Raw genomic sequence first — 72,089 nt, forward strand, 5'->3', positions numbered from 1 at the left:
TGGGTCCAGACGCTGCCAGCTCTTCATGGCTGACATTCAGTGCATGTCACCACGTTCCAAGGTCCTGGGGTCCCAGGTCCCATGTGCCCTTGTCTCATGAGTGTCTAACAGATAATAAAGATTTTTCTGGATGATGACCGACCGCCATGTTTTGGGTCCAGATTGCAGAAACCCAGCTCAATAGCAGGGAATCAAATACATTGATCTTCTTCTCTTTTGGCAATGTCCACTTGAGCCACCTCCTGATCCTCGAAATCTGTAAATTCCTCGTTTTGCGCAGACCTTGTTCATTTCTGCGCCTTAGATCTCTCCTTTTTCTCAGATACTGGAGGATCCACGTTCATGGAAACACCAATTCACACCCATGTCCCCATCCGGGGGATGACATTCCCCGTCGTCCGATATCGGTGGTGGCTAAAAGCCTAACCGTGGGTCTCTGCGGTGTCCCTCGGGGGGCTCTTCTCGTGGGTCGTTTAAATACTTGGTGATAAATTACGAGGCTCGGTGATTTTTGCAAGAGCTCAGCGCTGGGTCTGCAAGTGATTGACAGGTGTCGTGAGCGATCCGGAGATCTCAACCAGCATCCGGGGGCTTCAATCTTTGGCTCCACCTTCTGCATCCACCTACTTCTGTCACGTCTGGGTGGTTTCTTCCTCTTGAAGGGCACCGTGGATCAGCTTCAGAGCTCACCCGAGGTCCAGGACGATTTCTCCCCGAGAGCTCGAACTCGTGACATTTGCAAGGATCCTGTTTCCAAAGATCTTCACTTCCCCAGGATGGAGGTGAACCTGGGTTTATGGAGGACGCTATGCAAACCATTGCACCCCACCTTGTCCCCTGGTCCTGGGCAGCAGTGTGCATTTGGGGGTCTCAGGTGGGCACTCCCTGAATGTGGACCCCAGCTGTCTCCGGGATGCCGTCCGTCTGTCTGCTTAGCACGCCACGCTCCCTTAGGGACAGAACCACCCTCCACGACTCTCCTCTCTCTCGTTACATCTTCTTTGCTCTGAAGCCATGCAGCCCGACAGGATTCACAAGTTCATTTCCTGAACCTTAAAACCTGTGCATTTGCTATTCAAGTGACAAATTGTCAATCAATTAAATTAAAAAAAAGAAAGAAAGTAGAAGGCTTTTCTCCACTTGGTCACAAATCTCGTGGCTTCGCTTCAGCAACATGAACGGCTGCATTGCACACAGGCTTCATGAATCGCAGTGGGGACAAAGCTCTCTACCCTTGGATGGCTGGGTACAGTGGCTCACACCTGTAACCCCAGGACTCGGGAGGCTGAGGCAGGAGGATCACAAGTTGGAGGCCGGCCTCAGCAACGTAGCGAGGCCGTGAGCACCTTACCGAGACCCTGTCTCAAAATAAAAGGTAAAACTGGATGGAGTTGGTGGCTCCGTGGTTACGCACCCCGGGGTTCCATCTCTTGCACCCCAAATAAAAATAAAACCAGCCCCAAAGACCTTTGTCTGTTGATCGGCAGGACTGACGTCATTTTTCCTCTGCTTGGCTTCATCTTTTGGGTTGAACGGCGGGTAATTAGATGAGCGACAATATGAATCCATTATAAAGAGATTCTGTGATCTTTTTTTTTTTGTCTAATGTGCTAGAAGAATTAAATTGAATCCTACTTTAGAAGTAGACATCATTTTCTTGCATTTGGGATATGGTCTGTTGGAAAGGATTCACTTCAATGAAAATAGACTCATCTCCTTTTTGGCCCAAATCCTGGCTCTCATTTACCACAATTTGGCAAAATCATTGGTGGTTTCAATACAAAGGGTTTGTGCGTGATTCTGCCAGCAGTTTCCGAGAGCCGAAGTGCATTCAGTAGCCACCTTTTTTTTTTTTTTTCCTGTTATAGTCTTATCTGGGGAAGCTACTCTATTCCGAGAGATTTCAGACCAGGGGAAATAGTCCTTGCAGGAGGATCCGTATTTACCGATTGTTAAGCACTGTCAGCTCCGAGAGGAGCAGATCAGATACACTGCAGAAAGAGCCGGGCAAATGGAACCTGGGATCCCCATCGAGCACGTCTCCACTTTGCAATTGGAGAGTCTCCGACTCCGTCAACCTGGAGAAATGTCATCCCTGGTCTCCAAGGAGCAACGTTCGCTTTTTACAGTCCCATCCTGATGCGTCTCATGGGAAGTGCACATTTGGAAAGCGTCCGGTATTTTCTTTGGGGGAAGAGAGAGAGATGATAGCAACTCCGAGTGAGTCATCACTAAATGGATGTCGGACGAAGTTGTCCGTGATGTTCCCGCCAGCAGCCAGTCATAGCCAGGATGACGGGATGCATGGAAAAGCACAAATCCACCAAGCCAAACAATGGAACCAGCCCGGGTTATCTGCACATGAAGGAATGGAGGAAGTGTCGTGTTTGGGTATAGACAGGGGAGTATTACGCAGCCATGAAGAAGGAGGAGGTGATGGCATTTGCAGGAAAATGAGTGCGACTTGAGGACATTCTGTTAAGGGAAATGAGCCATATTCAGAAGACCAAGGATTGCAGGTTGTCTCTCCCATGTGGAGGCTAGAGAGGAAAAAGGAAAAGAGAGGTAAGAGGTGGGGATCTCATGAAAATCAATGGTTGAATTAGGATGGAGACGGGTTGACGCTGGGTGTTGGGAGCCTGGACCAGGACACTCCAATTCTCAACTCTTCACCTTCTCACTAACTCATGAGAAATATCGTCCGAGCATCCTTGCCATCCAACCCATTAGGATGGTCCTTGGATTAAGAAAACCTAAAATAAGAAGTTTTGCTGAAGACTTTGTGGAGACTTTGGAACTATTGCTCACTGCTGCTAGGAAGAGGATATGGTCCAGTCATTTTAGAAAACCGTGAGGCCGTTTAGAAAAGACATTAAATGTACAACGAGCAGGTGAACCGGGTCTTTCACTTCTGACTTAGCAAGGTGCTAAGCAACTTGGTGAGACCCTGTCTCTAAATAAAATAGAAAATAGGGCTGGGGACGGGGCTCAGGGGTCCATCAGCACTGCAAGTGAGAAATTGTGTGCTGTTCTACATTGTGGGGTCAGATCTCACGCTATGTCAATCATTCTCTGTGCAGAGTATCCACAAGGTGTATACTACCCTCCTGATAATCACTTAGTAGCTATCTCTGTTATTCAATCTCCTGTCACAATATCTAGTTCTAGTGTCTCAGGAATCTTTATTTTACGTAATTTGGTGTCCCTAGATCTCAAAAGTGGTAATGCTGGCACTTTAGATATGTCCCCCCAAACTAAAAATAACAACAAAAAAAAAAAACCTATTGTTATTCTAAGTTGAACACATAAATGTCCTCTCAGACCTGCAAAAAAAATCTTTTCTGTCTGTTTGTTGAACTTATTCTCAGGACTAAGCCCCGATTGCTTAACCACAGAGCCTCATCCCCAGCCCTTTAAATTTTTTTAAATTTTAAAAAGTTCCTCAGGGCTGCACTAAGTGGCTGAGGCTGGCCTCCAACTTGCGATCCTCTTGCCTCAGCCTCCCGAGTCGCTGGGATGACAGTTGTGCACCCGTGCGTAATGCAAAAATAATGATTTTCAGTTGAAGTCTTGCAACAGCTAACTTCAGGCTCATACTTCACCTTGGACCTCGGCTACATTCTTGCCTGTCTCTCTCTGTGCCTCTCTCTCTGTGCACGTGTGTAGTTGAGGATTGAACCCAGGACCTCTTGCATGTTAGCTAATTGCTCTGCCATGAGCTACACCCATAGCAGCACCTGAGCTACAAACCCTGAGGGACATTAAAATGGGCACAGAAAAGGATCAAGCTGAGAAATCTGGGACCTCAGGTGGCCAGTCTTGGAACCATAGAAAATGGAGCGAGACTGGATTGCATGTGCAGAAACTACAATCTTGTGGTGCAGAGGTTTTTATTTCTAAAACCTCATCCTTGCTGAGCCAAAAAGAAAATAAAATTTACCCCATCACTTTAGGTCAAGTGTTGAAAGACGAAACCCATGAATTTCCCTACTATGTGCTATTTCCAAGGGTCCAAGAGGTGTTTAGAATACAGCTCTCTATTTGTGCCTGAAAGAGACTTTCTAGTGCATTTTGGGGTTAGCTTTACGTCAATTTCTCTAAAAAGAATTCACTTGCATATGCAAATGTATTTGTGGGAGAATGTGGACATACCGAGGAAAATGATATCTATTCATCAGGAACATGGGTTCGAGTTTACTTTCTGGTGCCCGAGACAGTGGGTTCCACAATGTTCATCTCCAATCTCCTCTGATTATTTAATAGATTCCAGGTGAGCGCAGGTGGAACAGCAAACTGAGATCACAGTCAAGCGCCACCACGTCCTACGTCAAATTTCTTTTTCTATAGCTGTCCCTGGAAAGTAAGCTTAACGGGTGCCCAGTTTGCCTTCCCACTTTGTATTGGTCGACTTTCTGATACTGTAACAAATACCTGACAGAATCAATGTGCAGAGACAAAAGGTTATTTTGTTATTTGGCTTTCTGTATCGGAGGTTTTCCTGCAGGGTTGAGGGGCCTGGTTGGTTACGGGCCTGTGGACAAGCAGCACATGATGGTCAGCGTGGAGTTTGGTGGAGAAGGTCTTTCATTCCAATGCAGGGACATAAGACTGACAGAGAGGAAAGGGGAGGGGCGTCTCACCATCCCCCTGAAGGCCATGCCCCCAACATCCTAACTTCCTCCCTCTACGCTCCACCTGCCAAAGTCCCCCCACCTCTGCAGGCTGGGGACAAGCCTTTGACATATGGGACTTGCTAGGACATTTCAGAGCCAAACAGGACCTTTGGCAGGATGTGACCTTGACCTCCACGTCCAGATGAGTCACTTCTATATAAGCAAATTTTTTTTTTTTTTTTTGGTACTGGAGATTGAACCCGGGGACCCTCGACCCCTGAGCCCCGTCCCCAGCCCTATTTTGCATTTTATTTAGAGACAGGGTCTCCTTGAGTTGCTTAGGGCCTCTCTTTGGCGGAGGCTGGCTTTGACCTCACCATCCTCCTGCCTCAGCCTCCCGAGCCACTGGATCACAGGTGTGCACCACTGTGCCCAGAATAAAAGGAGATTTTCAGAGATGCCTTTGTCTGTACATTTAGGTTAAGGAATCTCATATTCCCACTGGACTGATATTAACCATGAGAGGGGATGCTGTGCATAGATCTTTCTGGGGCCAAAAAGCAAATTTTAATTGAATCTTGCTCTAGAATAAGTGTTGTCAATTGCAAGGAAATGGATTCATTCTGCAGGGGACTTCAGAGATGAATCGAGGGCGGACCGTGGCAGGAGGTCTGCTCAGCTCAAACACCTTCCCTGCCATATTCAAACATTATCCGAGTCAACACTGAGTGTTGGATAAAGGTCCTGCGACGGCCCGGGCTGCACGCGAGCCCTTCAGACAGGACTCTCCCGCCAGGTTCACCCTCCAGGTCTGTGCAGAGAGGTGAAGGGCTGACGATGTCCAAGCCACCAAACCCTCCTGTCAATCAAACTGCATCTTCCGCCTTGGAGGTGAGATTTCCCAGAGAGTAAAAAAATAATCTCCAGGATGCAGATTGGCTGAATCTTGTCTTCTTAGAAATATCTCAGAAGGAAATGGAGGAGAAGAAAATTTTCAAAACTATATCTATAAAAAATATATATATATATATATATATATATATATATATATATATATATATACACATTTTATCAGTTTGGTTTGCTAAGTAATGCACGGTGATTGACATTGTTGCAAGAGAATATGTTTCTCAAGGTTTCTTTAGAGGAACATGCAAATTCATGCAAGAAGGTTAAACTAACAACAAAGACAAAATCCCTCTTCGTCAGAATCTTATTCGAGATCTTATTTCGACAGCAGCTTGTTACGATTTATTTATGGACGGTTTGTTTGATTGATTGACGGAGGGATTGGCTTATTTCACTCAGCATGATGTTCTCCAGCTCCATCCATTTACCTGCAAATGCCATCATTTCATTCTTCTTGAAGGCTGAGTAATATTCCACTGTGTATAGGTACCACGTTTTCTTTATCCCACACCCCTCCTGGGGACCCAGGTACTGAGCCCAAGTCTGCTTCAGCACTTACTTACACCCCCAGACCCCCTACCCTCTTTGTGCATGGACACAATATCTTTATTTTCTATATTTATTTATGTGCCTGCAGGGTCCCATGCAGACTGCAAAATCAAGATGCTGGGAATGTGCTGTGATGTTTATTTGCTTTGCAAAACCAGACGAGGCTCAGAGAGGTCCGGTAGGCTCCCAGAGAGGATCTGAGTGGTCATGGTTGGAGAGGTGATTGCAACCCGGTGGATTAGCGAGGCCCTCAGCAACTCAGCAAGACCCTAAATAAAATACAGAATAGGGCTGGGATGGGGCCCAGTGGCCAAGTGCTGCTGGTTCAATCATCCATGGCTCTGGCCCAAGGGGAGCAGAACAAGATGGCGGCAGGGCCTGGAGGAGGAGAGCAGCTCAGGACAGGGCACCAGGGAGCAGAGAGAGCTCTGCTCACCAGGGACAGGACAGAGACCCCAAAGGCACAGCCCAGGGACCCCCTCCTCCAGCCACACCCCACCTGCTGCAGTCACCACCCAGGGAGTCCATCCAAGTGGATTAATCCACTATTGGTCTACACCTCTAATACCTGTCTGCTCCCCAGGAGTCCAAGGGCCTGGTACATGACAGTCCAGTCTGAGGTCACCCGCCCCTGCCCCTGCCCTTCCGTGGTCTCCTGGACACACAGACCAAGTTCTCATCTCAGCAGTGTACACACAGCGTGGGAGACGGCCCCCAGGAGAAACTGAGGAACAGTCCCCTGCAGGGATGTCCTCTTGGGAAAAGGGAGACATTGGTGCATTTCAGGAGGATTGGGGAGGGGATATTTGGTCAGCTGCAGAACGGGGAAAATTATGTTGTGTATGTTGCATTTTTAAATATTTGTTCTGATTAGTGACACAGGACACTAGACGGCACTTGGACACGTCCTGCATAGATGGAGTGTCACTTCTCCTCCTTCTGATTGCACATGGTACAGAGTCACCCTGGTCCTGTGGTCATATGTGCACACAGGGTCACAATGTCCCATTCAATCTCCTGTCCTCCCTACCCCATACCCCTCCCTTCTTCACTCCCCTCTGCCTGATCCAAAGCACCTCTGTTCTTCCCTAGCTAACCCCCCCGCTTGATTGTGAATTAGCACCCGCAGATCAGAGAAAACATCCAACCATTTTTTGGGGGGATTGGCTTATTTCACTCAGCATGATGTTCTCCAGCTCCATTCATTGACCTGCAAATGCCATCATTTCATTCTTCTTGAAGGCTGAGTAATATTCCATTATGTATATACACCACGTTTTCTTTATCCATTCATCTGTTGAAGGGCACCACAGAAAGTTTTCTTGTAGGTTTTATGGATTCATGTTTCCTCTGAATATATTTATCCATTTATATAATATGTATATATATTATATAAACAGTAATATGGTGGTGATATATGACATGCACCACCTGTTTTCATTGGTGACCATGTTTTGCGCAATTTGCTTTTATGCCTTAGAAGTCTTTTCCCTGCCGATAACCTATGAAAATTCCATCTCTTTATAGAAAAAAAAAATCACACACACACACACACACACACACACACATTTATATATAGGTATAAATTTTCATATATACACACTTATGTAGCAAGGATATGTAATAGATATGCGTAATTCTCCAAATTTGTAAGCCTGCATTTAATGCATGCATAAACTTTCTGATCCTTCTTATGTGTGTGTATACATATGCATATATTTTTTTAAATAAAGATGTAGAAGTTCATGTTACATATTCTATTTGTAACATACACATTGTGACAGTTTGTTTTTGTTTTTGTTTTTGTTTTTAATGTTGAATGTCCCCCAATGGCCCATATGTTAAAACACCTAGCCCCAAGGGTGATGCTATTTGTATGTAGTGGCACCTTTAAGAGGTGGAGCCTACTGGGAGGTCTTAGGCGATTGGGGGCGTGGCCTAGGAAGGGATATGGGATCCCAGCCTCTTCCTGTTTCCCTTTCTCTCTCTTTCTCTTCCTGGTGACAGCATAACACATTTTACTTTGCGACACACTCTCCACTGTGATGTCCTCCCTCCACACAGGTTCAAAGCAAGAATGGTACATGATTGCGAAATGGAACTGGGAAACAAAACGAACCTTTTTTTTGCTCTATAAGTTAGTTTCATCCAGCAATTTGTTACAGCAACGGAAAACTCACCAACACAGACACATAGATATTGAACCATCACTCACACTGGCTCTTTTTGTTGATCTATCATCGATAGTTGCAGCCAACATTAGAAGAGCTTCAGGTGTTACTGATTTCTCTAAGGGCAATAAGCTAGACTAAGAATAGGCACACAGAATCTCATCACACTGTTCCCTTCCATGCCTATGTCATAAACATGATATCTATTTAAGTAGCTCAGCCTGGTGGTCCCCAGTTATTTGGGAGGCTGAGGCCAGAGGATCACAAATTGGAGGCCAGCCTCAGCAACTTAGTGAGACCCTAAGCAACATAGCAGGACTCTGTGTCAATATTTAATATAAAAAGGGCTGGTGACGTAGCTCAGTGGTAGAGCACCTCTGGGTTGGACCCCTGATTCCCCTGTGGGTGGACCTCAGTAATAGACCTTCAGCTGCAAAAATAAATTTGAAAATACAAAGAACATCACTTGTCATCACCGGAAATTTCTTCCAGGATCCTGTCCCCATTTTTTCATGTTTAAAAATGGGTTTGGACTGTTGTTCTTCAAATGAGCAGGTAGGTCCCCAAGTGTCGGTCCTTGGTGCCATCGATGTGATCATCTGTGACCTCCCCTACTTGCCTGTTTCACCTAACAGAGACTCGAGACCTGCAGGTCTGTGAGCGATGGGAGCCCATGAGCCCCGGCTTCATGTTGATCTTCTCTGAATCTCGCCGCTGGTTGGGCTGAGCCGCGTCCGCCTGGGAAGGAATCTTTGCAAGGACTGGGACCCTCGGGGGCATCTCCTCCCTGGCTTTCCTGGGCACAGGATGCACTTAGATACCTCCTCATGGGACAGATGCTAAGAAAAAGCAAACTTCAGATAGTGACCCCTTTACCTTGAAGAAAGTCGCTTGTGCACTTAGTATGCACTTGCTGAGTTCACATCATAGCTAGCTCCATCCGGGTGGATCTGCAGGGGCCCAGACACGGCTTCTTGGACACTGAATCTAACGGACGTCACACAGAGAGCTGCTTTGGAAGCTCAGGGTTGGGACCCCTACAGTTTGTCCCCTCCACGGACATCAGGGTACGCCTGAGGTCATTTTGGAAGTTGACGTCCCCACAGTCACTCCAGCCTGGCCTCCTGTAGCTGCTAAAATCTGATTGAGTCTTGGTCAGTTTTTTCCTAACTCAGGTCAGACTTGTCCAGTTGCTCAGGACAGAAGGAAGCCTCCCGATTGGGGAACAAGGGACCTGACACCAACACCTTGGAGGACAACCTCTTGAGTTTGGGTCACAGTTTCCGAGATTCCGGTCCATGGTTGGCTGGCTCCATTGCATTGAGCCTGGAACAAAATGGCGGAAGGGTGAGGTGGAGACAAGTGGCTCACCCCATAGCACCCAGGACGCAGAGAGAGATAAAGACAAGTGGACAGGGGGTCATCGACACTCCTGCAGGGCAGGACCTCCGTGAGCTACTTCCTCCACCTCGTACGATTTCCACCACCTCCCAAGAGTCCATCCAAACTCTGAACCCATCAGTGGATTAATCCACTTGGAGGTCAGAGCCCTCAGGATCCAGCCGCTTCCCAATTGCCTGTGAACTTTGTGGTGTTGAGGACCAAGCCTTCGACACATGACATCTGAGGGGACCATGTAGGTCTCTACCTACAAACAAGGAATGCACCAAAAGTGCATTTCAGGGCCATCAGATTCAATGGGTTAATCCCAGGATTGCGTCACCTAACCAAGTGACAGTGGCGGAAAGTCACCTAAAACTCCAGATCCATGCAGAAGGATTATTCAAAGGAATATTCATGGAGGGACCGTGATAAACGTTCAAATAGGACTGATATCGAACGTACCCCCCAAAGTACTCAAATTATCCAAAATATCGGGCGCCACCCGTATCAAATAAAATCATTTGGGGGGATTTGGCCAATCTTGGTTTAATGGATTCATATCAGTGGGTAGTAAATAAACCTAAAAATACTTGTAAATCATCAAGGAACTGGGAAAGGGTGAGTCTATTAAACCCATAAGGATTGAGCCAAGAGCCAACATGGTACCCTCTACCTCATTTCTGCATTATGTTCTGCCTACTGCATACCATTAAGCGTCGAGGTCACCACCATCTGCAAGGCTTGACCAGGAGGTTGGAGTCTCTTTCCACGGGGTCAACAGCCCTCGTGATCCCTTCTCCAACTGCTATGAATGTCCAAGAACAGGAGTCCGCCATTTTGTTCGCTGCCCCTGGTGGACCTAGATGCCTGTCCCCGGGGTCCCTCAGCAGGTCTTGCATGGCCGACTGGCTTTGTCTTTATCGTTTATTACTCTGTATTTCAGCATCGAGCGATTGTGCGCCCCTAGAGTCCCTTAGCTCTGTCTGGAGATAGTGATTGTCACAACTGGAGATGGACCGTGATCCTTGTACCAGTTGTCGTAGGTGTGCGACATCTTCCAATTTGTAGGACTGACGCCATCTCAAAAAAATGATCAGGTTCCTAAAGCTCCTGATGATGATGTTGGAGAACTGAGTTCCATGTCCAATGTTGTGGTTTTCAGTCGTAAAATGGTTCGCCTTCGCCATCAGCTCCCAACTGGTACGTTTGTCCCCGTCCTTCCCCCAAGGACATTGGGCTCTGCCTGGAGTTATTATTGGCTGTGCCAACTGAAGGCTGAGGATGTTCCTGGTACCAGTTGGTGGAAGCCAAAGATGTCCCTCAACATGCCCCCCGTGGGCTGACCAGCCCTTCCAAAACAGAAACCATCCACCTCCTAGTGACACTGCTATTGAGTTTGAGAAGAACCATTTCAAAGATGGCGGTGCTGACTCCCTTCATGTGGGTTGGGAAGCATCTTTGAGGTGGAGCAGAGGGAAGAGCATTTGAAATCACTTTTACTATGTTGAAGTCACAACTTAGAACAAATCACAACCAAGATCCGGGTGTGGTGGTGCACTCCTGCACCCCCAGTGACTCAAGAGACTGAAGCAGGAGGATCTTACATTGGAGGCCAGCCTCAGCAACTTAGCAAGAAGGTGTCTTAACATTTTGAAAATGAAAAGCATGAGGGGTGTAGGTCAGTGGTGGAGTTGTGCCTAGCATAGTGGAGGGTTCAATCCCTAGCAGTAACACATACCTCTTCCGACCCCCCAAAAAATAACAACCCTAAATCCCAACATGGATATTTCCAGTTCTCTTTGTGATTTCAGACAGGTTTTATTTAATCTTTGCATGTTTTGAAAATCGTTGGAGGACGCTTTACTTCTTATAAAGTCCCACTTTAAATACCATGAGGTCGCAGAAGGATTTGGCCCCAAGAGAAGTCACCCAGTTGCTATTGTGTCCAACTTACTCTGCTTTGGGGTTTGGTCTGATGCTGAGATTCACCAAGTGACTGATCCTTTGCCTGAGAGACTCCCCCTCTCTCCCCGGAGCCCTCTTATGGTTAATACCCAACTTATAGGAGTCTGTTCCATGTCTCCTTTCCTGTCCCGGCTCCGTCCACTACATGGAGTGAGATAGAGTCTCTTGGGGACAGGACAGTTCAGTGAAAGTAAGATGAAGTCTGTCTTCGGATCCTGGCGTCCAGGGTTCAGCCCGTGGTTGGCTGATTCCATGGGTCTGGCCCAAGGGGAGCAAAACAAGATGGCGGCAGGGCCTGGAGGAGGAGAGCAGCTCAGGACAGGGCACCAGGGAGCAGAGAGAGCTCTGCTCACCAGGGACAGGAGAGAGACCCCAAAGGCACAGCCCAGGGACCCCCTCCTGCAGCCTCACCCCACCTTCCTACAGTGACCACCCAGTGAGTCCATTAAAACCACTACCAATTGGGGCACAACTGGCACAACCCAATCATCTCACCTTTGAACACTCCTGCATTCACCCAGGAACTCTGGGGGGACATCTAACATCCAAATCCTGACATTGCTGGAAATGACTAAAAAAATGAATAAAGGAAGAAATGGTCAAATGGATGCGGGCAAGCAACCATGGACATGTCCACTCCCCTGTGCTCCGGATACGGCTGATTCTGCTTCTGCATCTCTGCATTTGTGCGTCATAATCATCATGAACTCCGCATTCATTGATTGACAGCCGGTTATTTTTGCAGGGAGCGATGGGCTTCTCTAAGGAGCATATCCCCATCTCTTACCCACTCGGAGACTCTCTCCTAAGCGGCCACATATTTTTTTCCTGCAGTGTATGTTTCCCCCGTCAGTATTCTAAGGGAGCAAGTACAACAGAAATCCCACACCCCCTGTGAGCCCTGTGATATTCAAACATGTCCTCAAAAATAACTCTGTGTATTGCATGTGGCTCGTGTGCACCACCACCGTGCCCAGCTTGAGTTTTAGAGTGACATAATATTTTATATTATATTTTTAATATTTTCTCCCAGCAGTGTGAGATCTTGAACAACGTTTACTAGTGTCTGATTTTTATTTTCGGTTTCCGAACCCGTAAGCATGAGTGAAAACCGACCGTCTGCCTAACTTGCTGATGGGGAGAGGACACGTTTCCACATGGCTATTGGTCATTCTGGGAGTGGTTTGGTGAAATCTCTTATCATTTTTTCTTTGATATTAAAAAATAACATGGAATTGATTTTGTTTTTATTCCATATGAGTAATAGAACTATTTTTCCCGGTAGATAATTGAATATTACAATATCACATTATTTTTTTTTAATCTTTCTTTTTTTTTTCATTTTTTTTAAACTGAGGATTGAACCCAATCACACTTTACCACTGAGTCACATCATTTATATCTATATAATATTTTTTTCCCCAGACGATTTCTCCCTAAGTTGCTCAGGGATTCACTAAGTTACTGAGGCTGGCCTCAACCTTGGGATCCTCCTGCCTCAGCCTCCTGAGTCTCTGGTCTTACAGGCGGGCTCTACTACACCTGTCTCTTACTATCATTGATGGAAAAAAATAGTCACCTCATGTCCCTGAAGTTCTCTTTGTTCTTATGTTATTTTGTTCATATAAATTTGGTGAAAATCCACAACCTCTGGTATCGCCAACCTTTTCTCTATTCCTTCCCAAGAATGACTCGGCTAATTTTGACCCTTAGATTTGGGTGTGAATTTCCGATTCCTCCTCTGAAAAGCAGCCATCTAAGTTTAATTCGGAAACATAAAGGACCTCTTGTCCAACATAAGCTCCTGGGACATCCTTCAGGACTAAGTAGACGGATTCATGAATATTCACAACCTACCACGTGTGTGAGTCTCGACCTTTTTCTCTGTGATCTTTTACAATGTTCTGAAGAGAGAGTCCATCGATCTCATTTAATTAATTTGGGGGAAATGGAATTGGGAAATTCATCACCATGATTCTGCTTTGAAATGTTCACTTCCTCTTAATGGAAAAACGTAAAATGCCATTTATTTATTTATTTTTTTTTTTTGTTTAGCATTGATTTTGCAACCAATGGTCTTATATTCTCTGTAATTTCCTTTATACACAGACACTGTGAGCACAAACACCTTGAATCTTTCTTTTTTCCACCTTAGGGTATGTTTATTTTTTTCTGATCATTTTGCAATTGCAAAGGTCCACAGTAAATGTCAGACACGGAGATTTATGGATTTCTCTTCTTATTTCTGAGTTTAATCAGTGTCTCTATCATTTACACAATGAAATAATCCCCAGTTTTATTAGAGAATATGTTTATCAGATTAGAAAAAAAATTCTTCATGTTTTTATCATTATTATTAATTTCATTATTATTATTATCACTTGTATCAGGGATTGAACCCAGGGGTGCTTAACCACAGAGCCACATCCCCAGCCGTTATTAGATTTTCTTTAGAGACAGCATCTCCCTAAACTACTTAGAGCCTCCCTACATGGCTGAGGCCAGCCTGTAACTCGCAATCCTCCTGCCTCAGCCTCCTTAGCTGCTGGGAGGACAGCATGCTCCCCCGGACCTGTCCATTTGTTAAAATATTTCTAAGGCTGTCATTGTATGTTGAAGTTTACTTTCTGGGCATATTTGATCAGACTTCATTGTCTTTCCTATGACTATGGTGAATTTGTTTAATTCACAGAAACATTAGGATATAGAATAGACGTTTTATGTCCCCATATTAATCCACAGGTGGGGTGTGGCTGGAGGAAGGGGGTCCCTGGGCTGTGCCTCTGGGGTCTCTGTCCTGTCCCTGGTGAGCACAGCTCTCTCTGCTCCCTGGTGCCCTGTCCTGAGCTGCTCTCCTCCTCCAGGCCCTGCCGCCATTTTGTTCTGCTCCCCTTGGGCCAGAGCCATGGAGTCGGCCACCATGGACTGGAACTCTGAAGCCATGAGCCAAATAAATACGTATATCAATGACCCATAATTGCTCTCTGTCTCTTTTCTTTGAAGGGAATGGAACCCAGTGTCTTGCCCTCACTAGGCACCTTCCCTATCACTGATCCCCAGCCCAAGTAATCATGTCCATTATCTTCATATGCATGTACTCAAATTAGGCACAAATTAGGGATTCTTCTTCTCTTTTTATTATTTAAAACACTTGTTTCTTTATTGTCGATATTTTCTTTTCTTTTTTTTTCCTTCCATGATGCATCCTGGATACTTTAGCAGCACTCAAGTTCACCGATTCTCTTTTCAGCTACATCTATTCTGTTCTTAGGCTGATCCTGGGTCCCCTCCTTAATTTAATTTAATTTTGTTTATTCCTTGGATCTACAAATACGATTCAGTCTTTCCTCATATTCTTCTCTATCTCCTCCTCTACCATCTCCTAATACTTTTTCTCTGCCTCCATCTCCTCCTCCATCTCCTCCTTCTCTTCCATCTCCTCCTCCATCTTTTTGTCCATATCTTCCTCCATCTCCTCTTCCATCTCCTCCTCCTTCTCCTCCTGCATCTCTCCCTCCATCTCCTCCTGCATCTCCTCCTCCTTCTCCTCCTGCATCTCTTCCTCCATCTCCTCCTCCTTCTCCTCCTGCATATATCCCTGCATCTCCTCCGCAATCTCCTCCTCCTCCTCCTGCATCTCCTCCCCATCTCCTCCTCCTTCTCCTCCTCCATCTCCTCCTCCTCCTCCTCCATCTCCTCCTTCTCCTCCTCTATCTCCTCCTCCTTCTCCTTCTGCATCTCCTCCTCCATCTCCTCCTGCATCTCTTTCTGCATCTCCTCCTGCACATCCTCCATCTCCTCCATCTCCTCCTGCATCTCCTCCTCCATCTTTTCCTCCTTCTCCTCCTGCATCTCTTTCTCCATCTCCTCCTCCATCTTGTCCTCCATCTCCTCCTTCATCTCTTCCTCCATCTCCTCCTGTATCTCCTCCTGCATCTCTTTTTCCAGCTCCTCCTGCATCTCCTCCTCCATCTCCTGCTCCTTCTTCTCTTCCTTCTCCTCCTCCATCTCCTCCTCCTCCTCCTTCTCCTTCTCCTCCTCCATCTGCTCCTCCTTCTCCTCCTCCATCGCTTCCTCCATCTCCTCCTGCATCTTCTCCTCCTTCTTTATGTTCTTTGGCCATCTTCCTGAACAAATTGGACTCACCCCTGCTTAATCGTTCCACCAAATTCTTTTGCTACCCCTTGCTCCTGCGTCTTGTGGATCCCTTACTTCCTTCTTCCTGTGCTCAGTCATCTTTGAAAATTGGTGGTTGCATTTTCAAAAGAATTCAGGGCCGTGAACTGATTCCTCAATGAGCCTCCTCATTGCATAATTGGGAATGCAAATCCTTGTAGGATTGAATTTCAGTTTCTTGCAGGCGCATGTGGCCTGGTTATGAGGTCCTCCAGGGCAGGAGGATCATGGTGGCAGCTCTCCTACAGCCAACATGAGCGGTGGACATTTGTCCCCTTATGTCATAGCCCTGTGCATCCCCTCCAGTTGCTTATTGATGGGAAAAATGACTGAGGACCAGACCTGCTTTGTGTGTGGCTATCTTTCTGCACATCTTTTTTTTTTTTTAAATCAAGTTTGCAGCTGTGCAATTTAAACATGATTTTAGCATCAAAATGCTTCCAAAATATATATTTAAAAAAAAAAATCCCACCAACCTGAATGTGTGCCCTGTAAGTGCACTAATTCAAGTCACCCTGTCCACTATTACAAGACAGGGACTTCTGATTTACCCGCACCCGGCTCAGATGCCCAGGGAAGAGACACACTTTGCAGGTCTGATGTGAATGCTCTATTAGGACTCTATTCTCTTAGGAGCGCTCCAGAGGGCAGAGAATTTCCACTTTATTTTTTTTTTTTTTCTGCAAACATGAATGCCATTTAAATAAGCAACCGCGTCCCTCAGAACTCAGGCTTCCAAGAAATTTCCATCAGTTCATCATCGTGCGGTAAGACGGCAGATGCCGCTCGGATGGCAATTAGGATTTCGTTAGCGCCTGAGTCACGGATGAGGAGAGAGTTTCATTAAAATTTCTCTGTGAATCAGTGAACCGTACTCTTGGCTTATTTCCGCCGGTTTCTTTACAGTTTTCAATCAATATTTGAGTGTTTCCTGGGAAAACGCGTGTGTGGGGCTGTGGGGGTTGATCTCAGACTGTTTGTTCTTGGAAATTGTAGGATTAAAAGCCACTTTAGGATGGAATTCAGGAACCACTTTACAGAAAATCGACTGAAGCCCAGGTTTCGTTTAAAATTCATATATTTGCATTTTTTTTTCCCATCTCAGCGCTCTCCTGTAGAGAGACCTTAAATGTGGATGGTGGGTTTATTGCCACCTGTTTCTGAGTTTGTGTGGAATCCATCTACAGAGGGCAAGGAAGGTGGATATTCTGCACATTTATAGCAGAGAATAAATGAGATACAGTACACACCAACCGAAGAGTAAGCCTCTTCCTACTCAACAATTATGCAAAAAAATTAATAATAATCCTTCATATTTTATATCTGTGGACTATCCCACACGTCTTGAATTTATGCTGTGATGAATGCAAATCAAGCTTTCACATTGATCATTGTCGATATGCAATTCTGCCTGAATACTTTGAAAGTTTAGTGGACTTGATAGCAATGCCAATTCCGTCTTTAAGATAATATTCAATGTGTGCTTTGCTAGTAATGAAGGTCAGTACCAAGAAGAACAAACCATGAAGTTTGCAGAGTGTTAAAAACAGTTTCAGCCCAGGCCCCGTGGTGCATGCCGCTAATCCCTGCGGCTCGGGAGGCTGAGGCAGGAGGATCGTGAGTTCAAAGCCAGCCTCAGCCAAAGTGAGGCCCTAAGCAACTCAGGGAGACCCTGTCTCTAAATAAAATGCAAAATAGGGCTGGGGACGGGGCTCAGGGGTTGAGTGCCCCTTAGTTCAATCCCTGGTAGCCCCCCTCCAAAAAAAAAAAAATGGTTTCAGGACTGGGAAGATTCCCAAGTGCTTTGTGGCCTCAAGAAAATCTGAAAGCATGACATTTTTTTTTATTCTCTGTCGTGGATAATCAGGTGTCTCTGGTGGAAAGTTACTTTTGTATGTGAATATAGGAAAAAAGTATATATATTTATATGCATCTGATAAGGCGTGTGTGTTGAGGGCTGAGCTCTGTGATCGTGAAACCTCAGTGAAGTCCCAGGCACCTTGGGGGACAGGCTCTGTTCTTGGGGACCCCCCGAGGTTGCTCAATGTACGATTGGTAGATGGATCAGCCGATGCCCTGCCGACCCACGAGGAATACCAGGAGCTTTCTGTGGGTCGAGGTGCTGAGTGGCACTTGAGGTTCATTATGGGCACGTCAAGGACCTGGACGAGGAGAGCCTGTGGGAGCAGAGGGACGGACTTGGAGGTCAGCTGCTGGACTTAGAGAATCCGCAGAGAGAAAGGGCATCAGGACAGGGGGACGTTAGTGTGAAGATGGAAAATGGACCTGCCCATGGGACGTGACCCCAGGGATGGAGCTGCACATGGATGGACCGTGACCCTCCCCCAGGGGCTAATGTGGTTCTGAAAACCCAGGGGAGCCCTTCAGGGTGACCAGGGGGTCTGGTGTCCATGTAGGAAGAAGAGGGGGATGGAGGGGACTTCCATGTATGACGCACGCCACGTGTTGTGGTCAGCTTTGTGTCTCTGTGACCAAAGGACCTGACAAGGACCATTTTACAGGAGAAAAAGTTTCTCTGGGACCCACGGTTTCAGAGGTCCAGTCCCTGGTGGCCGACTCCATGGCTCTGGCCCAAGGGGAGCAGAACAAGATGGCGGCAGGGCCTGGAGGAGGAGAGCAGCTCAGGACAGGGCACCAGGGAGCAGAGAGAGCTCTGCTCACCAGGGACAGGAGAGAGACCCCAAAGGCACAGTCAGGGACCCCTTCCTCCAGCCACACCCCACCTGCTGCAGTCACCAACAATTAATCCATTCAAGTGGATTAATCCACTATGAGTCTACACCTCTCATAATCCAATCATTTCACACATGGCCTTATCTGGCGTATCTAATGTCTAAATTTGTACCAATAAATAGATAAATAACTTGGAAAATTATTCAGAGGGGCTGTCGCTTATGTAAGCAAGTACAAAGCCCAGAATCCAATTCCCAGCAGAGATTATATATTAATATGTATCATATATTATTATGTATTTTGTATACATTTTATATGCAAGATACATGACATAGAATCATAAAACTTTCAGGTTGTGGCTGGGGCTCAGCCGTAGAGTGCTCACCTAGCACGTGCGAAGCCCTGGGTTCGATCCTCAGCCCCACATAAAAAATGAATAAATAAAATAAAGGTATTGTGTCCAACTCCAACTGAGAGATAAATATTTTCAAAAAGTATAAAACTTTCAGAAAATAATAGAGGGCAACTTTTGGGACCTGGCGATATGAAAAAAAAATGAGTAAATATTGGGAGGCTGAGGCTGGAGGATCGCGAGTTCAAAGCCAGCCTCAGCAAAGCGAGGCCGTAAGCACCTCAGGGACATCAGCTGGACTTCTGGTGGGACTTCCTGGGTTCTACCCTCCCCTTCAACAGTCAAGAACAAATTGCAACTCGATGCAAGAAATTTCAGGCTTCGTGGAAAGATGAAGCTGCACCTTCATGAATCTGTAGTTGGGCTTCACAGGGCATCATTGAAGGTCAGTGCTAGGGACTGTGCTGTGCATGTTCAGGTATTTGGCAGCATCTCTGGTCCATACACATCCATACATGGATGCTAATTGCTGTGTGTTTACCCTGGATCCTTAAAAAAATCAACATTTTTGATTATTCTATCTGATTTTTCCCTCCAAACATGGGGTTTGGGTTTCCCTGTCACATTTTGTATTTTCTTTGCATCTTGAAAAATCTTGCAGAACATTTTCAAGATAACACACGGCTGACGGTAAACATGTTTGTATGATTTGATTTATGGCCTTTTTTGTGGAAAACCCCTCCAAAGTTTGCATTGGAGAATTATCGAGAGAGATGCATATAGAAGGTTTTTGTTTGTTTGTTTGTTTGTTTGTTTGTTTTGCAAAAGTTTGTACTGGTTTAAAAGGTTAAAAAGTCTGCCGCGTCCTGGAACAGAACTGGTTTCCCAAAATGCTTCTTTTTCAGTCAGCTCTCAAGTTGCAAATTTCATATTTTCCTACACAAGACGAACTATTGAGTAAGAAAAAAGAAGAAGAAATAAAACTGTTTAAAAAGTCTTTACCAGCCATCCTCAGCCACTTAGCGAGACCCTGTCTCAAAATAAAAAGACAAAAGGCCTCGAGATGTAGTTCAGGGGTCCAGCATCCTGGGGTTCAATCCCTGGTTACCAATAAAAATAAAATAAAATAAAATAAAATGCCTTTACCAATATTTATCATATTTTTTGACGGACACATGAAGCGATTCAATTGATCACATTTTTAAAATATTCAAAACTCAGGAGAAGTCTCTTTTTCTATTTCAACTGAGCATTGGGGACATGAACAGACTTTATTTTAAGTTGTCTTTCGGAAGAGATCTTGACGGCTCTCAATAAAAGTCATCCCAAGGTACTAAAGCACAGATTTTTTTTTTTTTTTAACCTGGGGATTTTACCCAGGACACTCTACCACTGAGCTACAGCTGAATTCATTTTTTATTTTGAGACAGGATCTTGTAAGTCACTTAAGGCCTCACTAAGTGGCTGAGGCTGGCCTCCAGTCTCCTGTCCTCCTGCCTTGGCCTCCCCAGTTGGCAGGAATTACCGATTGGCACCACCACCCCCTGCAAAGACCTTGAAAACCCTAAAATTAGGGCTGAAGAATTTGGAGGCCAAAAAGCAGCCCATGTATTTTCCTTTTTCGGGACGATAAGAGCAGAAATACACTTTAAGCAAAGGGTAAGCATCTTCAGGACACAGGACTCCCTCTTGAAAATCCACCAAAGTGGATTTGCCCAGCGGGAGGCAGGCAGCTCGGTATCAAGAAGCCCCATTAGTCACCCATGGAGCTGGCTCCTCTGACATTGTCACCCCACGAGCTGCTCTTTCTGCATTTGCTGATTTGGGCAGAAGCCTTCCCCCTCCCATCTGCCGGCCTGCAGGCCTTGGTGCGGACATCAGGGGCCCTGAATTTGCAATTTAAACGTGGATCCTCATAGAAACAGACAGTATATTAAACACCTGGGCAGCTGGACACGGTGGTGGCCCAAGCCTGCAATCCCAGTGGCTCAGGAGGCTGAGGCAGGAGGATCGAGAGTTCAAAGCCAGCCTCAGCCAAAGGGAGGCCGTGAGCAGCGCATGGAGACCCTGTCTCTAAATAAAATGCAAAATAGGGCTGGGGACGGGGCTCAGGGGTCGAGTGCCCCTGAGTTCAACCCCTGGAACAACAACCAAGAAGAGGTAAAATGTGGTTGAGACTCTAAGTCACAAGCACAGAAGTGAGACTTTCCATCCACCCTGGACTCCACTTCTGGGGTCTTCCTGCCCCTCCGTGGTGCCTCCCAACAGAGGCTGTCGGTCACCAGGAGTGACATATTCCTGCTACCCCCAACCCTCTCCCCAAGGCAGACACAGCCCCTCCTGCTAACAGAGGTGACATTGGTCTCCATCCTCCTGCCTCAGACTCCACAGTCTCTGGGATTACAGGTGTGCGCCCCTGCACCCGGCCAGGTGGACCACTCAGGAGCATTTCTTCAACCACGGGGAGCTTGCCCTCCGTGAGAGCCGCGTCCTGCTGCTCAACCTGGGAATGTTGGTGACTCTGGCCCTCACCTGTCCCCTCACTTGCTTGGGGTGGGGGCTGCAGGTCAACTCAACAGAACTCAGGGTGACCCAGCAGCAGGGACCCCACTCTCAGGAGGCCCTTTGCAATGCACAGAGTGAGCCATCCATGGAGCCTGGGCTTGGGGTCTCTCCTGGGGTGGGTGACCAATTAGGAACAGGCAGGGTCGCCATGCCCTTGTTCAACAAGGTCACGCAGTCTGGGCAACACGGATTCCTTTTATATTTTTATTTTTGTATAAATAGGTGACATCCAAAGTCACTCAGGGTTTGCCACTTATGGACAGAGCTCCACAGAGACTCCACCTGGACTCGTGATAATTCCTGAAAATGGAAATTAAGGTCGTTTGTGGTGATTATTCATCATTCCTGTTAATCGATTTCTGCTCCTGATTCAGTGAGTCCAGACAGTTCATAGTGCATTCTGACTGTTATCCACACAGATTGCAACTTTTGAAGCCAAGTTCTGATTATTGCAACTTGTCATTATTACAACTTGTAATCATTGTGATTATCATGATTGACAGCAGAGATGAGCTACTGCCCCACCTTCTCAGGCTCACAGTTGACAGGTGAGCAGCAGCCTTAGCCCTAAGGACAGGGGACAGACACCCCCCCCCCTTAGTTCATGTAACTGTGTTTTGTCTGTCTCTTAAACTTGAAAGTGAAGAATGGATACGTTGATGGTGGGACTGCAAATTGGTGCAGCCATTCTGCAAAGCAGGATGGAGATTTCTCATAAAAACTTGGAAGGGAACCAGTTTTTCCGCTCCTCATTTTATACCCAAAGGACTTAAAATCAGCATCCTACAGGGACGCAGCCACGTCAGTCATTACAGCAGCTCAATTCACAAGAGCTAAACCGTGGAGCCAACCTAGATGCCCTTAAATACATGACTGGATAAAGAAAATGTGGTATAAATATATACAATGGAATATTACTCAGCCATAAAGAAGAATAACTAGGATATTTGCCAATAAATGATGGAACTGGAGAGCATCATTCTAAGCCAAATAAGCCAATCCCAGAAACCCAAAGGTTGAGTGTTCTCAGTGATATGCAGACACTAATGCAGAGCAAAGTAGTAGGAGGAGAAGAATAAAATTCATCCATTGGATTAGACAAAGGGGAGTGAAGAGAAATTGGCGGGAAATGGGAATACGAAAGATGGTGGAATTCGCTGGATGTAAATTTGCTATGGACACATACGAATACACCACGGTGAATCTCACCATAGTGCACATCCTCAAGAAATCAATACAAAAATAAAATGAAATAATTATGGGCAAATGGCAGAAAGATCAGTAGCAGGAAGAGATCCAGGGGAGGGAAAGAGAGATACTGGGACCTGAATTAATTAGAATAAGAAGTATTCCGTGCTTCCATAATTCCACCAAACTGGATTTTACTGTCACATATAACTTAAAAGAACCAATAAAATAAATTTTTTAAAAAAAGTTAAATCCACACAAAATGGTCAAAGAGGAGAGTTCCTTCCCTTATGGCAGAAGGAGCCTCTGAATTCCAAGAGTGAAGGTCCAGAGAAGAATCCCAGGTCCATTGAGGAACAAAAGATTAGTATTTGCTAGGATTGGCCTGGAGAGATGCTAAAGAAGGAATTCAGGTCACACAGCTTGTCCCCCAACCCTGTGTCCAGGTCCTGGGGAGAGTCAGAAACCAACATGGTGGACGGTGTCAGAAACCAATATGGTGGACGGTGTCAGAAACCAATATGGCGGATGGTGTCAGAAACCAATATGGCGGATGGTGTCAAAAAACAATATGGCTGACGGTGTCAGAAACCAATATGGTGGGCGGTGTCAGAAACCAATATGGCGAATGGTGTCAGAAACCAATATGGCGGGTGGTGTCAGAAACCAATATGGCTGATGGTGTCAAAAAACAATGTGGCGGATGGTGTCAGAAACCAATATGATGGGCGGTGTCAGAAACCAATATGGCAGGTGGTGTCAGAAACCAATATGGCGGATGGTGTCAGAAACCAATATGGCGGATGGCTTCAGAAACCAATATGGCAGGCGGTGTCAAAAAACAATATGGCGGATGGTGTCAGAAACCAATATGGCGGGCAGTGTCATGGAATCTGCTTTGCATCTTGGACAGAAGAAATTCTCCTTGAGATGGACCCAAGGCAGAGCTTCAGCTGAACTTCCAATGTTGTCCCCCGAAAGGAGTTGCCTCCCAGTAGGTTTCTTGGTCCTCTGAATCTAGGAAGTCACAGCAAAGCCACTGTGAAGTGACACTCATGTCCCCAGTGATCCTGCAGGAGCCACCAAGCTAGCAGATCCCGCCCCAGAAGTTGGGCCAAGGCCTCCACCACAGCTGCTCCCCTGGGGCCGTTGATCCTGAGGTCCTTCTGTTGGCGCTCAGCAGCATGAGTATAAAAGTTCTTGAAGGATAGTCCCCCTCCCAGGGGACACAGCGAACATCCCAAAATGTCCTTTCTCGGCCATTTGGACTCAGGATTTCGTAAGCCTCGGGGGCCCCTGGATCCCACCCTGAGGGGCGATTGTCTATTCAAGGCTGACAAGGTCCGCAAGCTGTCGAGGACACTCCATCAAGGTCACTGCACCAGATCCAGGGGACCCTCCAGAGCCAAGGGTCAGACCATGTGGCCAACTGAGGGTGCAGGACTCCAAGCCACGGTGTTGGGGCGGGGGGTCTGTCTGGAGCGACAGGGACCAACTAGCACATTCCTGAGATCATCCTAAACACATTGATTAGTTACAAGTATCGCTGCAGCCCGTGTAAACATATGGCATCCGTACATCTATGTTGCATGTGTATACAGCTGGTAGATATTATACGATCACCACATTGGAGCAAGGGATGTCTTTCTTGGAAAGTTTGATTGTGGGCAGCTCTAGCTTGAAGCCAGCCTGTGTTGGAGGCTCCCACTGAAATCAACACGTTGCATCGATAAAGAGAAGAAAAAAAAATGATATTTGATGCCCAAGAAAACAGAGAGGTCTAGCAAATGTCATCTGTCTCCGAAGACATGAAGCCACGACGTTGTGTGGCAAAAATGAGAATTCAATCCTCCTGCCTCAGCCTCCTGAGCTGCTGGGGTGACCGGCTGCACCACCGTGTCTGACTCACAGCAATCTATTTTTTTTTCTATTTTCCTGAGGATTGAACCCCCGCGACGTGCTGAACCCCTGAGGGACACCCCAGCCCTTTTTAACATCTTGTTTAGACCCAGGGATTCGCTGAGTTGCTACGTGCCTTGCTAAGTCATGGAGGCTGGCCTTGAACTCCAGAGCCTCCTGTCTCAGCCTCCCCAGCCCAGCAATCTTCAGTGATACCCACTTTGTGCCCAAACGACCTGATGGATATTCTGGGGACTTTGTGGAACCTTGACAGATCCTCCATGACGTGTCCCCTGCTCCATCCAGGAGTCCTTTCAGACGTGAATGTTTTCTCTGCAATTGCTACTTTTTAACCTCCTTTGGCCTCCTTTGGCACAAAGCATCTTGGAGGCTGTATTCAAGTGTGACACTAACACATGCTCTAATGACACCGTACCTGGATCTGTTTGGTTCTAAGTGTCTCCATTCGCTCCTAAGAGCAGACCCCTGGGGTGTCTGATGGACGATGCCCGCGGTCCTTCTGTCCAGGGGTGGAGCCCAGTGTTTGAAGGTTCGGATACAAACCACGCAGCGTGTGCAAGTGGCCGTTCTTGAGGCCCATCAGCCGGCAGCTGGATTGCTGGCAGCTGGAAGTTTGCTGGGCTGCCAGCAATCCAGCTGCCGGCTGATGATTGGCTCACAGCGGGCCGTGTCCTGCGAGGTGCAGGGAGAGGACAATTGTGCACTGGAGCTTCCAACTGCAGCCTAAGGTGACGTGGGCTTCACCACCTTTGTCATCTCCCAACTGGCCTCTACCCCACGCACTTTTGGGTGACAGAATCTTGAGAATCTCCTCGAACTTCTGATTCTCTGCTCCTGAAATAATCGAAGGACGTCTTTGTAGTTTCTGTGGAGATCTGATTAAATACAATCTTGTAACAGAGCCACCGAGAGTCACTTCTTGCCAGGTGTGGTGGCAAACACCTGTCATCTCAGCGACTCAGGAGGCTGAGGCCGGAGGATCGCCAGTTGGAGGCCAGCCCTTAAACAACTTAGTGAGACTCTTGTCTCAAAATAAAATATAAAAAGGGCTGGGGACATGGTGGCTCGTGGGGAAGCGCCTCTAGGTTTGATCCTTGGAGATGCGTCACCTCTATGTCCCATCTCTGACTTCAGACATAGCTTGGAACTCGCTCTGCACCGTGTTAGAATAAAAGCAATGACCCCCGTCCCAGGTGCCTGTTAAATGACCTTGCAAAATGCAAAGAGATTGTGTCCACCTGTAGCTAAAAAATGAATCTTTAAAAAACTAAAAAAAAAGTATATTAACCACTAATAATAAAACGGAACAGTTGTGATGATATCATGCAATAAATATCTGTAAAACACTTGCACGCTATTTATGAGACTTTGCACTTTATATATTCAGGCAGATATTTTGGAGGGATAAATGAAATTCCAAAGGAAGAGAAAGAAGATTGCAATTGTTTAATGTTGAATAGGTTTGGCTCATTTTTTTTAGCTAATATTGACATATTGGATACTTTGAGCTATTTTACAAGTATCATTTTATTAGGTGAGATTTGCATTTGATGAGCTAATAGATGATATTAACGGTTTGGTTCGTCTTATTTGCTAGGGCGGATGCACATTTTATTAGCTAACAGATTAAATAGTTTACATCCTTTTATTAGCTGAGGTCAATATGCATTTTATTATCTAACATTGATATATTGAACAGTTTTCATCTTTTGCTGCAAAGGTTGATATATTGCTTTTAGCTACTATCGACAGGTTGAAGAGTCTGCGTCATTTTTAGCAAAAATTGGTCTACAGTGAATATGGATATATTGAATTTTTTCCCATAATTTTGTTAGGAAAGATGGATGTGCATTTATTAGCTGACATATGTCTGCATCATTTTGTTAGATGAGACGCATACACATGGTTTTAGGTGACATTGACACACTCGTAGTTTGTGTGTCTTATTAGCAAAGTGTCCTACACATTTCATCACCTAATATTGATATTTTTCACTAATTTGACCCATTTTGGACAGTGAAGATTGGGACACTTTTCATGAGCTGACATCGCTATATTGAATACCTCTCGTCATTTGCTTAGTGAAGACGGACAGGCATTATCTCCACCCACTAGGATTTACAAAGTCCTCCTCTGAGAACTTGGAACACATGAGCTATTTGGGGGGGGGGTACAGGTAACCTGGGAATGAACTTGGGGGGTCACTCGACCCCTGAGCCCCGTCCCCAGCCCTATTTTGCATTTGATTTAGAGACAGGGTCTCCCTGAGTTGCTTATGGCCTCGCTTTGGTTGAGGCTGGCCTCCAACTAGTGATCCTCCTGCCTCAGCCTCCCAAGCCGCTGAGATTGTAGATATGTACCTCTGCACCCAGCCACATGACCACTTTGATTGGTCCATGGTCATGAATCAAGTGTCCCTTTGATCTCACTCAGGTGTCCTCCTTCTAAGGGGATGGATAGAGACCAAGCCTCCAACGCTACCCGGGAGTTGTTCAAAAGAGCATCTATTTTTGCCTCCTGGCAAGACTTTCAGGACACCTCCGGGGGCACAGCCATGTCGAAACAGGTCTCAGCTTTGGGAGTGACTCACATTTTCCCCGGTATCCACGGCGAGGAACCCGCTTCCCCGACCTTAACAGGATTTTCAAATTGACACTGACATTTCCGTAAATCAGAACGAGCTTTTTTCTCCTGCCCAGCTCCCGGGTCTTATGTAAATGGGTGCGCTGACTTTTACGGGATTGAATGCTCTCGGAAATGTCAGGCAACCTAATATAAAACAACTTAGCATGCTCCTTTTTAGATCTTAAAGGGATATGGTGTTAGAATACAGATTTTTTTTTTTTCTGTTTTTGGAGATCCATCCAGCCTGGATGGATTTTTCTATGTATATTAGAAACTGGAGAATTGAGCAGATCTATCAAGGTAGATTCATGGCTTTTAAAAGGGAAATTGGGATTCAGAAGCAAGTATTATAATTTGCATAACGAAGAACTGGTGCACGCATGTCATCCCAGCGGCTCGGGAGGCTGAGGCAGGAGGATCGTGAGTTCAAAGCCAGCCTCAGCCAAAGAGAGGCCCTAAGCAACTCAGGGAGACCCTGTCTCTAAATAAAATGCAAAAGAGGACGTTCGATTGTGTTTAATGACTGACATTTTTTGAGGACGATGACGTTCTAGAGAAGTGTTCACGCTTTTGTGAGAAAGAGCTCCTGGAAGTTTTGTGGGGACCTTTTACAACTGGTCTCTGTCTCTCTTCTGTCTCTGTCCCCTGTCCTGCACACAACACACACACGTACCCCTTGCACACTAACACACCACTGCCATAAGCCAGTGCACAGCCCAGATTCCGTCACATTGGCACCCTGGTGCCACCTGACGAGGGGCTGCGCTCCACAGTCACAGGTGGCCATCTCCAGAGCCACCTGCAGGCCCAAGGGACCTGTAATGACACCAGTCCCAGGCAACGGAGGGACAGGGAGAAGCTCAGGCAGCCCACAGGGATGATGGAGACAGCCTGGGTCTCTCCCTGCGAGACTCCAGGGTCCCCAGCCTTTCATTTTGACCCACCTGTCATGCTCAGGGTCACCCCCTGAGCGCCAACACCCAACACCCCCACAGCACAACCTGCCACTTTCTGCAGGGTCACGTCACCGTCCTGCATGGCCCTTGCTGATGTGGGCCCTGGGATGTCCTCACTCAGTTCATGTCTGAGCCCTGATCTTCAGAATCTCTAGATATGTATATTCATGCAAATAGGTTCATGTTTAATATTAATATATGTAAATAGATGTATATGTAATACACTCAGGTGAATATGTGTGTGGTGTACGTATGGGATCACGTGACCTAGGCATATAGTAAAGAGCACCTTGAGCCACATGTTTACATGTCACACGTTATATATGCACCATAGGTTGTGCACTCTCATGATGTGTATGAAAACATCATGCATGTTATCTGTATGTTACATATTAAATACTATATATTGCATAATATGATATATAGTGTATTATTATATATTATATTGCACAAAATATGCATATTACCTATGTATATTTATTTTTTATTTATTTAAATGTATATTATATATGCATATTATGTGTACATATAGGCATATTATGTGTACACTTATTTTATATAAATAAATGAATATTATATATGCATATTATGTGTACACTTATTTTATATAAATAAATGCATATTATATATGCATATTATGTGTACCTATATAGTATTACATATATCATACATCTTTATATATGTAATATGTAATGGATTTATATGTAATTATATATAGTATATATACTATATGTTATATATTCAACACTTAATATGTGTATGTAATTATATGTACTATGTATTCTATATATTTTATATATAAAAATTAATGTATGTATATGCAATCGTATAGCATATAATATACTATAGTATATACAGTATATGATACAGTATGTTACATAGTATATAATATAGTATGTGCATATTATATGTAATATTGAATATATAACATACTAAATTATGCGTGTATAATATACTTGTATATTATGTGCATATGTTATATATCATATGTGTATATTATATGCATATATTAAACACTTAAAAATCAATTTGAAATTTTTTAATATTAAAATACTTCAGATTTTTTTTGTGGGGTGTACCAGGGATTGAACTCAGGGGCACTCAAGTACTGAGCCACATCCCCAGCCTTATTTTGTACTTTATTTAGAGACGGGGTCTCCCTGAGTTGCTCAGGGCCTCACTTTGGCTGAGGCTGGCTTTGAACTGGCGATCCTCCTGCCTCAGTCTCCTGAGCTGCTGGGATGACAGGCAAGTGCCACCACACCTGGCCAGAATTTTTAATAATTTTTAAACCAACCATATTGGGAATAAAAGTTTCCGAGTGATTTTCCCTGTCATGCCCCTCTGAAAAAGAAGACATTTTTTTAAAAATTCGCTAATATTCTAAACACAGTCAACATGTGTCTCTTTAACACGCCTATGTTTATATGTTTAAAAATGCGTGTACTTTACATACATGTGCACACACATATCTACTGATTTCAGTTATCGTTTTCACTTTGATCGTGGCGTTGCAGGAGATTTTCTTCCTGGTATCCAGGGAGGGGACCTACCTACTGCACCACTCAGAGTATTTGGAAGCATCTGGGTCACAAGGTTATTTGCATTTGCCCTGAAGACTTTAGCTGCCAATCACGATGCACGACAGCTTGTACTACTTTCAAACACACTCGGTGGACAAGCAGTGAAAGAACCATCAAGGCTTGCCCTAGGAGAAAACGCTCATTTATTGAGGCAGCTCTGCATATTTATAGAGCTGGGGGTGGTCTCACAGTAGGCATGGGTGCTTTTTGATTGGTGGGTAAGGATCAGGTGAGCCAGCAGGGCTCTGATTGGTGGGTAAGGATCAGGTGAGCCAGCAGGGCTAGTCTGATTGGTGCATAAGGATCATGTAAGCCAGCAGGGTAGTCTGATTGGTGGGTAAGGATCATGTGAGCCAGCAGGGCTAGTCTAATTTGTGGGTAAGGATCATGTGAGCCAGCAGGGCTAGTCTGATTGGTGGGTAAGGATCATGTAAGCCAGCAGGGTAGTCTGATTGGTGCATAAGGATCATGTAAGCCAGCAGGGTAGTCTGATTGGTGGGTAAGGATCATGTGAGCCAGCAGGGCTAGTCTGATTGGTGGGTAAGGATCAGGTGAGCCAGCAGGGCTAGTCTGATTGGTGGGTAAGGATCAGGTGAGCCAGCAGGGCTCACCATTAGACGCCTCTTCTCTGGGGATGGGGAAGTTAGTCTTTGGAGCCAGGGCCACTCCCAACAAGTAGCATCTCTTAAAGCACCCTGAGCTGTGTGGCATGTGAACCTGCCCTGAAATAAGACATTTCTTTTTCTTTCTTTTTTTTTTTTTTTTTTTTTTTTTGTCTTTTATTTATTTTTAGAGCTGATTTGCTCCGTCTTATTTTTTTTAAATAAATGTTAAATTACTTAAGAGTTTTCTGACCCTCCTTATTGACACGGAGAGATGACAAGCATTTTTCTGCAGCTCATCCGTAGCAGGCAGCATCTTGATTTTTTTTGTTAACGTTCAGTTCGAATCATCTTTGCACCTTGTCTGAGTTCACATTATTCTCTGGGACCTCCTCCTGGCTCCTTGGTGCTGGGCAGTGACCACAGGACCTTGGGCATAGACCTGGCAACCACTCTCCCACCTGCCACCCAAAAACCTCTTCTTTTTCTTCTCTAGGATCATAAAAAAGGACGATTTTTTCTAAGAGTTCAGAAAAAAAATCCTTTTTTTTCCTGCAAGATATATTCCTTTTGGTGAGTAAATATGTTTTCTATGAACTCAACCTTTCACTCTCCACATGCGGAAGGAAGGGGCTGACTTCTCTTTGGGGCTGAACGTGTTCATCTCCTCCTTGATCTGGCTGAGGCTCGGGTTTGGATTTGCACACACAGGACCTTGTAGGGCGAAGGCGACTCGAGTGTGAAACTCCAGTTACATTTAGCTGAACCCCGAGGGGTTGCCTGAGGGTCACGATTTGCACTGGGGAAAAAGTTTAATGCAGGTGGTCACAAAAATTATACAGATGTGTCGTGGGTCTGCTGGGCAGTCTAATGTCCTTTTGCAAACTTCATAGTTTGTGAAATATTTTATAACTTAAATATCTGATTTACTTTTATAAAATTTTTTTACCAATTTTTGAAAACATCTATTGCACATTTTATTCTCTTGAACTGTCCTGGATTTTTTTTTTTTTTTAAATAATGTAAATTATCTACTAAATATTGTGAGCAGAGAGAACTGTCCCCAGGTACAACTTAGAGTGACATTTTTTCAGATGGCATAGTAACAATGGGAAGTCACACCGTACAAGTGATACCCAGTGTGTTCTAACGCTGCATACCAACAATGCACAGCAACACTGCTTCATGGTGGATATTTTGTGTGTGTTGTCATGACATAAATATGTAAAAATAAAAGTCAAAAAAAATAAGCAAATAAACCCAAGGGACAGAGGTGAATAATTCCAGCAAGTTGGGAGGCTGAGGCAGGAGGATCACAAGTTGGAGGCCAGCCTCAACTACTTAGCAAGACCCTAAGGAGCTTAGGAAGTCTCTGTCTCAAAATTTCTTTAAAAAATTAAATTTAAAAAAGCAAGAAAAAAAGGAGATGTGGCTCATTGGCGGAGGCTGGCTTTGAACTTGCAATCCTCCTGCCTCAGCCTCCTGAGCCACTGGGATGACAGCTGTGCACACGGCGCCCGGCTGGTTTTCCGTCTTTTCTGTTAAATGCGTCTGAATTCTATGATTCTTCATTTCTTACCTGTTCAAGTTGTTCTTGCAAAGTTGCAAAACATCCTTTCAATTTCCTCTTTGCCTGCGTCTGCCAGACGGGAACTGGGGTAGCATGGATATTCATTCCGTTTCCCGCTTAAATATAGCCATTTCTATTTTTGCCTTGAAGCACTAACGCAAATACCTTCAGTCTAAGAATAAGACGTGCCTCACAAAGCCATGTATGTCATCTAGGTCTTAATATAGCGCGCTTTTCCTCAATGTGTGGCGCTTTGATATTTGACATTTTATTAAAAAAAAAAAAAAACATACACATGTTGGTGGGTATAACAGATCGATCAGAGAAACACCAGGATCCTGAGAAAAATGACTACTTCCACAAAAATGTCTTTACTTAATATCCATCTCCTCCTGCTGCAGCTTGGACTCCCTGTCGCAGATATCAAAGGATTCTCAGAGACTAAATCTCCTGAGGGTGCCCGTCTTTCTCTAAATAATTAAATAATCACCTTATTTTGGAAAAACTTTCTTGAATTTTTCATGCTGTTTACATAGGAGACCTCACCAATTTGAAAAACGCTCCCCGTGTCTATGAATCCTTGGTTCATTTGCAACAAAACAGCCATGATTTCAACATTGATAGACCTCATCTGCCTTCAAAGAGGTCCTTCTAAAAAGAAGATCCAGAGACCCATCCGACCATTTTCATTGTTGATGCTGTTACTCTGCTTAGAAGTAACTTTCTTTTTTTCTTTTTCTTTTCTTTTCTTTTCTTTCTTTCTTTCTTTCTTTCTTTTTTTTTTTTTTTGGATACTGGAGATTGAACTCAGGGGCACTCCACCCCTGAGCCCCATCCCCAGCCCTGTTTTGCATTTTATTTAGAGACAGGGTCTCCCTGAGTTGCTTAGAGCCTCACTTTGGCTGAGGCTGGCCTCCAACTTGCGATCCTCCTGCCTCAGCCTCCCAAGCTGCTGGGATGACAGACATGCATCATTGAGCCGGGTCTAGTGGTAGATTTCTGAGCATCTCTCTTCTCTGCACAGTAACACTTTCCATTTGATTGATTTCTGCAACGAATCACAGAAACACTACCGACCCATTTGAGTCTCTTCCTTTTTCTTTAGGTCCTTCTGTGCAAACCCTGTGAGAATCATAGGAATTTTCTCGCAGTATTTCACACCAAGATAGAGGAATGAAACTTTTTTTTTTTTTGCATTTTCTGAAGAATGCTCAATAATTACATGTCTGATAGTTTAAATGCGCCACCAGGAGATGTCACTTCTCTACGGACACATTTCTGATGGTCCCACTAGGTTGGAGTTCTAGGACCATTTTTGGTGTCTGACGGAGGGTGACCAGAGACACTTCCCAACCATCTGAGGACACTCAGCACAGAGAACCACCCAGTCCCCAATATCAATTTTGCAGAGATTGATCATCTCTGGACAACCTGATTCCGAGGAGCAGAAAGCACAATTTGGATTATTTTTTTCACTGTGGCTTGTGGTTATTGCTGAAAGGATCTTGTTCCCCAACTAATTCAGGTAGCACTTTAATGAGGAGTATATTTTGTGGGCTCTTATGCCTTGTTGGGAGGAGAAGAGCGAGCAGACTTTACAAGATTCTATTTTAAGGACACTGTGGGAACCCTTGGTGGCTGATTCAGGGCACGTACCTGGCTGCAAACTTTTCTTTCTTTTTAATGTCAAATATTTCTCTCTTTTTTTTTCTGCATAAATTTTTAGGTGGCAGTATCTGCCTCGCAGTGAGGTACAGCCTGTGCGTCCAACACGGGTGTCCAGTACTGCTTCGTAAATAGTTGCTAAGAATTCTGTAGAGACACGGGGTTTTTTTTCCAAATTATTTTCTTTTATGGTTGGTGGAATCTGTGGATATGGAAATCACAGATGCAAAGATTTTTTCTAGGTCATAAATAGATAAATAGACGATAATAGATGATAAATAGATATATTTGTACTTTATTATATTCACGGTGTATCTTTTTAACACTTAGATGCAATTCTATATATTTTATGCATTAAATATATTCAGATTTATATGTATTCATAAATATTGGACTGTTTTCTCTGGGGATTCTCTATTCTGCACATGCAAAAGGTCCCTTTCACCTGGAGGATGTCTTCTGAGACTTCCCCATAGATGCCTAAAACCCCGGAGCGTCCCGTGCCTGATGTGTGCTGTGTATTTTTCTGTGTGCACACGTGGACCTAGGATAGCGTTTCACTTGGAAGTTGGGCCCCGTCGGAGATGAGAAGCATGAAACTGAGTCGCCGTAACGGTGTGAAATAACGGGATTCCTGTAGGATAAGTGGAAGGACACCCCTCTGTGACAGTGCGAGGTTCTGGGTGACCTTCCTTGAAAAACAACCTCTCTGGTCTGATAACCAACACAGCTCCTGGATGCCTAACGGGTGGGTAACATATACCACGTGGAAACACTGCACCTGGGTATGATTTGCTTCTCCAGAAGGACAGAGGGGGCAGCAAAAAAAAAAAATGTCTTTATGGTCCTTGGAACTATTGAGCATATGCACATGATTTTTTTTTTTTTTTAAAGAAAGGATCCCTCCCTATTTCAATGATCTTTTAATCGTTTCTCAAAATTCCACCTGCGGAAGTTGACGTCGTCGAATGCGATAGTGGTCGTTATTTTCACGCTGCTGACGTAGGTGCTGGTTTTGACGTTATCTTAGAAGAACTCATGGAGGGGTAGGGATGTGGCTCCGTGGTTGGAGTTCAGGATGGGCTTGCACAAGGTCCTGTATCCCATCCCCAGCCCTGCAGAAAGGACCCGGCTAACCACCTAGCCAGCCAGTCGCACGCACCAATGCCCAAATCTTACCTTTCCTGTTCCTTTGGATATCAGACGTTAAATTGTCCACGCCATCATCCGTCACCAACAATGAGGCAAGAGCAGATGGTTTCCATCCATCGGCCACTGGGGAATAATTGCATTTTTAATCCAATTTCAATCATAGCAAAGGGACACAGGAAGTCCTTCCAAGATCGCTCTACTCTCTGGAAATCTTATGTTCTCAGGAACAAAGTAACATGCCTTTTTCTCCCCTCCTGATCTAATTCTCTCCTCTGAATGTCAAACTATTTTTAAAATAATGGCATTATTTTCATTTGCATAATTATAATTCTTTGTCTCTGGAATTTGCAGTTTGCATCTCATGGTTTTCTTTCCTTGACTAGAGGGATTGCACCACAGGGACCTTATCCACCGAGCCCCATCCCCAGCCCTTTTTATTTGGAAACAGCATCTCTTGAACTCGCTATGACCTCATGAAGTTGCTGAGGCCGGCCTCCAACTTGCCATCCTCCTGCCTCAGCCTCCGGAGCTGCTGGGATGATAGGCATGTGCACCACCACCTCCCGGAGCTCTGTATCTTTTATCTGTATCCAGATTTGTTTTATAAAAGTCCCTTTAGGACCTAAGATAACTTAGTGAGTGGAAGTCTACAATTCCACCATTTCTCCCCCAATTTATTAACGCAATAGCTGTTGAGCTCTTTGATTGAAGGCAATGAAATCAGCTTCTTATAAGGGAGCCCACTCATGATGGATGGCAAAGGCAGGCTTTGGCTTGTTGATTTAACTCCCAAATTCTCTCTGAAATTGGAGCTCATTGGACAAGGAGGCTGGAGGAGAATCTCGAATCCAAACGTGGAGACCAGAAAGGGATTTTGCAGTTGGCCGCGGGTCTAAGTAGTGCATGAAGCTTAAAAGAAATTCATGTCTCAGCAGCAGGATCCTTCAGGTAGTTAAAAATAGGGGAGTCACCTGCTTCTGCCTGCTTTGGTGCATGCAGAAAGGTGGATGTTGCAAACTCGACCCAATTATTTCCCGTGTTTCTTCCTGACTCACTTCTTTCTCATTTTAATTTCGGGAGCTCAGAACTCGGCAGGGGGGTGGGCATCTCCTGCATCCTTCCTTATGATTGCAAGTCACAAGGACAGGGTGTATTTTTGGAAGTTGGCTGTAGAGAGCTGTAGAGAAAGGCATTGGGACATTGGTTCTCGACCTCCGCGTGTGCAAGGTGACGTGCCTGTGGGTTGACTGGGGACATCTCCAGTTAGGTGCCGCCATTACCGAGAAATCACGGTGGGCTTCTGATGGACAAGATGTGCCCTGGGATCCCTTTGAGCATCAATATGCAACGATAGCATCTCAACTCAGGAAAAAAACAAAACAAAACAAAATTTAGCTGCCCAGAGCCTCAGCCGACGCCTGTCATCCCAGTGGCTCGGGAGGCTGAGGCAGGAGGATCCAAAGCTGGAGGCCAGCCTCCACAACATAGCGAGGTCCTAAGCAACTTAGTGAGATCCTGACTCTCCACATCCCCAGCCGTCTTTATTTTTCATTTTTGAGACAGGGTCCCTCAGACTTGCTTAGTTCCTCCCTAAGCTGCCGAGGCTAGCCTTCAACTTGCCATCCTCCTGCCTCAGCCTCCCAAGCCGCTGGGATCACAGGCGTGCACCGCTGCGCCCGATGATGTTTATCACATTTAAAAGAAGATTTAGGGAGAAAGAGGGAGGCTTTCGTCACAATGATGAGAAAGTCCACCTTTCACACGGGACCAGTCCTGGCCGTCCTTACGCTGGGGATTTTTTTGGGGGGGATCTTCAACAGATCTGCGAGGACAGATTTCGACCTCTTCCAGGTTGGGACTTAACCCTCCGCCACGCACCACTCAACCAAGCTCATCTCCTTAGATAATTATTGCAAACATCTAAGATTTGACCCCAAACATGAATTTGCAGATGGGGAGGGTCAGGAAATTTAAGATACTTCCCTGTGTTTGGAAATTTCTTTGATTGACCTAAAATCTCAGAAAAGATGCATCTAGTATGAAATATCTGCCTCTTTTTTTTTTTCTTTTTTTTTACCGTGCTATTTGCAGCTTTCTTAGACTATTTTGCTGCTCCGTTTTCTTATTAAAGAAAGCTCCCTTTGTGGACATGAGTAATCGCCATCGTTATAGGAATCGAATTATTAATTAAAAGTGCATCTTTCTGTGCACAAAGCAAATCAAAATAAGGTTTCGCTGTGGACAACCTTGCCTCTGAGCCTCTTGCTGTATCAATTTCCGCCCGAGGGGGGTAAGCTTCTGAATTCTGTGTGATTTCCTTCTTTTTCCTACAAAACTCGGTTTCTAAAACACTGTGATATATCCAGTGGGGTCTTTATTGTCGATTTTACAATCTTCATCTGCACCTGGAAATTTTTTTAAATTAAATAATGTGTCTTTGGTGACATGAGAAGTGACCGTTCTGTCCAGGGTTACATAGAACCCCAAGCTTTGCAGCTCTATCCTAACACAGTCAAGTGTTTCCGAAGCTGAAAGTTAAATCCAGATTCACCTTTTGCAAATGGTGCAGGAAGGAATATTGGGCCCAGGTGCCTTGTTGAAAAAAACAGAAGTTTTTGCACCTATTTTGTGTGCTACAGTTTAGGTGCCTATTTAAAAATGCATCCTGTGCTCTGAATATTTTTGCAGAGGCTGGACATTTTTATACTCCCAATTTTTTTTTCTTTTTTCTTTATTTTTGGTCACCAGGGATCGAAGAAAGATGCATGAACCACTGAGCTACACACTCAGCCCTTTATATTTTTATTTTGGGACAGGGTCTCACTAAATGGCTTGCAGTCTTGCTGAGTTGCTGAGACTGGCCTCCAACTTGCGATCCTCCTGCCTCAGCCTCCTCAATAGCTTGGATTATAGGCAGGTGCCACCAAATGAAGCGATATTCTTAATTTGATAACATAAAATCAGGTAGTTATTCCTTATTTATTGACATTATCAAAATGTTGTCTTTAGTTGGTTCTTGTACTAGATTGTCCACTTGGACTTTCTCATGTTAAACTTAGTGGTGAAATGTAAGGTTCAGTACATTCTAGATCATTATCTATTCATCGTGCTTTCTGGTAATTCTGTATAAAACACGAGAGGCAGTAATTTCCCTTATTTCTGGTGCTAGCTCCACTTACTGACAAAACAAACAAACAAACAAAAAAAAAAAAACCACTCATTTCCGCCCAATGTGGTCACTCACGTCTATAATCCTAGCATCTAAAGAGGCTGAGGCGGGAGGATCCCAAGTTGGAGGCCAGCCTCAGCAACTAACTGAGGCCCTAAGCAATTTGGCAAGACGTTTTCTCAAAATAAAAAAGAAGATAAAAAGGTCTGAGGGTGTTGCTTAGTGGTTAAGCACCACTGGGTTCAATTCCTAGTACAAAAATAGAAAAAAAGAAAGAAAGATAAAGAAGGATGCTTATCTCTGTTTTCTGCAAGAATTTACCCAGAAACGCAGAGTCTTCACTTATTTTCTTACATGGAGACCCCAGGGGCTGGTGTTGGAGGGGGGGCTCTGGGAGGGGCTGAGCTCCTCAGGGTGCAGCCCATAAAAAGGACCAGGGTCCTTATAATAGAGACCTGAGAGCCCCCTGCCCTTCCACCATGGAGGACCCAGGAGAAGGCATCCTCTGGGAGCAGGAAGCAGCCCTGGACCTCGGGCTGCAGCCGCAGAGCTAAGAGCCGTCGGGGTCTGTGCTCTATAAACCGTCTGGCCTCAGGGCTTTTGTTATAGTCTCCCCCAGTCTCTCATTCATTCTCTCTCTCTCTCTCTCTCTCTCTCTCTCTCTCTCACTCTCTCTCTCTCTTCTTTCTGTTTCTGTAACTTGTCAATCTATGCGACTTATTTCGATTCCTTTCTTTTTGCCTCTTGACACCAACATATCGCTCCCTGCATGGTTCACTTTCAAAAGTGAGATGGTCCTTCTCATCCATTTATTAGTCGAACACCTTTGCGTTTCTTGTAATGTTAGTTAGTTGTTAAATCAAAACTTATTTCTCCGCGTCCATCTCCTGTTTTCCAGGATTCATGATAAACCTATTAAAGCCACCCAGTTTTGCTTCTAGAAATATATTTTCCTGCCTGTGCTCAGACACACACAGTTTGACCTAATTTTAAGTGGTAGTGTCTCTCTTTGTTCTTTCTCCGATTTCCTTAACAGAACACACATGTGCATGCACACACAGACACACACACACACAAACACACACACTACTATTTGTTTTTCCCTATTGTTTTCTAAGTACATTTGTGCATATTTAGAAAACTTCTTTCTGTACACATTGATTTCCTTCAGCTTGCACACTATGTAGAATATATCTGTGGATTTATTGCATAATGTGGCAATTTTGTGCCATTCCCTAAAAAGGTCAAATAATGTGCAAGCCTGTGACCCCTCTTTCTCCAACCCCAACCCTTTTACCTCTGGCCTGTTATCTATTTATTCTTCTTTTGTCTATTTTTTTAGGGTGTTACTGGGGATTGGACCCAGAGGTGCTTAACCTCTTAGCCACATCCCCAGGCCATTTCGTATATTTTACTTAGAAAAAGGGTCTTGCTAAGTTGCTTTAGTGCCTTGCTCAGTTTCTGAGGCTGGCCTCCACCTTGCTATCCTCATGCCTCAGCCTCCCAAGCCTCTAGGATTGCAGGTTTATACCTCTGTGCCCAGCCTCTAGCCATTTTTAATTTTTTTAAAAAAGTTATTAACTTATTGATAGCTGTTAGTCTTCACATCTTTTTACCATTCTTCTCAGATTATTTGCATACGTGCCTGTGTATTTTGTCCAAGAAGATTTTCAGAGTAAAACCTCCATTTGGTGAAATGAGACCCTCAGTGTAACTGATTTTTCCTTTTTTCTGCCTCCTCAATTTCATAAGCATTGAGCCAAGTGTAAAGATGAAGTTCAGGGTCGTTTCTCCCCAAGCTTTAGACACATTGCTCCTATCTCTACTAGTATCCTGTGCAGCTCTTGCAAAGTTTGGTGTCAATCTTACCCTTTGTTTTTTTGCTTGTTGTTTGTTATCGCATTTGTTTTCTCTTTCGGTTGCTTTAAAGTGCTGGGATTTGAATTCAGGTCATTCTGTCTATATGACTCCTATTCAATACTGGTTCTTCCACTCTTTTTTCCCCCCAAGAAGACTTGTACAATTTTTCTGTTTTTCATGTTTTAAAATTTCACATTTATGAGTCTTTTAAGGGCACTGGATAAGCTTATTCAATATTAGTTCTTTGCTCTTTTATCATTTCAAAGGCATCTTCCTGACCTCATTACCCTATGTCTCATGGTCTAATTTGTTTTCTTCCTTTTGTTACCTGATGTTGCTACACCTGCCCTGGGGATCCATTATTCCAAGAAGTACATTTCTATTCCTTTATTCTTATAGAAATTGTAGGAAAGTTCTCTTATCTGGACTTTCAACCTGAAGGTCATCTCTCAAAATTTCCTTCAATTCCGTAATTCCTTAAATTCTGATGCATGATTAATCATTAATCTCTTTGATTATTATTCATGTTATGACTATGACTTCCACAGTGACATTTTGACTTCTCCTGACACCTCCCTATTTGGAATAGATTTCCTTGAGGATAATGATTTTATCCCTTTCCATTTTTTTTAACTGGTCTGTTCCAATAATTACATTTTATTCTGTCAGTTGATTTCTTGTTGCTCTGATACATAACTAATACCATGAGCTAAAAGGAAGACAGATTTATTCTGGCTCTTGGTTTCCGAGGTCCAGTCCCTGGTGGCCAACTCGATGGCTCTGGCCCAAGGGGAGGCAGAACAAGATGGCGGCAGGCCCTGGAGGAGGAGAGCAGCTCAGGACAGGGCACCAGGAGGCAGAGAGAGCTCTGCTCACCAGGGACAGGACAGAGACCCCAAAGGCACAGCCCAGGGACCCCCTCCTCCAGCCACACCCCATCTGCTGCAGTCACCACCCAGTGAGTCCATCCAAGTGGATTAATCCACTATTCGTCTACACCTCTTGTAACCCAGTCATTTCATCTCTAAGCTTTCTGCATCGTCTCTCACATGAACTTTCAGGGACACTTCCCTCAATTCCCAGGGATTCTTCAAACGGGGGCCAGGATGGGCGTGCCTATGGCCATGTTTCTCCAGGGAACTGGACACAGGTGGCCATGACGCCACAGGGACCTCAGGGGTCGAGCCCCGGTGGAGGGTGTGAGGCCATCTCAGCTGAGGTTGGGACACTGGAGTTTCAGGTGGAGGCAGAACAGCTGAGCGGCCAAGGTCACCCTGCGGGGGAGTGGGAAGGGGACCCAGGGCCCAGCTGCAAGACCCAGGCGGGAATGGCCGTCAGGTTGGCGCTGGGGGAAGCACAGAGGGTGAGGAGCAGCCTCCTTCGGATGCCCTGGTCCCCTGGACGGGGGACTGAGTCCTGGATTGCACGGGGGATGCCGTCTTCTTGCTTTGGTTGCAATCAGATTTGCATTTCCTGACCTCCCGAGGCTGAAACAATGTATCTTCTTGGCTCTGAATGTACAATGCCCAGAGCGCAGGAGGAGAGATCCTTTAACAAAAGGAAACATTGTTAATAATTCAGCTGCCGCCTGGGTGCATGCACCAAATCAGAAATAAGAGAGATACCAACACCCAAATGCAGCAGTGGGAAACCCTGAAACCTGTACCGCACCGTTCATCCTAAGACCCCGAGGGAAACCACACCTGGTTGCATCAGAGCCCACGGGCGCACCTCTGAATACGGCTAAATAACAGAACCCCCAGGGCAGGCGAGGGGGTGCACACCTGCCAATCATCTCCCCTGAATCTGCTGGATTTTGCAGGATGCACAAAACTGCTCATGGGAAATGGCATTGCAGGTCCCAGAGACAGAAGCAATGGAAAATTCTAGAAACCACGCATTTGTGAAGAGTGGCAGTCCGGACCTAGGAAGCGTGTTTTGCAAAACGTCAGCTGGACCAACGTGGAGCGTATTGTGCATCAGCAGCGGGATTGGCGGCCACCGCCATTCACCTGTCAATCATTCTCTAAGACAACCGATTGACGTGGACCTTCCTCCCGGATCCGATGTGATGTTCAGAGCACTTTTGCCAACAAGGGGTAGCAGGGTCCTATTGAAGCCAGGGAGCTGGGCACAGTGGGGCCCACCTGTCACTCCATTGGCTCGGGAGGCTGAGGCAGGAGGATTGTGAGGTCAAACCAGCCTCAGCTACTTAGCAGGGCTCTAAGCAACTCAGTGAAAATCTGTGAAAAAAAAGTTCCTCTTGAGCTATTTACTGCCTCCCAGTTCTTGGAGACTCCTGGGTGTGATCGTCCATCAACGTAAGCCAGCACCCTCAAAATGCTGGTCACTGAAAGGAACCTCAATTTCAGGGGCACCGTGGAAGGGTGAAAAAATCTTTGTCAAGGCGAGAGGCCCACGGTTTTAGGTGTCGGCCAAGCTTCTTATTCTCACTGCATGACGCACATGAAAGCCATTTCGAAGGACGAGGACATGGAACTTCACCATGAGGAAAGTGACGGGCCGGGACATAGGGTCGTGGATAAGAAAAAGAAATTTAAAATAGGAATCAGTGATAACTTATAGAGAATCGTGAGTGTACACAATTTCACATAAATCACACTCATATACACATGTGGTTTAAATAGCTAAGGAATGGGCATCTATCACCCAGTGACTAGATTAATAAAATGTGGTTCCATATGGAATACTACTCAGCTGTAAAAAAGAATGCAACAGAAGAGTGAATACGGATAATAATAATCTTTTGTCCATTAAAAAAAAAAAAAAAAAAAAAAAAAAACTACCAGAAAGGGTTTCTCTTTGCTCTTTTTTTCTTTGGTAAAAGGGCAAACTCAGGTGACAAATAGATATGTCTAGACATTTTTGTGCCATTTTCAAAAACAGTTTGGCCCCGTTCGAAGACAGTTTGAGGCAGCCCAAGAATACAACACCCAGTACCTTTCATTTCCCCCCAAATAACTGAGAATATGGGGGCTCAAGTTGAGCACCCGTCTGACTTCGTGATTTCTTGCGGATGAAGTAGGAGAGAGAGAGAGAGAGAGAGAGAGAGAGAGAGAGAGAGAGAAAGATACAGAGGCATTTGCTGGTGAGATGTTTATTTCTGGAAATAGAAAACCATTTTCTTTCTTTTCTCTCTTCTTATGAAGCCCAGTTTTGGGGTTGGTGACCAAAGAGAAACACAGGATCTCTCTCTCTCTCTCTCTCTCTCTCTCTCTCTCTCTCTCTCTCTCTCTCTCTTTCATTTCCAGTGCAGCCAAGGGAGGCCGGTGTGTGTCCTAAGATTTAGCGTCCAGGAAGAGCACTGAACAATTTTGTCTAGAATCTCTATTTTAAGCTCCTCCTCACCTTGACGCTCGGCTTGGGTAACCTTGAGACTTCTGATGGGTGGAAAATGAGACTGGGTTGTGCGGTTGTTCTACGAAAAAAGAAAAAAAATGCAACAGAGGCGTAGATTTGAACAAGAACCTCTTATCAACATTCGATATATGCATTCTCTCTCTCTCTCTCTCTCTCTCTCTCTCTCTATATATATATATATATATATATTCAATATTCAATCTACATATTATATATATATATATATATATATATATATATATATATATATATACATTTTAAATGAGCACCTAGTAATTGCACCCAGGTATGGGGTGCAGTGGGATAATTTGATACATCTGTGCTATCAGCTATTTACGCCCAAGTCCTTAGTAAATTTTCCTGCACATGATGATCACAACTCGAGTTTTATGCGGTTTTGCAAAAGGTGAAGTAATTTGATACCCATCACCTCATTCAAAGTCACGCATTAAAGGAGCTTTGCTAACCTCATCTGCTTTTCTTGGGGGGCTTGGGTAGATACCGGGGATTGAACTCAGGGCCCTCGACCCCGGAGCCCCCTCCCCAGCCCTATTTTACATTTTATTTAGAGACAGGGTCTCACGGAGTTGCTTCGGGCCTCGCTTTGGCTGAGGCTGGCTTTGAACTCATGATCCTCCTGCCTCAGCCTCCTGAGCCACTGGGATAACAAGAGAACAATGTGTTTGGAATGAGCCCCTGTTAAAGGATTTATGAGCATCATGTAATATTCATGAAACAATGTCTTGTAAGTCATCTTTTCTTGTGTGCATTTCACAATATCCTGCCTAGTATGAAGGTTCAAAAATATGACTGCCTTTTTTCTTTAAAAATAAAAAAGCATTCTTTTTAATTTCTTTTTTTTTTTTTTTTGCAGTACTGGAGATTGAATCCAGCTGCATCCCCTGCTCTTTTTATATTTTATTTTTTGAGACATGTTCTTGCCAAGTAGCCTTGTCTCTCTAACTGGTCCATGCTGGGTTTGAACTCATGATCCTCCTGCCTCAGCCTCCCCGATCGCTGCAATTACTGGGGTGCAAATAAGTAAAAGGAGGAGATAAAACCCATGCACCAGTTATGTCTTCTGGGACACACCTAATTGGATGGTGAAAAAAATATGAACTCTGTTCAAATGACTTGCAAGATTCTAATTAAGAATACATTTAATGAGGGCAGGGGACCCTTCAAAAAATTCTCCAGTAAAAAATCCCCCTAAGTTATGCAGCAGTTTAAAAAAAAAGTCCTTTTATTTTTGGTCTTGATCTTCACGGTGGGTTTTCAACTGAACACTGAGACCCTGACTGCATAAAAAAATACAAATCACATTTCTGCAAAATCGTTTTGCAACCAGTAGCCTGAGATGCATCCTTCAGTCTATGGGGAGAGACTCCATCACCCCAAACCTCCCCGTTTGCATAACCCGAAACTCCCCTTCCACCTAGTCCTGACGTCTGAGTTTCCAAACTTTGCCCGTTTTGCAAAGCTTTGCAGAGCGCGCGGGCCTACTGTGTGCAGGGAAATCAAAAAGCAACCGAACAGAAGCCTCTCTGGGGCTGGCCTGCAGGGGGCGCTGTGCTCTGCAAGGGCCCTATCCACAGAGGCACCGTCTAGAATGGCCCAGAGAGCAATAGGGCAGGCGGATAAGGTCAAGAGCCAAAAAATGATTTATCGCGTGAGGTTTTGCATGTCTGGAGGTGGAGCCCGAGATGACACAGCCTGGCCCTGTGCCCTGGAGCCCAGGGAAGGAGTCTGTGTTCATAGCACGTGTGTGTGTGTGTGTGTGTTGGAAAACCGACTTGGGAAGAAGAGAGGGCTTGCAATCCCACCCTTCTGGCTGGTTTCCATCCATAAGCATCAAAATATCTCTGATGGGGCTGGGAACAGGGGTGTACAACTGTCATCCCAGACGCTGTGGAGGCTGAGGCAGGAGGATCCCAAGTTTATAGCCAGCCTCAGCCAAAGGGAGGCCCTAAGGTCTGCAGGGATCCCCATGTCGACAAACCCAGTCCTGAGTCTGCAGATAAGGACATGGGCATCTCAGCACAGTCCCTTCCTGTCTATCAGCGGCCCCCGGGGCTGACCCCACAGCTTCCTTTCCAAGAAGCTCTGGACCTGCAGCCCTGCCTGGCCTCCAGGCACAGTCTCCGCCACAGGCTCCGCCACCTTCCTCCCAAACCTCCTGTGACCTGCAGGGGAAATGCAGGTGGGAAGTCACGTCCCTGACGCATACCAGGTCCCAGGACCCAGGGGGACAAGGATCCTTCCTCCAACCCTAAAATCTGCAAGAACAGGTTCCACTGAGAACCAGGCAGCAGGGGCCAGGGTGACCCAGAGTGGCCATGGCCGTAGGGACTGGAGAGTCGGAGGTCACCCTGCTGTCCGTCAGAGTCAGGAGGGGACCTGGGCGGAGCTCTGGGAACTTCCCTGGGACCCCAATAGAACTGGAGGGCAGGAGGGGCACGCTGTCCCTGTCCTCTCTGAGAGGAGCCCTCTGTCCCTCGAGAGTGTCCCCTTCCCCTTTCTATCCCTTTAATACACCCCTGCACAATTCTTTTTTTTTTTTTTTTTTTTTTTTAAGCATTGTGCAAAACATGTCCGTGATGACGCTGTGACATTGCAGGACACCTCCCTGCCCGGAAACACTAATGAGTAATTGCTCATTTAAACTATTTAAATAATTGCTCATTAAACACTAATGAATAATGCCTCCAGGTCCCAGCGTCCCCTGGAACCCCAGCTCATCTGCCCCAGAATGCGCCAGACACATCTGCTTCTGTGTGACCTTGTTTCCATGCTGACCTTGGCAGCTGTCTTGCTCCGGGGGAGTTCCTAACCCCCTCTGACCAGGAGAGTGAGGTTCCCTCGGGTGCAAAGAAAAAAAATCCCTGCAGGAAGACGAGGTGGGGCGTCCGTGTGCGCCTCCTGCTGGACAGAGGGTGATTTGCAGTTTTAGACACTCTTCGTCCAGCGGCTTCCTGGTCCTTGGTTTCTTCCATTTGGAAAAAATATCAGGCAGTGCACGCCTCTGAGTGACCGTCCGTGCAACTAATTAAACACGCAGGATGCTTTAGGGGGAAAAATTTTAAAAAGATGCGTGATTTTTGCTTCTGCCAAGGTGACTCTCCATCTTGCCGTGAAGTGACCTGAATACATCACGGGAGAGACACTTTTTTTTTTTTCCAGGTCGAATTGTTTTGCAGTGTTCAAGAAAATGGGGGAGGAGACAGGGTCGCTGATGGTCCTGCTGTGGAAGAGGCCAAATTTGCCTGGTTTGCATCTCCCAAGGGGGAGTTGGTCATGTGATGGTCTTTAGCAAAAATCTAAACTGTCACCTGAGAGAATCCTCCTTGTTTTAAATGTTAAGAGTGACCTTTCCTGATATCGGGGGGGACAGTTGGGGAGATGTGAACAGGAGTTGAGGGTTTGGAGTGTGATTAAAGCACCAGATTTTTTTGCATTTATCTGAAGTGATCTGTTCTGATTAGCTCTCCGTGACAGTGGACTGCACTTGGACACGTCCTACATAGATGGAGTGTCACTTCTCCTCCTTCTGGATGCACATCGTGTAGAATCACCCTGCTCCCGTGGTCATATATGCACCCAGGGTCACAATGTCCCATCCATTCTACTGTCCTCCCTACCCAGTACCCCTCCCCTCCCTTCACGCCCCTCTGCCTAATCCAAAGCACCTCTGTTCTTCCATAACCCCCTACCTTATTGTGAATTAGTATGCACACATCAGAGAACGCATTTGGCCTGGGTTCTTGGGGATTGGCTTATTTCACTTAGTATGGTAGTCTCCTGCAAATACCATAATGCCATTCTTCTTCATGGCTGAGTACTATTCCATCCTGTACGTGTACCACGTTTTCTGTATCCATTCATCTATCGAGGGACACCTAGGTGGGTTCCACAGCTTAGCTATTATGAATTGAGCTGCTATAAACATAGATGTGGCTGTGTCACTGTAGTGTGCTGATTTTCAGTCCTTTGGGTATAAACTGGGGGGTGGGATAGCTGGGTCACATGGTGGTTCCATTTCCAGTTTTCCGAGGAATCTCCAACCTGTTTTCCAGAGTGATCGCACCAATTTTGCAGTCCCACCAGCAACGGACGAGTGAGCCTTGTCCCCACGTCCTCGTCAATATTTATTGTTACTTGTATTCATTGTCCCAATTGCCGTTCTGACTTGGGTGAGACGAAATCTCCCTGTACTCTGAATCTGCATGTCTCTAACTCCCAGAGGTAACACCAAAAAAAAAAAGTAAATAACCCCGTCAATAACTGAACTAAGGATCTGAGCAGACCCTTCACAGAAGAAATGCAATCAACAATACGTAAAAAAAAAAAAAAAAAAAAAAAAAAAAAAAAAAAAAGTGTTCAAGACGCACAGGGCGCAGGTGCTTGCTGTGATTGACAGGCGGGTCTCCTCCCTGCAGGCTTCCTGAGCACGGGGGACCAGGCAGCCAAGGGCAACTACGGGCTCCTGGACCAGATCCAGGCCCTGCGGTGGATCGAGGAGAACGTGGGAGCCTTCGGAGGGGATCCCAAGAGAGTGACCATCTTCGGCTCCGGGGCCGGAGCTTCCTGCGTGAGCCTCCTGACCTTGTCTCACTACTCGGAAGGTAATATGAAGGTGACCCCCGGGGCGGGGAGGGCGGGGGGATCTGCAGGAGCACTTGGTCCAATGACAGTCCTCTGTCACTATCTAGGGGAGCCCTATTTGCATATGTCAAAACTGTCCTATCCCTTATGTGTCCAGTCCCTTATGTAAAATGGCATTTATTATCCTTAAATAGTGACAGATACAAATTCATAGATTACCTTTTTTTCGGGAAGTTGCATACCAGGGATTGAACTCGGGGACCCTCGACCCCTGAGCCCCATCCCCAGCCCGATTTTGCATTTTATTTAGAGACAGGGTCTCCCTGAGTTGCTGAGGGCCTCCCTTTGGCGGAGGCTGGCTTTGGCCTCATGATCCTCCTGCCTCAGCCTCTGGGGCTGCTGGGATCCCAAGTGTGCACCACCAGGTCCGGCTGTCGTAGCATTTTTAACTTCTCGTTTTAACTTATAAATGCCTCGAATAGGTCAAATAATGACACATGATTTTCCTCCAGGGCTCTCGAACACGTCGCTCTTGAGCGGCAAACACTCGAGTCAGTGCAGTCCACCGCAGTGCGCATTTCTGACAGAAAGGGGTCCCCAGGTGCCTTTGAGTGACACATTAGGCAGCTTCACGCCCCAATCCCATGTTATCTCCGCGCAGTCGTCCAACCTTTCCAACCTCATCCTCCTGACAGCCATCATATCCCCGCACTCTTTGATGGCTTCCTTGTCCTTCAAAACCGACAGGGCATGCACCTCCGCACCTGGTCACAGCTCCGTCCCTCCCGCTGCACGGAGAGCTGAGCGCACCTAGAATTCTGCTCCTGCAACTGCCCAGGCCTTTCCAAATTTGCCTCGGAGTCAGGCATTTTTTTTATTTCTGATGGGACAAAACAAACCTCACAAAACTCAGTTTTGCATGGAAACGAGTGGATCAATTTTTTTTTTTTTTTTTTTTAAAGATAGTTGGAGACCCATTGAAGATTTCTGCAAGCGTAGCTCATTTATTTATTCCATGAGAAATATAAAAGCCTAATATCTTTCAACCAAAGACAGGAACACACATGCTCCCCTGAATTCTCGCTCTGAATCAGATTCCAGTGTCTTCATTATTATCATTTTATTTTTATTTTTATTATTTTTAATTTTTTTCTCCGGCGCAGTCCTGAAGTCCTGCTTGTGAGCAATGCAAGCTCTTTGGACCTCATGCGTGGGCAGAGCATGCGTTTGGGGGGGAAGGCAGATACCAGGGAGCGTCTTTACGCACGTGCATGAAGCCAAATCTGCAAAAAAAATAAATAAATGCATAAAAATAAAATAGAATCCATGAAATTGTGCAGAGATAAACTGCATTTTTTTCTCCCTTCTATATATATATTTTTTTAATCTGGAGATATACCCGTGCAGAAAAGCCACGGCGCAGAGCTCTGCGGATGCATCGTGCGTCCTCACTCCGGTGCGCACGGGCTCCGCTGCGTGGTGCCGGGTGCAAACGTTTGTGCGCCCCCAGGGACAGTAGCAGCGTCCTCCTCCGCCGCCCCGAGAAAGGGGACCTCCCTCCCGCGCGCGCTCTCTCACTGGCTGGCGTCTTTGTGCTCGCCCCCGCAGGTCTGTTCCAAAAGGCCATCATCCAGAGCGGCACGGCGCTGTCCAGCTGGGCCGTCAACTACCAGCCGGCCAAGTACACGCGCCTCCTGGCCGACAAGGTGGGCTGCAACATGCTGGACACGACGGACCTGGTGGAGTGCCTGCGCAACAAGAACCACAAGGAGCTCATCCAGCAGGCCATCACGCCGGCCACCTACCACATCGCCTTCGGCCCCGTCATCGACGGCGACGTGATCCCGGACGACCCCCAGATCCTCATGGAGCAGGGCGAGTTCCTCAACTACGACATCATGCTGGGCGTCAACCAGGGCGAGGGCCTCAAGTTCGTGGACGGCATAGTGGACAACGAGGACGGGGTGACCCCCAACGACTTCGACTTCTCCGTGTCCAACTTCGTCGACAACCTGTACGGCTACCCCGAGGGCAAGGACACGCTGCGCGAGACCATCAAGTTCATGTACACCGACTGGGCCGACAAGGAGAACCCCGAGACGCGCAGGAAGACCCTGGTGGCCCTCTTCACCGACCACCAGTGGGTGGCCCCCGCCGTGGCCACCGCCGACCTGCACGCCCAGTACGGCTCGCCCACCTACTTCTACGCCTTCTACCACCACTGCCAGAGCGAGATGAAGCCCAGCTGGGCCGACTCGGCCCACGGCGACGAGGTCCCCTACGTCTTCGGGATCCCCATGATCGGGCCCACGGAGCTCTTCAGCTGCAACTTCTCCAAGAACGACGTCATGCTGAGCGCCGTGGTCATGACCTACTGGACCAACTTCGCCAAAACCGGGTAGGTGCCGCCTCCTCCTCCTCCTCCTCCTCCGCTCCACTTCTTCTCACACCTGCACCCCCAAATCATTTCCTTGACTTGTGCAATATGATCCCAGCGTGGTAGTGCTCGCCTGTCATCCTAGCAGCACCGGAGGCTGAGGGAGGAGGATTGCAAATGGGAGGCCACGGCCTCAACCACTTAGCGAGGCCCTGAGCCACTTACCAGACTCTATCCCAAAGTGAAAATTTAAAAGGGCTGGGGGTGTGGCTCGGTGGTTAAGCACCCCTGGATTCAACCCATCTCTGGCACTATATCTATGTATCTATTTATTTATATTTTACATTTTTTTCTCATATCGGTATATTTACATAATTCTCTATATATTCTACCTGAGAGTGCTTGGTGCTTATTGAAAAGTCCTCCAATTTGTGCTTGCTGGTGCAGGATTGGCAGATTTTTGATTATTGATTTCTGAGCTGACGGCAGAATTTCAAACCTAGCCCTGACCTGATCTCTTTTGTTAAATAAAAGGATTCTTTGAAACGTGTCGGTCACGTTGGCAACTGACCTTACCGATATTTTAGAATCTTGTTTTCAAGGTGGAGTGAGATACTTTAAACCCAGGAACAAAGTAAACCTCGTGATAATTACAAAGGTGTATCAACATAGGTTTTCTGTATCTTTATGTATTGAGTAGACATATGTGACTGTATGTGATTTAGATGTCTGTTGTGTATACATGTGGGTGCCTATATATGCCTATATAAACATATGTAGATGTGTGTGTGCATACACACAAACTCACAAACACACATACACAAATTTATATATCCATTTCTCTTATAGAAAGTTCACTGCAGGAAGCCCCCCCACAATGAGCAGATTCTGAAGACCCGCCCCCCCCCAAGTCCCTTTTATGAAATGCCACAATATCGACATGCAACCTGTCCACATTGTCTGATGCCCTTTAAATATTTTCTGGATGACAGATATAACGACGGAAAATTCTGCAAACACCCAGGTTCTCTTTTTAAATATTTATTTTTTGGTTGTAGTTGGACACAGTATCTTTATTTTATTTACTTATTTTTATGTGGTGCTGAGGATCGAACCCAGGGCCTCTCACGTGCGAGGCGGGCGCTCTACCTCTGAGCCACGATCCCAGCCCCCAAAACACAGGTTTTCTTCCAAATTATTTTTAGTCGTGATTGCTTGAATCCGTGGATATAGAAATCATGGACGGCCACCAAGATTTTTCCATGTCCTAAATATATAGATAGACGATAATAGATAATAAATAGACATGCACTTGTACTTTATTATATTCAGTATGTATCTTTTTAACACTATAGATGCAATTTTATATTTTTATGCATAGAATATCTATTCAAATTTTTATTTATAAATATATACTGAACTGCCTACAAAAATAGGTAGAGATGTAGATATACTTTGGTATAGGTAGTACATCTTTTTTATTTTATTTTTTTGGATACCACGGATTGAACGCAAACTCAGAGCACTTTACCCTGAGCCACCTCCCCAGCCCTATTTTGTGTTTTATTTAGAGACAGGGCCTCACTGAGTTGCTTAAGGCCTCCCTAAGTTGTTGAGGCTGGCCTCCAACTTGCTATCCTCCGGACTCGGCCTCCCCAGCCTCTTGGATTACAGGCCTATGCCACCCTGCGCAGTTTCATCTATTATTTACTTTGTACCAAAAAGTCCTATCTTAATCCTCATTAAAAGAGCCTACTTCTTGTCTCTTACACGTTTCAAAAAATCACCTTTGTGTGCTTTCCCTAAAGGCAAAGTCAGAGTCATTTATCATATGTTTAATTGACCCAGTGAAGAAGAATGAAACCCAAATAAAGCCATTAAATTCTCATTAGCTGTCCCTGCTGCTGATATGTCTGAGGATGAGGTTGGTGCTTTCACTATTTAAAAAAAAAAAAAAAAAAAAAAAAAAAACATTATAATAAAGAGGAAGAAAGGAAAGATGCATGCCAGAGAAGTTGGAAGGACACTTCATTTCTTGTGTGCAAAGAAATGAAGGAGGGAAGGCTTCTTAAACTGTTGGGCACACACCTGTGATCCCAGCTGCTTGGGAGGCTGAGGCAGGAGGATCGAGAGTTCAAAGCCAGCCTCCGCCAAAGCGAGGCCCTGAGCAACTCAGGGAGACCCTGTCTCTCAATAAAATGCAAAATAGGGCTGGGGACGGGGCTCAGGGGTCGAGGGCCCCTGAGTGCAATCCCCAGTCCCCCACTCCAAAAATAATAATAATAATAATAAAATATATGACACAGTTGGTGCTTCTAGCAGAAGTGAGAAATGAGGTCCTGGTGAAGCTATAAATCTAAAAACACTGGTTGGGACCAAAATGGCCATAGCCAATCCTACATTTTTTTCCCTTTTAATTAATTAATTTTTAAAATTAGAGACAGGGCTTCGCTAATTTGCTGAGGCCGGCCTCCAACTTGCAATCCTCCTGCTTCAGCCTTCCAAGTCGTGGGGACGACAGGCGTGCACCCCTGCACCCGGTTTGCTCTTTTTTTTTTTAATACCGATCACATAGTAGGTCCTCAGACCTGTGGTAGACCACCTGCCTGGCATGCCCAAAAGCCCCTGGGGTCCATCCTCAGAACAAAATAAAGGGGTAGGGGATGAGGTGTGGACCCCAGCAAACTACACACCCCCCTCCCTCATGAAAGACTTTAAGTGCTTTTGCAATTCGAGAATGGGAAGATCTTTCTAGAATGGCCACCCAAAGCCACAGACCCATGCATCTCTTTGGAGGGGGTCAGCTGCCATCTGCCTGTGGGGATTCTTTTGGGGTCCAGGAGGTATTTCAGGCTGAGCCGACATCGCCCCCTGGTGTCCGGGAGGAGTTACTGAGCCACCTGGTGGAGGACAGCTGCTGCATGGATCTTATTTAAAGGGCCAGCACAGCCTCCTGCCCAGCTGAGCTGAGAGGAGGCCAGGCTCATGTATGGACCCCAGACCACAGCGTCCCTCTCTGACCGCGGAAATGCTCTGGATGTTTGCTGTCGAGATTGCATCTGGGCTCCATGGGTCTGATCTTTTGATTTTTTTTTTTTTTCCTCTTGGAAATTAAAGCGTTTTGGATGCAGAAGGAGAAATTGGGAAATATGAGCCCCTGGTTCTCCACTGGCCCTAATGCCGTCTCTGGAGCGTCTGAGCGGGGACATGGCCCCGGGTTTGCTCAGCTCCGAGAGTTGATGGCGGTTTCACAGACCCTGCCTGTGCCTCTCGGAGACCTTTAATAGCTAGATGGTGTCGGGCTGAAGCCGGCTTATCTGGGCTTTGCAAATCCTCTGGCCTATTCTTTGAGAACGAAATAAATGTGTTTTTCTTTACCTTTGAAACATGCACTGAGTTCCTCGCCGCAGAGCCCGCGAGCCCCACAGACAGAGCACTGTTTGTCCTGGTGGCTCGGCGCTTCATAAAAGCTCTCTATCTAATAGACGCCGGGCGGCAAACTCACACCGAGGGGGGGGGGGGGAAGAGGAGGCATCTTTACCCCTTTTCATGTCTTGGGGCAACAATAAAAAAGAGAGGCCCAGCCTTTTCCTGGCAGATCCCAATTTAATAGAAAAAGACTTGAAATTCATTTTGCAAGATACATAAAAGACACATGAGGTGTCACATCGAAGCAGACATCTTCCCAAAAAACATGCAGAAAGAAAAATATAATGGATCCGAACTGGCTGATTTTTCAAACATGTAAATGTTGCTAAGTAGGTAAGAAAATTCATGATATATGGAGATAGAGATATATATGTTTGCATATATGCATACAAATATGCAGCCACACATATGCACTGTATACAGCTGGCGTTTAGTAAACAGGATATAGTGTGTTTTATTCGACTTTTCTGTTGCTGTGACCAAAATATACAATAAGAACAATTTAAAGTTTTCTTGGAGCTCATGGTATCAGATGTCTCAGTCCATACACAACTGGTTCCATGGCTCTGCCCCCAAGGGGAGGCAGAACAAGATGGCGGCAGGGCCTGGAGGAGGAGAGCAGCTCAGGACAGGGCACCAGGGAGCAGAGAGAGCTCTGTTCACCAGGGACAGGACAGAGACCCCAAAGGCACAGCCCAGGGACCCCCTCCTCCAGCCACACCCACCTGCCGCAGTCACCACCCACTTAATCCACATCAGTGGATTAATCCACTATTTAGATCAAGGTTATCATAGTGCAAATATTTCACCTATGAACATTTTTTTTTTCGTTGTCTGACACATGAGCATTGGGCGACACCTCATATCCAAACCTGAACATTGTGGTACACTATATAAAGGTATATTGTATGCCACTTAGAGTATACAGGTGGCATATACTGTGGTACAGAGCATACAATATGCAATATTCTTGTGTACACTGTATACAGTAAACACAGGATAGAGTCTGGTCTACAATAAGGTGGCCCGAGAGCCTTCCTTCCCTGGCCATCGCTCACGCATTCCAATAATCGTATTGGAAGATGATCAATAATATTTCTTGAATTCTCCATTGTGACAAGAGTCTCATTGCTATTCTTCACCTTCATCTGTCACCTCCAAGGGTGATCATTGTGCCCACAGTGTGGGAGACTGATGGAGGGCCAGGTGGGGTCAAAAACTTGCTCACGGTGTGCAGGGCTCTAGAAAACACGAAAACTGTTTCCTGGTCATTTCCTGACTCCGTCCTCAACGGGTGTCCCATACTATCATGGTCCCCTTTCAAACAGAAACAGCAACATGGTGCCTGTCTGTGTCCGAGCCGTTTATGGAATAGCAATGCACTTTTTTTATTTGATGTTCTGTGCTAAAATCCCAGCATCTGTCCAAGGACTTCAATGTCCCTTCTTGATTGAGATAGAGAGTGCTCACTGGGTCAGCCAGAGTAGCCTCGGAAATCCAGAATCCTCTCCGTCCCTCCTGTCCACATCGGGGGATAGTTTTTATGCATTTATTTAATTATTTTTTTAAGGTGGTATCTCCAGTGTTCCCTGGAGATGTTTAGCGCCATTCCTGACCTATACCCCATGGAGCAACACACTCCAAAAAAAATATTTCCAAGCGCTGTCCGTTGTCCCTATGGGACAAATGACCCCTGGTTTGAGATGGACCATTTCAAATCGATTTGAAGTACCAAATTCGCTTTGAGGCATGGAATCGTCCAATTCCTTCACTGAAAGAAATTGCATGCATTGCAAAAGCAGGGAAATTGTGGGGGACAATTATCTTTCAAGAGGGACTTACCTTTGGTTTCAAAATGGTAGACGCACCTTGGATGGAAGCAGAAGGGTGCCTGGGTTGAGCTCGGCGATAATCGCGGGCCATGACCCTGTCACGGATCCCCACGTGGGGGGTCGTGCAGAGATCTCCATGCACTTGAGGGTGACCTCCTTTCGCTAACCCCTGCTCCTCTCTCCCCAGGGATCCGAACCAGCCCGTGCCCCAGGACACCAAGTTCATCCACACGAAGCCCAACCGCTTCGAGGAGGTGGCCTGGTCCAAGTACAACCCCAAGGACCAGCTGTACCTGCACATCGGCCTCAAGCCCCGGGTGAGGGATCATTACCGGGCCACCAAGGTGGCCTTCTGGCTGGAGCTGGTCCCCCACTTGCACAACTTGAACGAGATCTTCCAGTACGTGTCCACCACCACCAAAGTCCCTCCCCCGGACATGACCTCGTTCCCCTACGGCACCCGCAGGTCCCCGGCCAAGATCTGGCCCACCACCAAGCGCCCGGCCATCACGCCGGCCAACAGCCCCAAGCACAGCAAGGACTCGCACAAGACGGGGCCCGAGGACACCACGGTCCTCATCGAGACCAAGCGCGACTACTCCACCGAGCTGAGCGTCACCATCGCCGTGGGGGCCTCGCTGCTCTTCCTCAACATCCTGGCCTTCGCTGCCCTCTACTACAAGAAGGACAAGAGGCGGCACGAGACGCACCGGCGGCCCAGCCCGCAGCGCAACACCACCAACGACATCGCGCACATCCAGAACGAGGAGATCCTGTCGCTGCAGATGAAGCAGCTCGACCACGACCACGAGTGCGACTCCCTGCAGGCGCACGACACGCTGCGGCTCACCTGCCCGCCCGACTACACGCTCACCCTGCGCCGGTCCCCGGACGACATCCCACTCATGACGCCCAACACCATCACCATGATCCCCAACACGCTGACGGGCATGCAGCCGCTGCACACCTTCAACACCTTCAGCGGGGGGCAGAACAGTACCAACCTGCCCCACGGACACTCCACCACCCGCGTATAGCTGCGCGGTCCCCTCCCCCGCCCGCCCTCGGTCCGGTCCCCTGTCCCCTCCAGCCAGAGAGGGTCCCCCCCCCGTCCCTGGGGAGAAACAGAACCCAGCGCCCCCATCTCCCACCCAGGACAGGTTGGCATCCCGCAGGACTGAGGAGCGAAAAGGAAAAAAAAAAAAAAACCAGAAAAAATAAAATAAAATCAAGGGTCTTCGAGGTGACCCTGCAGACGCTGGCTCCTGGAATCTACCTGTCCCCTCCCCGCCCCTCTGCATCCCCCCCCCCCAATCCACTTCTGACCCTGTGAAATGTGAAAAAGCATCCATTTCCGTGACCACACTGCTTTAAAGATTCCCGCCTTGCCCAGGGGACGCTTGGGTGGCCCCAAGGACCTCCGAGGACCCCAACGTGACAAAAGGCAGTTGAGGTTTCTGGAACTCAGCCAAGGATATCGGATTTTTTTTTTTTTTTAAATCACAGTTGGGGGAAAAATAATAAAACAAAAAACGCATCCATCAATAATGTCCTTTATGTGCCACACAAGGGGACGGCGGAACCTCGGCCAAGGAAGTCCCCCCTGGGGTCCTCGGTCACCCCTTGGCACCGTCTCATGGAGAGACAGAGAGAGACAGAAGGGAGAGGAGGATTTTATTATTGAAATAAAAAGACTTCACTATGCAGGAGAATCCGTATAGTTCTGCGCAAAGCGACCCTTTTGCCCGCTGGAACTATATTTAAGAAACTTTGTACAAATCAAAAAAAAAAAAAAAGTGTATATAGCTGTGAGTTTAAAACACACACAAAACCAGAGGGGGGTGGTGGAGAGAAAAAAAAAAAAAAGATTTAAAAACGAAAAAAAAAAAAAAAAGCTTTTATCGGTGTTTTTAGTTGGAAAGAGCTTTTAGCAAAAACCGTGGTTTTCATCGTGCTCTGAATGTATATAAATATATAAATATATATATACATTAGTCATTCCACCTGTTTCCTTCCCTGCAAAAAAAAAAAAATCAAACAACAAAAAAAAAAATGGCTTTTGTTCTTGATTACTTGAGGTACACAAAGACGTGGGATTTTTGATGTTTTTGTTGGTCTGACTGGTTTCGTTGGTGAAGAGGGCGGTGGTGTCTTTCAAGAGACCCTGGGCCGTCCGTCCAGGGGTGGGGGGGAGCCCGTTGCATGTCCACTCCTGGGTTGCAGAAGTGCATGCCGGGGGCGTCGGTGGCAGACCCTGGTTTGGGGGAATTTTTCTTTTTTCTGGGCACGGGTCTCGGTGCAGGCTCAATGCACACCCAGCCACAGCGGGGACGTGGGAGAATACAAGTGTCCTTGTGTCCTCCGGGGCCCCTTTGAATCTGTTTAGGAAGATGTGCTTCCCACCCCGGGTCCCTGCCAAAAAATCAAAGAAAGCCCTCTTGGTGGGGCCTGCCCGGGCGGTCAATACCGCACTGTTCAGCTGGGCAGCTGCAGGGCCATCTTCCCAGGAGAGGACCTGCTCAGCCTTGCTAATCGGGTGGCAGGAGGACACGTGTGTTTCTCTTGGACTCAGCGGTGAGCCTTTATTTATGAGCAAGCCAGTTTTTTTTAATCATTTTTTTAAGTCCCTTTTAATGTCCCTTTAAGGGATATTTTTTCGAGTGTCTCAAGATGGAAGGATAGAGTAGGAAAGGTCCCTTTGTCTTTTGGTCTTAGAGGAAAACAAAAATTCATACACCCACCAAGAAACAGTAGCCAAAGATGTTGGAAGAAAACCTACCTGGGCACCGCTGGGGTTAATTCCAGAAATGCAATCTCTGATTTTAGCATTGAGGTGGACACTCTGCCTTTAGCACCTGGCCACCTTGCAATAACAACCTTCAACTCCCCAAATCCCTGCACCGAAATCCCCGCCGTAGTGGTGTGTCCCAGCATTGAATCTGTACCTAAAAGGGAGCTCTTGGGGACACCTGCATCCCCACTATAGATCCCGATGCTGCTGTCTCCATCTGGATTTTGGAGAGCTCGGCTCTGTATATAAATATGTGAAATAGGATGACCCTCACCCCCGCACCGAGCACCTGCAAACCACATTCCCCTGTCCACAGTGAAATGTCCTGGATGAGATGTCCCCGCAATTTGTTATTATTATTATAATTTTTTTTTTTTTGGTTTTTTTGGAAAGCTGTGCTCAGGCCATTTCTGCAAGCTCTGTATTCGCCCCAGCTGGTCCTCCTAGCAGATGGGCTCCTGTCCACTGGCTCGGATGGTCAGCCTGGATGTGGGTTGAGTCTGTCGTAGCGCGCACCCCGGTGTCTGTCCGGTACCTCCCATCGTCTTCTGGTAGCAATATGTACAGTCATGCGTCGGCTTCGTGGCCCCCGGGGTAGAGACAAAGCGTCCCCCGTGTTCCGTGGATAGACTTTTAGCTTTTACAGAGGATTATGATCCAAAAAGCAATTTAATACGTCGCGGAGGATATCTTATTTCTACGGGAAAGAGGTTATAGAGTCTTCATAGAGTTCTATGAGAGGGAAAAAAATATACTTGCTATCTATAAAAAAAAAGGAGAAAAAAAATTAAGGAAAAAAATACTTTCTTAGGCTTTTATTCTTGATCTTGAAAGGCACGCAGGGTTCAATGGTTCTTTGGGTTATGATTCTGCAACTTTTGTTTTTAATTTTGCCTTAAGTAATGATAGAAGATATATATGGCTGGACACATATGTATAAACTTTTCAGCAACATTTTTAATAATAAAATATCACAGTATTTTCTAATGCTTTGTGCAAATAATTGGGCGTCTTTCCTTTCTTTGTAGGTGGTGTGGTTACTTCTTTGATTTTTTGTGGGTGTTTTTATTTTTTTGGGGGGGTGACAGGTGATTGACAGATGCATAGGAGTTTATGTGCATTACTCCCATGCATTTAAAATCCCTCAGGATTGCATTTCCATCAAATGTGCATCGTATGAACACAGAGACACACACCTCACACGTATGCAAATGCACACCCAGAGATTTGTACACTCACATCTGCATAGGAACACATGCATTGAATAGGAATTGCATCCATCGGGGTCTGAAGTTAAAGCCTTAGACAATATCAGCCATTGACGGTCACCTGTACGGACCACCGGGTTCCATCCCTGCATTCGATTTGCATTGGACACGTGAGTCCACGTTCAAGGAAGGCATCTGACCCCTCAGGCCATCTCAGAGATGCTCAGACCTTGAGGAAAGGTAAAGGTCCCCACGTCACCCACCCAGGGTCACGCCAGGTGCCGGGGCTGCGGTTACCCATGAGCGCAAGAGTTCTTTCCCTCCATCCCCAAACCCAAGGACCGGCCGAGGCAGGGGAGGTGGGCAGGCGTGGAGATGGACGCTGGGGACCGTCCTGGGCAGGGGGTGATTGCTGGGCAGACACAGCCCCCCCAGTCTCCTAGTCCCTGGGAGGAGGTGGATGCATTTGGAAGGAAGTCACCCCTAAGCCACTTCTTTGTTCTCTGTGAGCATCATGGTGGGGGGGGGGGGCAGTAACTTTGAGCCAGGGAGTTGGAGACCAAGAGGAAGGTCCAGTTGGTTTTACTCCAGGAGAAGCTGAAGGAGAGGGTCATTTGAAGTCAGAGGGTGTCCTCATTTCTGTCCCCCACCCCCATGAGCGTTGGGACCATCTGTCATTATCTCCCATGGACCTTCTTTGAATGACACTTTAGGGGAGCCAAATGCACCCCCCCAGTTAACTGTGCATTTCCAACTTATTTCCTGCAATCCGACCGCAGGGCTGGGTTGGTCCATATTTTCTGTTATTTTTCCTTTCTGCAAAATTGCTTGAAACGTAAGGCTCTGCTCCCGTCTCCTGACCCACCTGGTTAAAAAAGCAGGAAAAAAAAGAAATCTAGGTTGTGTTCCAGAAGTAAAAGCGATGATCATTCCTCTAGAGGTTTGCATTACTATATTCAAAAAAAAAAAAAAAAAAAAGAGGGAAAGGAATTCCACATTTCTGTGATGTGGGCATCGGGACCTAGACCCAGAAAACCTCCGTGACTGCATATTTCGGAGCCCGAGAGAAAGCTGCAGGTCACCTGCTCTTCCACACGGGGCCACACAGGAGGAAAAAAAAACTCATTGCACCTGATTTTTCCATCAAAGGGGGCTCAGGCAAGTTCCTGAGGTCTCGGTTGCACAAGACGCACCCAGCAGCCACAGGTAAAATAATGCCCAGAAATGAAAATTCTTGCACCCCTTTGTCCAGGTCATGGATAACCAAAGCTTGGACTGTTGTCTGTCCATGGGTAGAAAAGCCACCAGGAAGATGTCTTCTTGGGATGCAAAAATAAAACCCTAAAAAAAACCCCAAAATCTCATGCAAACTGGGAAATCCCATCACACCCCATTTTCAACTATTAGGAGCAATTTCATCTTCGTAGCATTATTATCCTCGTGTGTTCAAACATCTGCCCCATTTCCTTTTTGTGTGTGTGCATGTGTGGATCCGTGGATCAGCCTCGCTCCCTCTGGGGAGATGGATTATTTATGGACATAGCTTTAAAACAAACACGCTGAGCCTGCCCGCGTTATTAGGTTTTTGTACTATTTCGAGTATTTAAAGAGCAATTACCTTTTACAGATGACTCTCGTGTGCTCCTGAACCTTGGGAATGCGTTTTTCAGAAATGCATTTTTTAAGGCGATTTAAAAAAAAAATGATTTTCAGCTTTATGTCTTATCTTTCCTTAATGATTTGAGTTGCACTTCGAGGTGGTCTTTGTGGTTCACAGTTGGAGGAACAAAGCGTGCAACCTTGTGCCGAGTTTACCAAATCAATCACCCAAAGAAAGGGGGTGGGATTTGAGAGAAGTCACATTTGATTGACAGCTGCTCATGGTCAATCATGTTCACTAACTTGCTGCAAAACCCCACAACCCCCTTTGGTTTGCAATATTTGTGGAGGGGGCAGCAGATTGCACCCCTGGTCCCAATTTGAAATAAGTTATCATCAGACCTGGGTCTACCGGGAGATTTTTTTTTTTTTTTGCCGTATTCTCCAGCATCCCAGGAGCATGGGGACCCTGGCCAAAGACATAACCTACATTTGCCTCATTCGATCATTGAGGATGAAAGATTCTACCTTCGTGATCAAGTTTACATTCACTGCAGTCAATGCAAGAACTCTCTCTGCTCTCTGTCCCCCACCTCCCAAATTCAGATTTCTGTCTACGTGCATGCTCCTAAGTGACAAGAAAATTCAACAGGAATTTTAGTCACTTTTTGCACTCTTGATCCTCAATTTTATCTGAGATCTAAATGGTGCTGGATGGAGCATGCATTATCCAAAATGCACGAGGCCATAAGAGTTTTGGATGTTTTAGGGGGCAGATGGGGTGACAGGGATTGAACTCAAGGGCACTCGACCCCTGAGCCCCGTCCCCAACGCTATTTTGCATTTTATTTAGAGACAGGGTCTCCTCGAGTTGCTTACAGCCTCGCTTTGGCGGAGGCTGGCTTTGAACTCGCGATCCTCCTGCCTCAGCCTCCCAAGCTGCTAGGATGACAGGTGTGTGTCACCACATCTGGCTAATAGTTTCAGATTTTGAATATTGTTCAGCTTTTAGAATATTTGCATATACATCATTAGATATCTAGGGATCGGGACCCAAGACTAAAAACAAAAGTCCCTTATGTTTTGTATGCATCTTATTCACATGGACTAAATGTAATTCTGCACAAATATTTTATACACCTGTTACCTGTCTCATGAGGTCAAGTGTGAAATTCTTCCTCAGCGGCATGAAGTTGAAGCTTAAAAACTTCCTGATTTTGGAGCATCACCGATTTAACATTTGGGGATTAGAGATTCTCAACCTGTAATAAATTTTAATTCTGACCTTCCAATGCAGGGAGTTGTTTTCCAATCTAAATTAAGTGTCTCCTAGGCACTAGCAGAAAGAAATTAATGGTTTAAGATGTGTTTCTGGCTGGGTGCAGTGGCATATGCCTGTAATCCCAGCAGCTTGGGAGGCTGAGGCAGGAGGATCGCGAGGCCAAAGCCAGCCTCCGCCAAAGGGAGGCCGTCAGCAACTCAGGGAGACCCTGTCTCTAAATAAAATGCAAAATAGGGCTGGGGACAGGGCTCAGGGGTTGAGTGACCCTGAGTTCAATCTCTGGTAAATAATAATAATAATAATAATAATAATAATAGCAGCAAATTATATCTGTGATCTAAAATGGATCTTGTAAATATTCTTCCAATATTACGTTACAGAGAATAGTTGGTGTTTATTTCTCTGGGAAATGGTCTGCAACCTCGATTTATCTTATCGACTAAGGTGATCCATGTCAAACTTCAGTCTTTAGAAGCCGAGAACCCTTAGATTTTTCAGGGAAGATTCATTGAATAGGAAGAATATCCACTCAGAGACACCGAGACGAAGACGAACGACACAAATGCAGTATTTCTAGGGAAAAAGCACCCCCAATTGGACTTTTATTATATGCATACGACCTGTGATGGACAGAAGCAGATCCCCCCGTAATCTCTGGGGTGACCTGAGCCTTTGTTCTTCAGAGATAATAATAGTACGATCACATACATTTAAAATATCATAGATCGTCTTAGCAATGCAATTATATAGTGTATTAATGTGATTAAATATGACATCAATAATACAATGACAGAATGCTAAAATACAATTATCTGCCATGAAACGATTATAGACCATAATACAATCATACATTCACTATTCAGATACACAGTCATATATAATTGCATGTTAATTATATGTGATAATGATGCAAAAATTATTTATAATATGAACAAGTTAATCCACCAAGATATTTTCTTCTTGGTATTTATTTTTATGCATTTTCTTTCTGAGGTAGAAACGGCAGCACTTCATGGAAGCAAGCTCCCTCCACCCAGAGCCCACATCCCTGGTCCATTTCCAAGGCACCGTCAAGGTCACCCTGAGGCAGACATGGAGGTCAGGAGTCTCCCTGAGAATCATGCAGTCACTCACTTGGGGTGTCGAGATGGAAGAATCGGCTTCCTTCTTCCTTCTGTCTCCTGTCTGTACTTCCTTCTCCCCAATTTCCTCATGTCCCCGTTAAACATCCTCTGAAGGTGTCCCTGCGAGATGAAGGAAAGGAGGACATAGATGCATATTGGGGCATTTTTTGTAAGATTATTTTTTGCAGGAAGGTACCAGGGACGGAACCCAGGGGCACTCAACCCCTGAGCCCCATCCCCAGCCCTATTTTGCATTTTATTTAGAGACAGGGTCTCCCTGAGTTGCTTGCAGCCTCGCTTTGGCTGAGGCTGGCTTTGAACTCGCCATCCTCCTGCCTCAGCCTCCCGAGCCGCTGGGATGACAGGTGCACCACCACGCCCAGCCAGGATGTCTTTTTAACGCTGAATAGAATTCCATCTTGTAGCTATCGTACATTTTCCTTATTGGGTTATTTGTCATTATTCTTCTTATCAACATTATTCAAAGCTCTACTATCACGGAAAACAAACTCACAGAGAACATGTGCCGAGTCTCTCTGCCTTAGCATCTTTGGGATCCACCTAGTGACAGGGACACGGCATCATTCAACCCACCAAGAGATCAGTTGACACCCGTGTAGCAAATTCCTCGTCTTCTCATTATTGCCCCAGTCACATAAAACCCATTTTTTTTGCTAATATAAAAAAGACCATAGTATCAAGGACCACTTGCCTGTTCCAGCTCGACTGACATGTATGTCACCTCCTGCAAGAAAACCAAAGGTGGCCTTCTCCTTCCTCTGGCAGAGGTGACTTTTAATGGCTCCGGGAGCCCACCAGCCATATCTACGGCTGACCACGTGCATGTGTGCAAACGATCTAGTATGGAAAGACAGCACATATGACACCTGAGAATAAATTTGCATAGATCTACACTCATGCATAATTAAATCTGTAATTGCACATGTGCACATATAATCATTGATGACCCCATTTGTTCCAATGGTACAAAACGGAAGGTCACTCTAAGACTAATGATAACAAGAAAGGATTTCCTGATGGGTCCCTAAGCGATATCATCCTCCTATGCATCTGTTTCTATTTTTCCTCACGCCTCTACATCCATATTTCAATGAGAAAGAGCTTTTAGCAAAGAAAACCAAACCAAACCAAACCCATCAATCAAACTCCAATTCCATGCCACGGGTCCCATGAAGCAACCAGAGCCGACCAGTAGGTGGCGCCCTCTGCTCTGCGTCCAGACAGCCACCTTCTGAGGCGGGAAAGGAGGCACTTGCAGGAGAGCAAGATGGTGAGCCTGGGAAGAGTGTCACCAAGGGCCACCAAGCGCCCAGACATCCCGTGTCCATCTCCTGCCCACTCTCCCCTGGCCCTGGCAGCGCAGGAGAGTGCACCGTGGGGTTGCATGACCCAGGGGCAGGACTCGACACTGAATCCTGGACCTCGGGCTGCAAGGAAGGGCTGTGTCAGGAGCTAAGCCCCAACCGCCCAGTTCAGTTGGTCATCCTTAGTGAACCCAGTGGTAGGAAAAGATGGCGATGACTTTAGATATATGATTACATGTGATCTATAGATATGTGTACGTACTGCATATCTATATATTTAATATATAATGCATTACGTCTTACATATCTATATATTTGATATGTACTTTATATATCTTGCATCTCTATATAAATATATTTCTATATTTTATGAATTTATATGATATATAAACTCTGCAATATATGATATTTATATAATATATAAAATCTATCAATGATAAATTTATCTAGTATTTAGAACACATTATATATTTAAATATATAAATATGTTTGTCTATTTATATATTTTTATATAAATAATATATCAAATATATACTAAATACATTTGAATCTATTTTTTATTTATATATATATTTATACATTTAATATATTGTGTGTCTATCTATAAATATGGAAACATTTACATTTTGATATGTATACATTACGAATGATTATATATGATGTATAAATATATTATTGTGATTATAATTTAAACATGTGATATGTAATCATGATATACAAAAATATATGTATGAATTATATAATATAGCTAATATGATAATATGTTACAGCATATAAAAATATATATATGATTTAATGATATATTTTAATATATAATGAATGCTATTATGTATGAATACATGTTCATATGTAAATATTAGATATTGCTCAGCTACAGCAATGTAATATATAATATTATACATTAAATATTATATATATATTATACTGCTGTAGTTGAGAAATATGTATAATACATATTATGATGTCATGTGCGTCCTATAAGTACACATATACATCATATATACATTTCTCAACTACGGCCGGTATAACAATTGAGACCAGAATAGGGATTTAGTTAGTTTGCATCACAGTGAAAACTCTGATGTCAGAATAATTTATTTTCTCCTTTTATTAGAGATTTCACTTGAAATTCTATTATATCTTGTAATGTATTGTTTTCCACTAAAGGAAAAAAAAAATTGCCTTGCATTAGAAGGTACTATGATCCTTTTTGATTCATTCGTTTAAAGCTAAGAGAACAAATTCCACTACCCAATGATCTCTTAGCATTCTTTTAACTTCAGTGCAATCGAGGGACGTGGGTTCAAGTGTTTTTTTTTTTTTTTTGCAGGGGGTGCTTTAGGTACCAGGGGTTGAACTCAGGGGCCCTCGACCCCTGAGACCCCTCCCCAGCCCTATTTTGCATTTGATTTAGAGACAGGGTCTCCCTGAGTTGCTAAGGGCCTCACTTTGGTGGAGGCTGGCTTTGAACTCGTGATCCTCCTGCCTCAGCCTCCTGAGCCGCTGGGATTGTTGGCATGTACCATTATGTCCGGCTCTTTTTCTTTCTTTTTTTTCATTCATATGAGTGCAGAAATGAAAGGGTGATCATTTCCACCATATGCAGATTCTCAGAATGTGACCACCCTCGCCCCCATCAAGTTTTTAAAAGAATCCAGCTTTTAACTCCTTTGTGCTGAAACGTGAGCCCAAGTTTCCTCATTTCACCTTTTGCAATAATGGAAAGAGTCTGGCCTCTCCCGCCTCCCGAATACCTCCTCATGGAGCTGAACGCTGGTGATGACACTCGTGGTCACGACACAGGGAGCCCCCTGGAGTACAAATGAGAATAGTCCCCTTTGCTCTGTAAAGGGCGGGCGGAACTGAGAGAAGCCACTCGCTGTCACCCAGTTCTGTCTTGTGCCCAAGGCGTCGGAGGCTTGGAGATTGTTATTGCAGAGACCAGCGTGGAAGGGAAGGAGGGTGATTGATGTTTTATTGAGCACCACACCAGTCGGAGTCAGCTTGGATTAAAAGTGTGAAATGATCCTTTGCACTGGCCGATGGCAGAATGTCCTGATGGTTCCTACGTCCCCGGGACGCTCCTCATATGTACTAGAAATCCTAAATCAATGGCGATCGTACCAGAGAAGGATTGTGAATTATTGAGTAGCGTTGGCCGTTTTTGCAAAGACATTTGCATATCTGTGGTTTTTCTCGTGGGTTTCTGTGAAATGCAGTTGAAGACATGGATATCTGCAAGTAGGAGATCATCAAGAAAACGTTCTCATGCTGTTTTGGGATCTGAAAGAGTCTGTCGCCGTGTTTTACAACACGGAAATTCAGAATCTGCACCTGCTGATCTTTGAATATCACCCATTTGGGGGGAGATCATGATGCACTCAATATTCAGGGGCGATCTCAAATAATTTGTCAGAAACCCAAGTTGCAGGGTAGGTTTTAATATACGGAATATCTTGCAAAATGTTGTATTAATGATACCAATAAAGCTAACCTTTTCCCATTTTTATTTCGTTAGTTTGGGGTACTGGGGATGAACTGAGGGGTGTCCCGCCACTGAGCTGCACATTCTTTTTATTTTATTTTTTAAATTTCAAGACAGGGTCTTGCTAAGTGGCCGAGGCTGGCTTCTAACAGGCCATCCTCCTGCCTCAGCCTCCATGTCCCTAGGAATACAGCGGTGTACCCCCAGCCCTGGCCTCCAATTTTTAAAAGCCACATAAATGGAGAAATGTAAGTACAAAAATACAAACCATTACTAGAAAATGAGATACTATCTCCCAATTGACAAGTCTTTGAAAAAAAAAATTGTTCTTATCAGGAGAGAGCGCTACTGAAAGATTTCCTACTTCATTTTTTTTTTGTAAGAATCAGACCAGCCATCCTAATCCTGAGACCACGTGATTTCAGTTAAAATTAGAGCAAAACCTCCTCTCACATCCTGCTTTTATCATTATTCTCTCGACCCCATTGTAAAATTCATTCTCTCCCGAACGAGTGTTCGTCCTTGTAATTACTCTCAATTGCCTGTCGGCGGTGACCATGTGACATCCCTAAAAGCTACGACCGTGTCCTTGTAAAATTAATACGAACATCATTTCATCTGGGTCCTGTTCAGTTCGCCGGAATCTAGTTAAATGTCAAAGTCTTAACATTTCTGCGGAGAAGGGCGAATTCCTACTAAATCATAAACCTGAGAGAGCCTCTGAGATTGGGCTAAGGAGACAGTGGGCGCCATCCTGAATTTCTCTCCACAAGGAAAAGGGAATAATTTTGGACTTCTTTCTAAGAGGTGGCCACTGGGTCAATAATCAGCTCCAAATGGTCCAGTTCATTGGGATTTCTACATTATTTCGACCATTGTCCCCTTCAGGATGAACTTCTCTGACGGTGTACAATCTCGATCCTACATGGCCACCACCCATGTGGAAGGAGAGGGCAGTAGGAGAAATGGGAACTTCCTTTCCAATATCCTGAGGAAGGTCAGGAATGGACACTTCCTGTTCGTGGTGGTCAGCAAAGAGGGGCAGTTGACATGAATGCTTCTAGGGACCAGCCTCACCAAATCATGGGTGGAAGGAGCACCCTCCAAAATCCTTGAATTCTTTCACATGCAAAAAAAAATGTGTCACATGATGCTAAATATTTGTCTTTCGATTCCACATACCCAACGGGGTACGTTGGGAAATCAAAATGAGGTCATTATTGCATTTTTTTAATAATAGGAAAAGTTTTTAATAAGTTCCTATTATGTGCCTGAAAGTTTACTACCGCGTCATCCATATATATGGGGTGATGGAGCTGTCCATAGATCTCAGATGAGACATTCAGAGAGAAGATATTGGATCCGAAGGTCTAGAGCTCATCAATAGCTAACATGAGATCAAAATCCACCTCTGATTGATTGATTGATTGATTGATTGATTGATTTTTAAATTTATTTATGGTCTTGGGAAATCAACCCTCTGCCCTTCCAGGCAAGCCATCTACCCACGAGCTACACCTTTGACCCATTGTTCACCTCTACGGCCTCCCAAGGTCCTTCATATTGACTATGGTCATCTGCTCCCTAATGACCCATGCGCCATCTTGTATTTCTCGCCAAGGTGCAAATAAGAGGAAGGATCTTAATCAATAGATCTGAGCCACATGGTAGCTATGACAACCGAGTCCACCATGAATACGAACTCAGGTACCAAAAAGGTAGAGCCTTCGTTTCTCCCTATCATCCAATTCAGCCCTAGAAATTTCTATGCATGGACAGACGCGGACGTGAAATTTAGAAGCGAGAACTTTAATGTTGTCTTCTGTGCCTTAAGAGCTAACATGATGGTATAGCTAATTTGAGAAATTCTAGAATTATATTTATAAATCCAATAAAAGCAAAAATCATACCTATCCCAATACCCTTAGGAGAAAGTGATGAATTATGCCAGTTTCAGTTCAGGCACGAGGAGTCTCTGAGTTTCACCCAAACCTGTTCCCAGATGTGTGGCTCCATATCGAGCCTCTGCGGCAAATCTGCTCGACGGTTCTTATTTCTCAAGTCCACTTCCCAGGGGCAATTCCAACGCTAAAGGGGTAAGATTACCCCCAAACTCTGCAGGTATTAGAGATGGTGGAAATAGCTAATTTCTCCAAGTTCTCTGGGATTTTTTATTTTTTTTACTAAACACGTCAGGTGACATTCCCTACTTCAGATGAAGAGTTTGCACTGAAAACCATGTAATTATGCTCAGCACAGAGGTCTTGGGATTTGCATATGGACTTCCAAATGCCACCACCTGGGGAATATAAGCAACACCAGAAAAATAAAAGAATAAAGAAGCCCAGAACTAGAAGAAGAGACACACTAACCAGCCAGTCCATGTCACCACCGGCTGGTCTACTGTCCTGTCAGTGGCAATACCAAAGAGTGTGAGATCCGTTCTGTTTCACTCTATTCCTTTTTTTACTCCCCCAAAATCTTGCTATTCCTTTCATCTCTGCTTCTAATTTATATTGGGAAATCATTCTCATCCCATCATCAGTATGGTCGACGTCACCCATGTCATCGTCACCAACATCACCACCACCATCTTCCTTCTCTCATCTCCCACATTGTGGGGGTGCTCACTGTTATCATCACTATCATGAGCATCGTCCACACCATTCACTGGCACGTCGACATCCTTATCATCACCGTCACCACCACCATCACCACCACCATCACCGTCATCACCATCTTTATCACCATCACCACCATCACCACCATCACCACCATCACCATCAACACCTCCATCATCACCATCTCCATCACCACCATCACCATCACCATCACCATCACTATCACCTCCATCACTATCATCATCACCACCATCACCACCATCACCATCACCATCATCACCTTCACCATCATCATCCCCACCATCATCATCACCATCCCCACCATCATCACCACCATCACTAACATCACTAACATCAGCACCACCATCACCACCATCACTATCGTCACCATCACCACCATCATTATCATCGTCAACATCATCACCACCATCACCTCCCTCATTATCTTCACCACCATCACCCTAATTCAGCATCATGGTCGTCCACATCACGAGCATCATAGTGATCTCAGCATCCTCACTACCATCATCCCAGTCACCATCAGCACCATCCCCATCATCACGACCATCACCAGTGTCAGTGTCACCATCACCATCATTACCACTGGCACCACCATGATGGTCACCATGATTTTTACATTCTCTCATCAGCTGTGTCCTCAGCACTAAGGTCACCATTGTCCACAATGTCATGAGCATCCTAATGATCATCAGCATCGCCACATCTTCATGAACTATCTCATCATCGGCATCCTTACCGACGTCACCACCATCACCATCACCACCACCACCACCACCTCTATAGAAATCATCCTCAGGAATGGTCTTAGGAGCTACACATGCCCAGTGTCGGAGTCCATGTGAGGGGACAGAGGGCCCGATTCAGGGAGGTCACCAGTCAGATAGAAGCCATCAAAGTCCTCCAGAGAGAGCCGTCCTGATATGCACCCCATGAACATCCGTGTCTCCTCTGATGTCCAGCCAGACCAACTCCTTCCACTGGAATCCAAGGAAACGCTACTAAGAATCTCTCCAAAGAGTCAAAATCAATACCATAGGAGCTAAGCACCTGGTAGACATCAAGAGGGACTGGCTACCCATGATGCAAGCTACGAAACGCACTGGACAGATCTTTAATGAGGGGCTCATTCTTGATCGCAGTTCCCAGCTGTTGGGCTCTAGGATCGACCACTGTATTCCCACCAAGTTGAAGTGTCCCTTGGCCCCTCCCGGCCAGCGCTTGACTAAGGACAGCTGGTTCTTGGGTGCCCCAGGGCGCCATGACACCGGAAGTTGGTTTTATGTTCAGAACATTCCTGCCCCATTTTTTCTTGTGGTCTTGTACCCAACACATAGTTTGCACTTCTATCTCCATCTTTTCTTCTTGGTGGAGGACTGGACCTCACAATTTGACCAGGATGATCGATAATAACATATAAGAGGAAGATCATTTCAAAGATCTGTGCAATTTGTCGGATGCTAGATCAAGGGATGTGGACAATGGGGACTATTCTGCAGGTGTGAGGGTATGGGGCAGAAGGATAATCTTGCTCATCAATGTTTCTGGGAGCCTACAACTGCTCTAAGTGTAAGTCTTAAAATAGATGCCACTTTTCCTTTTGGATTTAAATTATATCATTTACATATATCACATTTTTTTTCCTATAGGAAAAAGAAAGAGTGATTTTCTATCATTGTAAAAGTAGTTTTGCCTTCTTCATGCATTAGTGGGAATGCAGGCTGAGAAAGTTTTTGCAAAAAACATGATAGAGATTCCCGAGGAAATTGAAAGTAACACTAGATCACCATGTTGCAATCTCTCTTTGGGATATAAGCTTATGAAATCACTACTTTGTGAATATTTCTGCCCTCCTATGTCCATTGCAGCATTAGTCTCCAAAACTAAGACATGGAAACAATCAGGTGTCCATTGCTGGAAGGAATGCAAACAGAAATTACGGCATGCTTATAACATGGAATACTACTCAGCCCTGAAAAGGAGGGTCCTGCCATATGTCACGACAGGGTGAATCTGTTGCTGCTCATTGGAGTAAAACAGACACAGGAAGAAAACAGTGGGGAATGGTATTGGCCAAACCATATTGTTATAGTGTGTGAAGGTGTGAATATATCACAACAAATGTCACCATCAAGTGCAACTATAATAAAACAATAAAAAATTCAAGAAATCCTGCAAGATCTCACTTATGTGTAGAATCTTAAAAAAAAAATGTGTAATACAGAGAAACAGTCAGATAGTGGTCTGAAATACCTGGACACTGTCTGGTCGCTGCCAATCCTTCTTGGGAAGTACTTTGTGTCCACCTGGGTGGACAGACGGTCTCTGGGTCTAACCTTTTTAAACAG

At 45.5% G+C, this 72,089-nt stretch overlaps 1 protein-coding gene across 1 annotated transcript; it reads left to right on the forward strand.

Moving 5' to 3' along the window:
* The first annotated feature begins 24,969 nt into the window (after positions 1 to 24,969).
* Positions 24,970 to 56,325, forward strand: LOC139701371 (neuroligin-4, X-linked-like). Its single transcript, XM_071607260.1, has 4 exons — positions 24,970 to 25,164; positions 47,466 to 47,670; positions 49,259 to 50,048; positions 55,476 to 56,325. The coding sequence occupies exons 1-4, from the start codon at positions 24,970 to 24,972 to the stop codon at positions 56,323 to 56,325; spliced, it is 2,040 nt and encodes a 679-aa protein (XP_071463361.1).
* Positions 56,326 to 72,089: the final 15,764 nt, after the last annotated feature.

The sequence above is a fragment of the Marmota flaviventris genome, unplaced genomic scaffold (genome assembly GCF_047511675.1).
Source record: "Marmota flaviventris isolate mMarFla1 unplaced genomic scaffold, mMarFla1.hap1 Scaffold_447, whole genome shotgun sequence".
Classification (NCBI taxonomy): Eukaryota; Metazoa; Chordata; class Mammalia; order Rodentia; family Sciuridae; genus Marmota; species Marmota flaviventris.

What these genes read in the sequence shown, in the direction of transcription:
- LOC139701371 (XM_071607260.1), top strand. Translation starts at nt 24,970, where the DNA reads ATGCCCGCGGTCCTTCTGTCCAGGGGTGGAGCCCAGTGTTTGAAGGTT. An exon ending in CTTGTCTCACTACTCGGAAG is followed by an intron (nt 47,671 to 49,258) that starts GTAATATGAAGG and finishes TCGCCCCCGCAG; the next exon opens with GTCTGTTCCAAAAGGCCATC. An exon ending in ACCAACTTCGCCAAAACCGG is followed by an intron (nt 50,049 to 55,475) that starts GTAGGTGCCGCC and finishes CTCTCTCCCCAG; the next exon opens with GGATCCGAACCAGCCCGTGC.